Source organism: Dreissena polymorpha, chromosome 10 (assembly GCF_020536995.1).
Source record: "Dreissena polymorpha isolate Duluth1 chromosome 10, UMN_Dpol_1.0, whole genome shotgun sequence".
NCBI classification, from domain to species: Eukaryota; Metazoa; Mollusca; class Bivalvia; order Myida; family Dreissenidae; genus Dreissena; species Dreissena polymorpha.
In genome coordinates this window covers 75,282,492-75,354,580 of record NC_068364.1, presented here as the reverse complement: position 1 = coordinate 75,354,580, position 72,089 = coordinate 75,282,492, and the positions used below count along the sequence as shown (strand labels likewise).

General features: G+C 34.4%; 2 protein-coding genes and 1 long non-coding RNA gene across 4 annotated transcripts; 2 read left to right on the top strand and 1 right to left on the bottom strand.

The window, feature by feature from the left end:
- The first annotated feature begins 4,509 nt into the window (after positions 1-4,509).
- Positions 4,510-8,294, top strand: LOC127847097 (uncharacterized). Its single transcript, XM_052378707.1, has 3 exons — positions 4,510-4,929; positions 5,338-6,356; positions 7,114-8,294. Exons 1-3 carry the CDS (start codon positions 4,595-4,597, stop codon positions 7,464-7,466), a joined length of 1,707 nt encoding a protein of 568 aa, XP_052234667.1. The 5' UTR covers positions 4,510-4,594; the 3' UTR covers positions 7,467-8,294.
- Positions 8,295-41,089: 32,795 nt separating this feature from the next.
- LOC127847100 (uncharacterized) lies at positions 41,090-50,422 on the bottom strand. Of its 2 annotated transcripts, none has more exons than XR_008033818.1 (9): positions 50,314-50,422; positions 46,680-46,759; positions 46,464-46,535; positions 45,543-46,101; positions 45,012-45,134; positions 44,543-44,713; positions 44,107-44,277; positions 43,408-43,594; positions 41,090-43,129 (listed from the first exon to the last, which is right to left on the bottom strand). It is a non-coding gene; the product is annotated as an uncharacterized LOC127847100 (long non-coding RNA). The 2 variants fall into 2 exon arrangements; XR_008033817.1 differs by lacking the exon at positions 50,314-50,422 and adding an exon at positions 50,141-50,284.
- Positions 50,423-65,747: 15,325 nt separating this feature from the next.
- On the top strand, positions 65,748-71,423 carry LOC127847098 (uncharacterized). The gene is made up of 3 exons (XM_052378708.1): positions 65,748-66,187; positions 67,838-68,850; positions 69,535-71,423. The coding sequence occupies exons 1-3, from the start codon at positions 65,853-65,855 to the stop codon at positions 69,882-69,884; spliced, it is 1,698 nt and encodes a 565-aa protein (XP_052234668.1). The 5' UTR covers positions 65,748-65,852; the 3' UTR covers positions 69,885-71,423.
- Positions 71,424-72,089: the final 666 nt, after the last annotated feature.

Genomic DNA, 72,089 nt, shown 5'->3' with positions numbered 1-72,089 from the left:
ATTGAGTAGTTTAATAACTCATTTCTTCCTTGATTATGGGGAAATATCCATGTGCTGTTTTATAATAATACATGTATGAAGTTTAATAAGTGAGACAAAAGGCGTCATTCTGACATCCAGTTTTCTAGTTTTCACGAATATTGTAACCTTGAAAATGAGAAGTGTCGATGACAAACACTTTGATATGATATAAATAACATTTTACAACTTGTGACATGTCTGATTAATCGCATTTTCCTGTTAAATTACAAAGATCCAATAAATCAATGGTTTAAGTAAACTCTTTTAAAGTATTTGAGACACTCTTGGAACATTAAACAAACCTTGCAAATATTTTCTTAAGACACTTGAAGCATCAATAAACACGGCAAAAAAGCCCACACATAATGTGGAATAAAAGATTTATCAAGGTACAAATAAACAGAAGATACTTGTCAATATTTACTTAAACCTTTTTAAGAGGATAGTTATAAACGTTGTTATGTTTTGGTATTTACCTAGTCGAGTTCAATCTAAATTAGTGCTCTCTTAAGTATGAGTGTTTTATACATACATATAAAATCACTCAGTACTTAAGAGCCGTTAAACGACTGAGAACTGACATTACTTGTAAAACTAATTATTGAAATTTTGCAAAGTTGGTCTGGCCCTTAACAAAAAGCAGTACAATGGACTACAAAGCAACAGACCTGATCCAAAACGTGATTGTTCTCATTATTCAAGTATAGCACTGTTTCCATTTAAGATAATATAAGTGATGTTGGTCTCAATTTAGCCTAGAAAGAATAGGATGATGTGAGCACTGTTGGACTTTGTACCTTTTCAATACGGCGTAAGTAGAATGGTATGATGTAAGCGATGTTAAACTACATACCTTTTTAATGAGACGTAGGTAGAATGGGATGATGTTAGCGATGTTGGACTACTTACCTTTTCAATCAAGCATAGGTCATATGGGATGACGTAAGTGATGTTGGACTACTTACACATTCAATAAGGCGTGGATGACGAAAGTAATGTTTGACCGCTTACCTTTTCAATCAGGCGTAGGTAGAATCAGATGACGTAAGCAATTTCGGACTACGTACCTTTTCAATCAAACGTAGGTAGAAAGGGATGTCGTAAGTGATGTTGGACTACTTACCTTTTCAATCAAGCGTAGGAAGAACGGGATGATATAAGCAATTTTGGACTACTTACCTTTCAATCAAGCGTAGGTAGAATGGGATTATATAAGCAATGTTGGACTACTTACCTTTTCAATCAAGCATATATAGAATAGGATGATGTAAGCAATGTTGGACTACTAACCTTTTCTATCAGGCGTAGGTAGAATGGAATGACGTAAGCAATGTTGAACTACTTACCTTTCTAACCAATGGTATATATAATTGGATGACGTAAACAATATTGGACTACTTAACTTTTCAATTAAAAGTAGATAGAAAGGGATGACGTAAGTGATGTTGGACTACTTATCTTTTCAATCAAGCGTAGGTAGAAAGGGATGATGTTAGCAATGTTGGACTGATTACCTTTTAATCAGGAGTAGGTAGAATGAGAATATGCAAATGATGTTGGACTACTTACCTTTTCCATCAGGCGTAGGTAGAATTGGTTTACGTAAGCAATGTTGGACTACTTACATATTCAATAATAAACAATGTTTGCAATCATCCAGTAGATACAGAGGACGCCTTATGTAACGATGCCCTTTTTCCATTCTAAGTCGATATAAAGTGCCACAAGGACCTGAAATTTATGTGGACCATTGGCAAATGAGGCTCAATACATGTGCAGAAAGTGGTCTGCCAGATAAGCCTGAGAAGTCCGCACAGACTACTGTATAAGTGAATATGTGTGCGTGTCGAAAAGTTAGCGAATTCAAAATAACAGACATTTAGCGTGTGTAATTGTTAGCGAATCGACCATATTAAAATGGCATAAAAATATTTCAAGTTGTACAAATTGCAATTTATTGCTGGTTACATACACGATCATTAGTTTACTCGATCGTTTGATTGGCGAAATATAACTGACTACATTTTACATTGTTAGTGTTGTGAAATCTATTTGTTTATGTTTAGGACACATCTTGTTCTATGTAAACTGTTTTAATGATTTGTGATCGCTCTTATCTTGTGAAATAAAATGATTTCAGCATTGTTTGTTCTGTCTTTTACTTTGCCAACAATTGCTGTTTGCTAGTACTTGTTCACTTGCATTACAAGAATGTATAAGACCATTGCGACATGCAAGTTTGTTGTTAACACCTCCATTATAATGAGTGTTGCGATCGCTAAAATGGGAAATACATGTAACTATTAGCAAGGCATTTTCTCCGATAGCAATAATCCTATTGTTATAACGCGATAAGTTGTGAAAGCATGTTTTCGTACCGAAGCTTGATAGTTAATCAAACAAAATCATAAATATTTTTTTTTATAAATTTGTTTATATATATTTCTCCAACAACTTATAATCACAATTAGTTTAAATCGATCACAAAGTTTTTTATTTTTTATTTTTAACCGGTGTCAAGAGTAAATTTCTTCCAATGATGGTCAACAGTATTTATCTTTACCCGGTGTCATCGCTAATGTCTACCTTAATTGCGGCGCAATTTTGGCTGGCAGAAAATTTAGCGAATTATTTGCGTTCGCGAAATTCGCAAAAATTTCAACTTCGCTAACTTTACCACTTATACAGTAATCAGGGACTACACTTTCTTGCCTAAACTGGATGTCTGAGCTGAAACGAGAATTTCTTTAAAAGAAATAAAACCATTAAAGCTGAAAGTGTCGTCTCTGATTTGCCTTAGGGACTTCACAAGCTAATCTGGTAAGATTCATACATTCCTTAAGCCCTGTTTTACGAGAGTGAGGATAATTGTTAATCAAAGCGTAATTAACTTCATTTTGTATGCATTTTCATAGTGAAGTGTGTTCTCTCACTATTTTGGTAATGGAGAAAATTTCCTTTGTGCTTGGTTTTTACCAAATTGGGATTTGTTTTGTTGTTGAGAAGAAAAGTGTTTTCAATATTATATTTACTGAGGTTAAACTTTCAAATTAAAAAGCTGGAAAGGGAAATACACTAAATGTTAATCCGTTTTAAAGTTCAAAAACGTCCTATCTGGGCGAGGGTGTTCTCATTAAACATTTGAATGCAATATGCAGAAATTATTTTCTTAAAGTGATTTTTAACACTTTCACATTTATAAGAGGTATAACTTACTATTGGGAAAAAATTCTTAATTCGGAAGACGCCGAAAATTAGAATCTGTTACAAATAGAAAAAAAGGCTCTGGATTCAATTTTGATTAAATTCCTTTGGTTCGTTCCAATGCAATAAGTGTATGCAGGCTCAGCTTTTGTCAAGTCTGACTCACTAATGCCCTATAATTTTACTTTTTACTTTATTTGCTCTTTATATTTGTGTATAAACGTAATAATTTGAAATATGGATTTGAAAAAAAACTACGCTATAAATGTGGTAACTTACGGTTGATGAAGCATTATTTAATCCAAGGTCATAACTGTATAGAGAAAAAGTAATAAGTTTATTAAGAAGATCTTTTATTGCACAAAACAATAAAAACTAATACATAACTAGAATGCCATTCACATTAATTATTTTCAGACACTAGGCAATTAACAGTAACACAAAATATTTATAACAGGGCTTGTTTTCTTTTTTAGCAAGGGCCCTAATCCCAGGAGAAAAGTCCTTTTCCAAAAGAGAATTTCTAAAAATGATGCAATTTTCCCCCAATTCCGAGCTCACTTTGTGAAAAAATGTCAATATATGGCTATAGTGAAACCTTGTGAGCACTCTGTAAGTCGCATTTTTGTAAAGTTCTCATGAAAATTGCTCGAAACATTTGTCTTTATGATATCTTTATGATATCTTGGACCAATTTGAAAATTATATACGTGAGTTAAAAAACCTGGCCACCATTTGACGGGTCAGTTTGTTTTATCTCAAAATGGTTAAAGTGAAGCTTCATAAACACTTCAGCTTCCAGTCCCAGGTGAGTGACCTAGGTCTTTGATCAAGAGCATATAGTTATTGCCATTTGCTATATTCAAACTTTGACCTGGACCAATCTTGAAAACTGTAAGTGGTATCTGTTACATTAAATAATCATTAAACCAAACTAGCGATTTCCTATGACAAAGCAGCACACGGCGGAATATTTCGGGCATAACAAGGACAGTGTTATTTTTCCTAAGTTGTTATTTATTCAATAAATTGATATGTAAATGCTTTATTTTTCATGACAAGTTCATTCTTTAAATCAAGATTAAAGTCCTACATTTGCACGCAGGTGATCAACGGTTACAAATTCTTCCTGTTTATACCCATGTTATCTACTTTACTATAACCGGCCTTTTTATTTTGCTTTAATCTTACCCTACAGTTCACGTGACAGTGTACAGAGTTTGTTTATCGGAAGTTTTTACCTTTAAATCAACTTGAGTTTTATCTTTGTTTCACAGTGGTAGGTTTGGTGTTTCTTGTATAGGACTGTTACCGTGGTTAGATGGGTTTGATTTGTTCAGCTATTTAATCTATCTGACAGTACAGTACAATGGCAACCTTTTCACAATCAACCATTGATAAGGGATCTGACATTCTCCCAGACTTCTTATGTGTGACCTGCGAAGACAAGAAACTGGATGAAATTGCTGATTTCTACTGTGAATCTTGTGTTAAATTTTACTGCGGAACATGTATTGGCATGCACAGCCAGTTGTTTACAAAACATGCACCCTATGGAAGGGGAGATATGAAGAAATGGCCATTGGCAAAGAAGGTGGAAGATTTTCTTTTGAAATGTGATATTCATAGAGATCAAATCACGGAAATATTTTGTGACGAACACAGTGAGCTGTGCTGCAAAAATTGTGCTTTCCTTAATCACAGGTATATTTTTACGCTTATTGAAAAAAAGCAATATTAAGAAACAAATGTAGAGTTTTCAAACTTAATTGCAAGAAAATCAACCGGTATTACCCAAGAAATATCAATTTTATAGTACCAACGAAAGATTTGTGATTTAAAGAAACCATTTATTTGTTCACTCACATTCATTTTTAAACTATCTTTGGATTTTGGTCAATGATTTAAACTCCAATAAAATATCTGATGAAATAAATATGTAGGTTTTAGATTTAAATAAATGAATAAATACCATGTTTACCTTTAGCTGGACTCTAATATATTAACTATTTCATTATGATTTAACCAAAATATTCACATTACAAAGATTTCAAAAACAAAGGATTTTAGTATTTTATACAATTTTCAGTGTTCTTTTCAATTTTCTTTCAGACACTGCCAAAAGGTAACTCTAATATCCGACATCGTAAAAAATCAGTCTACAGACCTTCAACAACTGTCATTTTCTATCCAAAGAATTCTGAAAAAAATGAAGAGACTTCAAGACAACCAAGACGCTAGCATTCAGTATGTGCAAAGTTCATATGATGAGCAGTTACACACGATACAGGAAACTCGCAGAGAAATAAATGCAGCCTTAGACACAATTGAACAGAAGACACTAAAGGAAATGAAAGAAACTCTGACCAAACTGCAAGCCTCATCCAAAAGCGATGTTGACAAATGCAACAGGTTTATGGATGAATTAAAACGACTTCGAGACGCCATACATGACATTAGTGACAAAAGCAAGCAGGAACTTTCCTTTATAGCTACCAGGAAATGCAAGGACAAAATAGAACAGTCTGAAACTTTTCTGCAGGAGAACTCTCTTCAGGTTAAAGTTTCAATAACATTCCAGCCTAACAGTGATATTGCACAGTACTTGTCTAAACTTTCAGGTCTTGGAAAGATTGAACACAGTACCAAGACATTGAAGTTGCAAGATAATCCAAACAAGATAATCACTGTGCAGGGGAAGTTTGTACACAATGTGAAAATATCAAGTGATTCAAAGGTATGCAGTATCATAGCCATCTGTGTACTCCCAGACAAAGAGGTCTTGGTTATAGACAGCAACAATAATAAAGTGAAGCTTCTTGACCAGGAGTACCAGGTGGTGAGTCACTGGAGTGCGACTGCCTGGGCATCGGATATGTGCCTGATCGCACCAAGTGAGGTGGCTGTGACTCTGAATGCTACTCATAAGAACATACATGAGATCCAGTTCATCACAGTCAACAACAGGCAGCTGGTGACAGGAAGTAAACTTCAGTTACCACATTTATATAGAGGTATTGCCTTCCACCATGGATATCTGTATGTTACTGCTGATACTGCACTGTACAAGTATACAATGAATGGGAAACTTGTCTGCAAGATGTATGAGGATAATACAGATAGTTATACAGGTAAGAATTATAGTTATTTGATCTGGTATTATTAGGCATATGTTACAAAATAGATTTATATGATACATATATTTATATTTTATATTTATAATGAACCATAAGTTTATTATTTCAGTCGTAGTTTAGAATACAATTTCATGTTAGTTGATTTAGAAACTTCATGCCTATGCTATGTAGTTAATTTATTTAACTTCATTTACATACAATTTCATGGATTGGTAAACTAGGGCATATTTATTGGTTCTATATTATTTTTATAATGTCTGATATGAGACTTAACTATGTTGAACATTTTATCTTAAGGTCGAATGGACACCACAAAAATCCAGGAAAATTAATGTATGTTGTTAAATTGATTTCATAGTAGATACAGAGTTCTTCTCAATATCTGTTTGTAACCTGTGTTGTTTAGTTTTTGAAAAAAAATATTCAGGTAATAAGAATGAATTTATAATTTCAGCAACTGACTTTTGTAACTGATTAAGAAATTGGATACTAGATCAATTTCAGTAAAAAAATAACTAGTCTTATTCTAATTCTAACACAAGTCACACACAAACATGTTAAACATTGAGAGACACAATACACTGGAACAGAACTTCCTGCCACACATACATATTTATTATTACTGGATTGCATGCATATCTTAATAATGTGTTGTCTCTGGTATTAAACAACACATTATCAATACAGTTTAAATGAGTTTTGTTACCACTATTCATATAATTCATAATATTGATGTCACTTTGTTTGGCAGTAAATAGGTGTGCTGTGAGTCCCACAGGGGACAGGTTGTACATCACAAACAGCTCCCAGCACAAGCTTCTTACCCTGGCCAGGGATGGTTCAGTCCTGGCCACATTCATTGAACCTGCACTACAATCTCCACGTGGTGTACACGTGACACCTGCAGGCCAGGTGCTGGTCAGTGGATTGGGGTCCAGCACTATCCTACAAGTGGATAGTGAGGGCAGAAGGAGGCTGGCTACTCTTGCTACACAGGAGGATGGTGTGCTGAAACCCATGTCAGTTTGCAACAACAGATACACTGCCTCCCTCATTGTGGGACTTGAAGATAACAATAGCATCCTGGTGTTCAAAGTGCAGTAGCGTATTTCAACATGTATCTTGATTTATAATTCAGACGATTTCAATTGACATGAGATTGTGTTGTGTGTAAGAACATTGTGTTATGATACTAAAAACGTGTAAGTGTATTTCGCAGTTTCATTTAATTTGGAGACAAAAAATGTAATAAGTTCAAAGAATGTTAAGATTTTTTGTTAACATTAAAACTGTTATAGAGTGTATTATATTATTACATGTATAACAATAGTTTTTCGTTTTTCTCATGGACTTTACAAGTTGACATGAACTGCTGATCAATAGACACTTTTTTTTTAGTTCAGAATATAGTGACTGTCATTTACATAACATCAAAATTACACTGTAACTATATATAGGCTGTCAGTAGTCAAAGATAACTTTAATTTGTTTATTTTTGTTTTTGAAGTATGATAAATAGTTTTTTTCCTGCATGTTTCTTGGTAATTTATAACCTAACCTAGGTTTGATAGAGATTAATATCAATTGAAATGTTGAAAATATTTTCAGCCATGAGACGTGAATATAAAAAAGATAATTCAGCATGGGCTTATATGAAAATTATAGCAATGCAGTGCGTTTGATCAAGTTGAGAACTGTTAGGCAGCTTCACCAGTTTGACACGTAACTGTCAAAATCAAACGATTGTGAGGGTGCTTATTTCGATTTGCTTGATTTTTTTTTTTTTAGAAGGCTGTGTTCTCATATATAAAAATTAGTATTATATTGCCTTCTGTTCACTAATATATATTATAGCATATTGTTATTTCTTACTGTTTCACTATTTTAAAGCTCAAATTGTATGTCCAATAATAGACATTTTAAACATTCCAACTTGCTGTTTGCAAAAGCACACAACAACATTGTGCTATTTTATTTTTATTATTGAACAACCAAAAAATGTGATGCTCAAGTGTCACACTGATGATTTTATTGTAATTTTTTTTGGCACCCTTCTGGGAAAAATGGGCTGAATGCATGCACATGAGGTTCTATACCAGATAAGCCTAGGCAGTCTACACAGGCTAATTTGGGACGACACTTAGCACTATATCATGGTTTTCGGGACTTCCTTTAAAAAACAGAAAAGCGGATGGTGTCATTCCCCTAATTTGCCTGTGCAGTTTGCACTTGCATTAAGCCCAGTTTTCCCAAAACTTGTCCCATTTAAATATGATTGCCATTAACAGAAGCGCCAATGTACGAGAAAGCATCACTATTAGTTTAAACCTATTCATTTTAACTTGATTGCATCAAAAGCCTTAGGCTTATTGAAACACCATCAAGTCTGTTTACCTGTTAGAAGCAGTAATTGATGTCTTTGGGCGAGATCGAAAGAACGCCCCCCAAAAAGGTATCGATTCAATTACCTCCCGGTCATTAGATGGGCACCATATCCACTATGCCAGTGCATTCTATATAAAAGCATTACCATTGTGATCCATTCAAATAGAGGCCATACAAAAATGGCCCCCAGTAGGTCTCCTTTTTTCTGTTAAGCTCGTAGGCCCCGTGTGATAACTTCAATATGAGGACTACAATCTGCAGCACTGATAACACCTGAAACATTTGAAACTATGGCCCATTATACACATGTATATTAGCTGCGCTATGGGAAAAGGGGGGTTTAATGCATGTTCGTAGTGTCATCATAGATTACCCTGTGAAGACTGGAAAGTCTAATCAGGGACTACACTTTCCTCTTTTATGGTATTTTTCATTTTAAGGAAGTCTTTTCCTAGCAAAAATACAATTTAGGCAGAAAGCGTTGTCCCAGATGACCCTTTACGAACATGCATTAAGTCCAGTTTTCTCAGAGTGAGGCTTCATATGTTTTAAAATAATAATGTGTGAACACAACAATTCTAAAGAATGGGTGGTTCAAATACTGTATGTCCATCAAAAATGCCAGTATGCAACATAATAACACATTTAAGGACAATCATCTTGATACAAAATAGGATGTTCGTAACCATGTATCTAACCATCTTCTTTTCTAGTGAACAGGCATCAACATATATCTGGTTGTTACAAAACTCAGTAAAAACAAGAGCTGCCAAAAGACAGCGCGCTCGACTTTTCGAGTGCTTGACAGTATAACGTAAGTCATCATGGGGAAATTGTTCATATTCAATAAGGTCAAGGTAATATAGTCATATTTTAACTGTAAGATGATGGTTTGGGTGAAGTCCATTGTGAACGGCCACCGGAAAAACTTTGCGAAATCGAAATTTCGCAAACTTATGTACCCTTTTTCTTGAAGGTTTGCTTATTTGTGATAAAGTATAAGATAAAAGTCTAACTTGTGATTAATAATTGGTTATTTTTGCTTGTTAAATGCGTTTTCTTCACTATGAACTTTATTTGCAAAGTTGGGGTTCCCATGGGATTTTTGTAATATCCCATGGGATTTTTCATTATCCCATGGGAATTTTGGTTTCTCCCATTTTTTCTCCCATAAAAAAAGCTGGAGAAAAATCCCATGGGATTTTCAAAAATATAAAACACGTTCGTTTGTGCTTAGTTATCGATTTTAAGCATTGTTAAAGCATTTGTGCTTATTTTCGTTCAATTTACTTTGATAGAAAAAAAATCCCATTTTTTTATGGGAAAAAAAAATCCCATGGGATTTTTTTCTGATTTTTAGAGATTTATTCATGTAACCTTCAGAAACACTACCTTTTAACAAATGATGAGCATTTCTCGCGATTTCAACGCGTTAAATCGTGTTTTAAAATAATAAAAAATCCCATGGGATTTTTTTGTCCCATGGGATTTTTTTGTCCCATGGGATTTTTTTTCCAATGGGATTTTTTTTAAGGTATAAGTTTCTAAAAGCTATATAATAATAATAATTATAATAATAATAATATACGCTACCGTACTATAAAATAATCTTGATAATAAGTCATATCATTTCTCGACAGAAAATGAAAACAGTATCCATATTGATGTCAGCAATGTCCCCTGCTATGATAAATATTGACAAAATGAAAAACCTTGACAATAATTCCGTGTCGAATACGCATTAGATTATAGCAATCAAATTCATATAAGCATTGATAAGATAATATGCGAAAATGGGTCTTATGTCAAATACGGCCAGCGTAGCTCCATTCCATAATGTCCGGTATTAAGTCACGTCAAGTTTCGTGGTCGAATTATAGCATAATAATCATTTTCACATTACGCGAATCATATGAGTTTCCCTACATATATTGTGTTAAAATTTATGTTACACTAATGTGCGATGATGAAAAGGGGATTTCGGTAATTCTACATTCGCCCGCCTTGTACCGAAATCCCTATATTTACGCCTTAAAGGGTCAATAGGTCATCGGTATGAATGGTTTTTGACTTCACATGAATGTTAAGGTGCAAAAAAATGATATTAATTTTAATTATTAAGCACTCTTGACAGCATTAAGTTGCCTCTCAGTGGGGATTTCGGTAATTCTACACTAGAACCTAAACGCGCGCCGGTACCGAAATCCTGCTGTACAAACCTTCAAGTGTCAACAAAATTATTATAGTGTTTTTTTTTCATTAGCAACCAGTGACATGTATTATCTCCCATTCGGTTACTTCTTTTGGAAAATAATTAGCGGGGATTTCGGTACTGCTACATTCGTACGCCCAGAGCCGAAATCACCCATGTTTACGCCAATCCCCCATATTACGCCTTAAAGGGTCTATATGTCATTATGTTTGGGTTTTGGCTTTGCATTAATGTTGATTTGTACACAATCATATTAGTGTTAATCATTTAAACACTCTTATCAGAATATTTTTTCCATTATTAAATAGTTTATTAATGTGAAAAATGTGTAAACGAATGTAAAAAAGGTAAAATGTACATTTAAAACATTGGTTACACAAAAGTATATGTAAATATAACATGACATAGTAATAATAAGTCTTCAGAAAGTATTTTCCAAACAAATCTGATGAAACAAATGATATCGTACTACCTTATTTACAATATGCTATACACTTTTGCAATTTAGTTATCAATGTTTAATCAAAGCATAAATCAGGATAATATGTTGCCTCTTAGCGGGGATTTCTGTAATTCTTAACAAGCACATAAACCCGCGCCGGTACCGAAATCCCCGCTGTACAAACCTTCAAGTGTAAAAAAATACTGATTTAGGTTTAAATAAAGGGAACAATAGTATTTTTGGCCACCAAAAAGCACTTCCGCGTCAACAAAACGATTGAAATTATGTCAGAAACCCAGCTTTTCATTGTATATATTGCAATACACCATCGGCCGCCGAGAGCGGAATACTGCGCTTGGCCGCTAAACAATGTGGATTGCATCAAATTAAATGTCAATTTTCGATTTTATTACAAAAATAAACACTGCCTTTTTATAAATATGTCAAGCACGTACACTTAACAAAACAAATCGATATATCTTTATGTAATGTAGAAAAGTAAAGCGCTTTATATATAACAATGTTTTATAATGTCTCTCTGGTTGAGAAAAAAAACTAAACAAAACCATGTAGAACATATATGTTTTCATAATTAAAAAAAAATATTTAATGATGCACGTGATGTTTTATAATTGATATAAGTTCACGTGTCATTGAACGAGTTAAGGGAGAGATGCGAATTAAATTACACATAATTAAAAAATGATACTATACTGTCAGCTTGATTTATAAATTGTGTTCCATCGCGCCAATATATTCATTGTTCCATGAAATTGTGTATAAAAGCAAAACGATTTAAATTATGTCAGAAATCCTGCTTTTCACATGAAATGATCTTTAACACTTTATTTATTCCAATCAGGTAAATAACAAATACAATAATAGGGGAAGTCTATACTGTGTATTAGAAACTTGTTGTGGTGATCCCTATCTTATCCGCTCAATACACATCCACCTGGCTACTGTACAGAAAAAATTAGATTTACTTCCAAAATAACTGATTTCATTAATTGCTAACTTGTTGTCTACATTTTAAATTAACAACGATAATGGATCAACATCACCGTTGCACAATTATTAAGTTCACAGTAATCTGTACTTTAAATAGATAGCCTAATTAAAGACGGTGCTAATAAAGAACAAAGCGTGAATGTGGATATTAAGAAATTAGATCCTTTTTTGCATGACACTGGCAGTATATCATTTTATCTTATATAAATAAGCCACATTTAAGACATGGATAAAATTAAAATAAGACACATTTGCATCTTTCATTTCTTGAAAAAAAAATAAGCACGCAGTCACATATAAATAAGATACATTGAAGACACAGAAAAAAATAAATAAGACACATTTGCATCTTTCACTAAATTTTCTTTAAAAAAAACATGTGAAACTGAAGAAAAACATTTATTACTGACACATTATTCGAAAAGACGACTGACAACTTAAGTTCAAAGAGGGATTTACAATTAAATAAGATCCATTTTCGCATGATGCTGGTTGTAGAGCAAGCAATACATTTCTTACTGACACATTATTCTAAAAGTCGACAGGCAACATAAATTCAAAGAGGGAACCACAATTAAATAAGATCAATTTTCGCATGATACTGGTTGTATAGCAAGTAGTCACATATTAATTACAGCTTGCATTTGTTGCAATAATTTTGTTAAGTGCGCGTGCTTCTGAACGTTGCGTTAAGCGAGAGTGTTGTCATTTTGTTAGTTTTATATTTTGGTATTATGTATGATTATTGCTTGTTTTGAATTTGAAATAAACGCTTTCTGGCAAATAAGCATCGTCTTAATTTTAATACAAATAATGAACATTTGACATACAAAATGTCCAATAACATACCGGCAATAACATTATATATATGTTAATTTCTGTGCATGTTTATACCGAAATTATAGCCGACATCGGCAGTTAGGGAAATTTAGTGACACACTTTAACACATCAAACATGCATGATAGTTCTTTTTTCATATGATATTCCCCTGGTTGCTTACCGGTGTATTGGTGCAGTTGATAACCCCGCCGGGACTACAGTAGGGTGCTAATACACACGTGTATCGTGTTCAATACAATCGTCTTAATTTTAATACAAATAATGAACATTTGACATACAAAATGTCCAATAACATATCGGCATTAACATTATATATATGTTAATTTCTTTGCATGGTTATACCGAAATTATAGCCGACATCGGCAGTTAGGGAAATTTTGTGACACACTTTAACAAATCAAACATGCATGATAGTTCTTTTTTCATATGATATTCCCCTGGTTGCTTACCGGTGTATTGGTGCAGTTGATAACCCCGCCGGGACTACAGTAGGATGCTAATACACACGTGTATCGTGTTCAATACCCGATCCATGCTACAACGTGTAAGAACGGGAATTTCGGTAATTCTACCTTTTTAAGCTTGCGTACTTCTAATGGGCACATATCCAAATATAATTTAATTAATTATTTTCCTAATCAGCATCATTTCACTAAACTACATGCAAATTTGTAGGTAGCTTTCCATGCTTAAAAAAAAATAAACCGATTTTTTCAATACCACCCTCACGCTCGGCTTTTGTCCAGTTTATTTTCACCCCTGGGGTATATAAAAGTTCCATAATTCATTCAAATTTCCAAATATGGGCATGCAGTTGGTGTGTACAGATGCAGTAAAGGTGTTTAAAGTTTAAACAAGATGAAATAAGTATTCTTTTACAGACATTTATTTTTTACAAATTTTAATCTATGGAATAGCGCCATGAAATGTAAATGATTTCAGCCAAGTAAAAATTGGGTCGGTTAAAAACAAAGTGTCATAAAATTCAAAATAGTATCATTTAAGTTATATTTTAAACTAAGTTTTTATAGAAACACTATATACAGCAAAAATACCAAAAAATAGACAGATTTACCGTTTACTTTTTGAAATAAAAATAAAAATGCAACATGCATCATTCGTATTTTCAGCAGTAAATTAATCAATTTAGCCATAACGTTGTTTTAATTTTAAAATTGAAGGATGTGCATACAATTTTCAACATATTTAACAATAAACATAGCTTATGTGCTATATAAAATCAAATTACGTTAGAAAAGAAATAAAACGCGTCGCAAAAAGTATGCGATGTCGGCAGGAATCGAACCTGCGCGGGAAAATCCCAAAAGATTTCAAATTCATCGCCTTACCCACTCGGCCACGACAACTTTACATCTGTGTAACCTTAAATTAGATATATATATAAGTAAACAGGTAAAAAGGCTCGCTCGATCTTTGAAGAAATCGCGAAATCGTATTTTTCAGATGATAATTGGATCAAAGTCAATATTTATAGTGAAAATAATGTAATCTAAATGAATAAGATAAACATGTATCAAAATTCGAAGTTTGAAAAAAATAAAATGCATCTCTCGGAAATAAGCGATCATTGAAGATCGGCAATGGCTTATGTATGAAGTGAAAGGACAGTTGAAAGTTTCCATTTTGCACGTTAATGATTCTGATAATATGGTGACAAAGGCAGCAGTCCTATGTAGTATTGTGTTTGACCGGAGAGTAGCGTGATCTGTGTCGGTGTTGGGCGCTCTGAGGGCGCAATCCGGCTACATAGGTACATAGAAACCTCTTGTGGCTATAGTCCATGGATCGGGTTCGGCAGACAGGGAACATGTAAATTTTTATATGTATGTTTTATATCTTAATTACCTAAACGTATATTTATCCTGGTTACTTATTTACTGAGGTATGAGTTAGTCGCAATGATTGTAGATACGTTGTACTATATTTAGTAAGTATTTGGAGGACGAGTGGCACGGGCACGCGCTTTATTATCACTTATGCAAGGAACGCGTTTTGTTTATATACGTATTTTTGATATTCCGATAGGCTTAAGGGAGGTAACTTATTCAAGTAAAACGCGATATTTTTTGCGATGCCTTTTTATAACTCTTGTTTAATTAATTACATACGAATATACAGCTAAATTTAAGATGATTTTTACCAGAAAAAAAAATCGGAGAAAGATATATTGAGATTTTGATATTCCATAGAATGCGAGTCTCCATATATATTTTCTATTGCAGGGGAGGTAATTTAAAATTTTTTAAGTCTCCGAATTGGTCTTTGTTGTATCTATTTACGTTTATTTTCAAGCTTATGGCGATTAAAAAATTAATTATTATTAGTATATGCTCACATGGATATTGGTACGGATATATCGTGTTCATATAAGTGTTACTACATCCATTTCATTCATCATTCAGGTCGGGCTACACAAATCTCGTGAAGAGGCCAGAAGGACCTGTAAACAAACTCTCATACACACACTCTTCACTCATCGTGGCGCTCTCGCATGTCTGAGGCGATATATAAGACCGATGTCACATATAATACTGTATTCGCTGGTATTTTCGGTTGATATGTCTGATTGCTTAGGACGCAATGAATATGGTGTATTTATATTTAATCGAAGTGAGCTCATTGTTGTTTCTGGCGGTATTCAATTTCTGGTAATAGTTTCGCGATTAAAGACGTCGGTTCTCGGTTAGGTGTGGAATGTTCTTATTTGTTAATGTGCCAAGTGCTTAAAGGCGGTTTATCGCACTTTATTAGTCGGCGTTTCAAGAGAATGGGTAATAAATGCAAATCAGTAGGTGCTTAGAAGACTTAAGAACGGCAAGAACCACAACTCACTCTGCTAGGAACGATTACCACTGCCTGTCTGCAGCAGACGACAAATGATTCTGCTCTAGCAGTGAATGTATATACCAGCTTGTAAACGCCATTGGCCAGTCTAGTGTTTATCATTAAAATATGCACATTTTGGCTGCTTTCATGGAAAACGAGGCTTAATGCACGTCAAATAAGATTAGCCTGTGCACAATGATAAGCATATGCAATGCGAACAAGCTAATCAAGGACGACAACAGCGAACAACTAAAGTGCCTTCAGCGCTTTGATTTATAATATACATTATGTCCTATGTTATATGGCGTATAGCTACTAATATATGTGTGTATAAAATATGTTAACCGTCTTTATTTTTTAAATAAATGAAATCATACTGAAACTCTACGAATTGAGGATTTACATGTTTTTATGAGCTGTCAAAGATTATTACAAACAACAATTATTATCTTTTTTAATGCAGACACTTTAAAAGACTGTGGGTGCGGACCCAGGATCCTGCGATAAATCAAACGGAAAGGTACTTTAGGTACTTAAGCTACGTTGAAGAAACTCGGACATTGTTGACGCCCTGTCTTCAATAAATACTGTTTTTGAGTGAGGTTAAACTTACAAATGTATTTGTTAGCCAATTGACGTGTATCGTGGTATTTTGAAATTATTTATAAAATAACTGGGCTAAGCATTGGTTTCGGTAGAAAAGTACTGCAACAATTTCGCTAGATTTGAACACATTTTAACACTCCGCATTATGATATTTTGATTCAATTTTTCATATTAATACCAAGTGAGTTTTCATTTGACCGCCTTGCGGATACAGATCCATGAGCATGTGCTTGTGTATTATAATAACAATTAATGAGTTAATTTACTACTTACAGTATCGTTATTTTCATCAACATCATCGTTATCAACGTTATCATGATCATCATCATCAACATAATCATCATCTCATCATTATCATCATCATCATCATTATCATCATCATCATCATCATCATCATCATCATCATCATCATCATCATCATCATCATCATCATCATCATCATCATCATCATCATCATCATCATCATCATCATCATCATCATCATCATCATCATCATCATCATCGTCATCATCATCGTCATCATCATCGTCATCATCATCATCATCATCATCATCATCATCGTCGTCGTCGTCGTCGTCGTCGTTGTCGCCCTCGTCCTCGTCCTCGTCCTGCTCCTCCGCCTCCACCGCATCATCAGCAGCAGCATCGTCATCAGCAACAGCAGCAGCATTATCGTCACTATCACCAACAACATCGTTATGGTCGTCATCGTCGTGATCATCATCATCAGTGTCATCATCATCATCATCATCGTCATTGTTATCGTCGTTGTTCTCCTCCTCGTCGTCGTCATCGTCATCATCGTCGTCATCGTCATTCTCATCATGAACAATTTCAACAACCGTAAAACCTATCGCTCAGCTCATTTTTGCAGTGAATTCGGATGTTATATCAAATCTTTTTGATTAATAGAGTTTGCTGCTTAATGTATTAATAACTAAATAATAATGTTGATAATATTGAAAATATATGGTTTCAATTTTATTTATCCGTTTAAGATGCAGTATTTGACCAAGTCAATTTGTCGCTAAAAGTAGTCATTACACATTCAATCCAAAAAGCCTTACGAGTTGCTATTGAAACTATAATCGCATTCCGATAAAAATGGTGTCTGTATTAGGGCCTGTTTAATTTCTACGCTTAATTGCAATTCATAAAAATATTTTTAAGGGTACCGGTATATCTAGACACACTCTGTTATCCAAACAATCCTTGTGATCATAAACAAATAAACAATGAAATATAAATAAAATTAGATGATAAAAAATGGTATCTTCCTTTTTGCTGTTGCTAGTTATCAACAGAGTAGCAAAACTTTTAAATATAAATTATATTCAATTCATAGCACGCTTAAAAATTTGAAGTTTATCTAAATCTATAAGCACAAACATATTTATGTTTGTTAATACAAAGCTGTAGCAGTTTTCTGATTGCGCTTGAAAAGATGTGATTGTTGTTGTTGCATTAATAGTATCATTAGTTTGTATTTCCAGATTAGGTATTCCACCATACATTTTGTTTTTAATCAGATGTCTTATAATTGGCATTGCAATATTTCAATAACGAGTAATCAACACAATTGACTTTATGTTTTTTTAATTGTTTATCCATATTATCATTAACACTTGAGGGAAAAATAAGCTGTGTCATTTTTTATTTTTTATTTTACTTATGGTTCAGACAACTGTGCTTTTACTATATGCCGTAATAATTATAAATTTCCGTTCACTTAAAGATATTGTTTTTCGTGTTGGAAAATTTAAATACGAAAAATATTTAGAGACAAGTGTGTTATGTTTGTTTGTCAATTATTTAATTGAAGTAGAAATAATACATCAGTGTACATAATTTTATTGTGTTGTTCCCTTCGTTCTTTACTTTAAAAATACAACTTAACAGCTTTGCAATCAACTGAAATAATATATAAAAAGTAAAAACAATAAACGTTTGGCTTTCTTAATACGATATCATTTCAAACGCTGTTGGAAGGAACCATTGCTTATTAGAGGTTTACAAGGTAATTTACCCAAGTACGCAAATGTAATGGTCGATTGCCCTTAGGCATGATTCTGTTTTATTACTTTAATCCGGTTGTAAAAATGCATGACCGAAGGGTCATCAGATAAGCAAAAACAGGGTCAAAATCTGATAAAATAGCGCTGTTTAACTGACTGTACGAAAATCCGTATGTCCGAAAATTTAGAATCATGAAAACATAAATATTTTGGCTTAAAAAGGAAATGTAAGAAAATTTAGAATGTAAGAGAAAATACGGTGGTTTTATGGTGTTTAAATCGATTAGAAATAGCAAAACCGAAAGACATTATCTCAAGTGTGATTTTCAAAAGATTTTATATGAATGTACACACACGGTAAAACTAGTCTATTAAAATGAAATACCTTCATTGGTTCTCATGTTTTTAATATTTATTAAACATAGGTATTTGTGAACACTTGTTGTTATATAATATTGAAATGTACACGCATACTGAACATAAAATCATTAGCATAACGGCTAAGTTGGTTTTTACTAAGATTGCAATAGTGTTTATTTTATTATTATGAATCTTATGAGGATAATTTTGAAAGTATGACACAGAGTATCTGAAGAAGATATATACATAATCACATATGTTGTTGTTGTTGTGGTTATTGTTTCAATATTTTTATGAGTATCATACATTCAATGACGAATAGCTATTAATTTGTCATACAAACACCATAATTATTATTGGATTGCGGAGATTAAACAAATCGATTCCCTAGTAACTGATATAACTGATACATTTTTTTAGCGACAATTTGAAACTAAATCTAGTATTATTTAAATTTGATTATTTTAATTGCAGACTTTTTTTATTAACCCCAATTAATGTGTACGCAACGTTTCTTTTATTTAAATCGCTGAGTACGAAGCATCAAGCTATTTTGTAATTAATTGACAGTGATCTTTAATGTATGTCATAATATAAATTGAAATCAATCTTAATTAAAGCTTGAGCGGCTGGTTTGTAATAAAGATTGTAAATGTTGCTGTAGGATATGTATGCACAATAAATACTAACGCTCTGGCATATTGTGATGGTGATATGATTATATATTGCACAATGAATATGTGATGATGTTCTTGTGATAATATTGAGGCTATAATTAGTTTTTGAATTAAGCTAGCTAATTTCAAATAAGATACAAACACATCCCAATCCTAAAATTATCAGTAAGTTATAGTATTGTTTGCCTCTAGGCGCATAATTAATTGAAGGCCTAGTTTATCTGTTAATCCTCGCCCCATGTGGTGTCCCAGTGGGTACACTGATATTAATACACGATGTATTGGTCCACAATAAAATCTCTTATAAAAACATGTCTCTCAGGTGACTGAAAAATGGCTGTGTAGATACAACAAATACTACTACAACGGAGACTAAGATAACACATGTTACAATTAATTTGTCTTCCTTGCGTTCTTCTTATACGACAAACACTTCTAAAACAAAAAAGCAAAAAGCCGCTACTGCTACTGCTTCGTCTACTCTTACTGCTACTGCTACTGCTGCCGCTGCCGCTGCCACTGCCACTGCCGCTGCCACTGCCGCTGCCGCTGCCACTGCCACTGCCGCTGCTGCTGCTACTGATAGTGCTACTGCTACTGCCACTGCTACTGCCACTGCCACTGCCGCTGCCACTGCCGCTGCTGCTGTTGCTACTGATAGTGCTACTGCTACTGCTGCTGCTTCTGCTGCTGTTGCTACTGCTACTGTTACTGCTACTGATACGGCTACTGATACTGCTACTTCTACTGCTACTGCTAGTGCTACTGCTACTGCTACTGCTACTGCTACTGCTACTGCTACTGATTCTGCTACTGCTACTGCTGCTGCTGCTGCTGCTGCTACTGCTGCTGCTGCTGCTGCTGCTGCTGCTACTGCTACTATTGATAATAATTCTCCTTCTACTTCTCTTTCTAATATTGCTAGCGATGCTTCATAATTTATTTTTAAATGTATCATTTTGTTAAAACAGGAAAGAACTGTTATATATATTTTCTTAAAGGGATCTTTTCACGCTTTGGTAAATTGACAAAATTGAAAAAAGTTGTTTCAGATTCGTAAGTTTTCGTTTTAGTTATGATATTTGTGAGGAAACAGTAATACTGAACATTAACCATGCTCTAATATAGCCATTATATGCATCTTTTGACGATTTTAAAACCTAAAAATTATAAAGCGTTGCAACGCGAAACGATTGAATAATTTGGAGAGTTCTGTTTTTGTCGTTAAATTTTGTGAAACTACAAAGATTGCTTATATAAGGTATAAAATACGTCGAGAATGTGTACTCGGCGGAATAGCTCAGTAGGCTTAAGCGTTTATACTACAGGACTCTGCCAGGACTTCAGGGGTCACTGGTTCGAACCCTGCTCCGGGCAATGTTCATTTCCTTTTTTTTAATTATTTTTCTTTATTTTTTACTGCAGCTTTTATGATCCAATGTTTACATTTATCAATATAAAGCATTTAATGAATAAGTTAAAAAAAATGCCAAAATCTGTGAAAAGGCCCCTTTAAAGGTGTAAAGAATCTAAACTTTTCTGCGATTAAAGTTTTATTTAACTGGATTAGTATAGGCCACATAACAGACGCTATTGTACTGATTTGTACTAAACAACATTTTGTCATAATCAACAGTTTTAACATGCCGCAGTTTCCTTGGAAGTTAACCTTTGATTGGAGTTATGTATAAAACATTAACAAGGTATTTGTTGACAGTTTGTCCTGTCACAATTATATATTAGTTGAGCCAAACGTGTGATAAAGATCCCTTTTGGGGTGGCGATAAATACTATTTATATTGTTCAACAGTGGGAGACTGAGAAAACATATGTTACAATTAATTTGTCTACTTTGCCTGCTTCTTCTTTATATATTTTTCTTGCTAATCGTTTAAGTTTAGTTTTAGTTAAGTAGGTATATCAATTTACATTTTTTGATAGATATTTATTTGGATAGTAATAGTATGTTTTATTTGACTTGACATCATTGAACCGGTTTATTCATTGATAAGATCGGGATCTCCACAGGTGTTTAATCTCGATTGTTAGGTGGGGAGAAGGGTCCGAATGATAATGTTGTCGTCGGCTTACGAATCACATTTCACAAGTTTTAGACAAATATGCATACGTTATAAACCTAATTTAAGTATTACATAGATAATAACTTATCTTTATTTTGATGAACTACGTTTAAGGTATAAAACTATAATTATATATGTGTTGTGTGCCGCATACATACCATCTTGCTTTTTTAAATTTGATCACAACGGTCCGAAGTCATAAACATTCATTATGCATGGTTGCTAAAGCACAGTGTATACTAACTAACCTATGTTTATTGTTGTTTGCTAGGGTTATTATTATTATGTTTTATTTTTTTTATTTGGGGGGGGGGAGGGCTTTTATAGAAGATTTCAACTAGTCCTTCAATTAACGAAAAAAAATAATGGTATAGGAAATATAAAAGAGTAATAGACAGCTTCATTCATGCTGTTCTATTATGGTGTTTTAACGCATATAATTATGTATGGTTGATGAAGCACATTGTATGCTACCGATGTTTATTGTTGTTTGATGATGATGTTAAGTTGGTGTTGCTGTTGTTGTTAATGATGATGATGATGAGGAGGAGGAGGAAGAAGAAGAAGAAGATGATGATGATGATGATGGTGGTGGTGGTAGTAGTGACGACGACGACGATGATGATGATTTTGATTATGATAATGAGATTTGAATTAAATTAATGCGCAAAGATTTTTCTTTTTAGCGGCCAAGTGCAGATATCTGCGCTCGGCCGCTGTAAGGGTTATGTAATATTTGCAATCTACATAGGAGTCAATAGCAGATACCAAGCACCATATGCTTATGAGAATCAAAAGCAAAATATTGGAAATCGCTGAAATCTCGAATATGACTTAATCATTTTATTAAATGAAAACCGGTAACTATTTTAAACGGTTATTATATTGCAACAACTTAGCGGTGTTTATCCAAAAGACCATTGTTATAATTACAGGGACGTCAATAGGCCAAACTATTCAGGAAATATGATTTGAGTCGTCAAGGATAGATTTTGAGATCAATGTACGTCCGATGAGATTTAAAGGGAGTTGGAGGCGTAGGGACAGATTCGTTCGAGTACGCGATCATTTGAGAACGAATAATGTTGAAGCTTTATCGGAATTCCGGAAATTTGCGATCGGTACCGATTTTTCCTGGTTCTTTTTTATTGATTCTGATAAGTTAGCGGCCGGCACGGACATGAATATTAACTGACGAAAACCTCTTCGCTACTTTCCGAAAATCTTCGACATGTTGCAAATATCCGTAATATTCCGCATTGTACTCACCAGAAATTGCAACTAGAAAGACTACAATAAATCAATTAGCTACGGCTCGGGCGGGGATTTACCTTTTATCCCTGTAAGGGACCTAATGCCCCAGACTACCGGCTATTTTTTCTGGAATTCGAACTTGATACACTTGATATCCCTGAATTAAATATTTATATCCGCAATTTTGATCTCTAGAGTGCTGACTGTTAGTATTGTATTTGACTGGAATGACTGTCGATTATGTGTTTTTAAGATTAAAACAAGCTTACGAAGAACTTTGTGTTTGCTTTTTTGTACGCTTTCTTTTTAAAAATGTATTGTCCGCCACGGACGCAACAATTGACCAAATGTACCAGATTGTGGTCTCTTTAAAGTGCTATGTTTTTACTGCCGTGATATCTTTTACAAACTACACATTATTGATCGTGGACGTTTTATACTCTTATTGAATTTGTTTCCCCAAAATATGCTCTTCTATTAGTAGATGTTTAGGTGACGATGTTCTAATTATAGATCTTACACGGCCAAGAAACACTAGTCTAGGTCTATGCAAAGAGAGCTGTTGGATATCGTGAATGCGTTCAATGTGGCCTGTTTATTTCAGAAAGCTTTGTGCAATGTTTTATTGGGATTTCTATCAAATTGCCAATTGCAAAATTTGATTTAATTCATTCGGACCTACAAGCGGGAAACTTCTTCATTAAAATTCAATGGGCTTTTAAGAAGTTCGTTGAAAGGCCAAATTTGACGTTAAACAGCAACGCCGAAAAAATTGCTACTCAGTCTTATTTATCACTTTTTTTGTAAGATTTACCAGTAGACGTTCTTCAGTGAAATTAAGCAAACACACAGTGTCGACAAATATGGAAGGGTATTTAGGTAAAAATTACATCCTTCTTTGTGACTGTGTCATGATTCTTGATGGTACTTTCAATTAGTATGTAGACACCTTTTCATGCTTGATGACACTTACATCTTGCCTGATGTCCAATGTCTATTTACATTCTGCTTAATGGTATCATGCATGTGTACAGATGCAACATTCTTGTTCGTTAATTGCATGCTGCATATGTGTATGTTGGTTTGTGCAGAGAGACTTGTGCAATAGGCGCAGTGCATAATGGAATCAAATATTAATGCGTTTAATAAATTAACGCGATGGTAAGATGTGAGTTTCACCCAAGCACAAAGCAACATACTATCATGCATGATACAATGATGTCAATTGACAGTCATTCCGAAATGCTACGGAGGACTACGGAAATTTACGGCGTATAACGGAAATTTTATGTTATAGGAGAAGTTGCGCACCTTTGTAAGATATTTGCTACTGAACCGAAATTAACCGCGTGTTTGTAGACTTAACTTTTTTTTGGTTAATGACTAACCATAATTTTTGTACAGTAATTTACCTTCAATAACCAAAGAAAGTCTATGGATATATTTCAATATATGCTACTAATGCATGTATGCAGAGCTCCAGATAAGACGCTTAAAGTCGTAAAAAATTGAATTAAATTTAGTAAAAAAGTAGACTTAAAATCTGTGCGTACGGTTACACATTGGAAAAATAAAATAAGAATTCAAAATGTGTGATCATGCGTAAAACTCAATATCAATGCATATAATGTAAACATTTTATCAATGAGTTCCCACTCGTCTAGGCCCTCATTACAATTATGAAATCAACAGCACTTTAACGTTATTATGAATAACAGACCATCTTTACAACAGTCGAAAAGCCGAACGTTTTCCATTATCTGGTCCTTTTATCGCAAAAAGTCTGCTGTAACCCGGCAATTGTCATGAGCTCTTCTTAGACTTTAAACCTAAATGCGGATGTGCCAAAAATTATATTTACCTGAAAAAAAAAGAATTAATAATAGACTTTAAGGCTGGATTATTATAGAGTGTAAACCAAGATTTTGCTGAAAAAGTTATCTGGAACTTTGCATGTATGTTGAGAGGAAATCGATTACATAATTTCAAATTTACTAGAGTACTTTTATATTGCACCACATAAAATGCTTTAAAACTATAATATTGAAGTGCACATATAAACTTTATTATAGATGGGTAGGTATTTCGTGTCAATCTCTTTCACATATAAAAGAGCTGTTGGTCATGCTGCTTTAAGTACATATAGATGCATGACACAATTTAGATTAAGCAAAATAAAACACTAGGTATTTGCCAAGAGTCAAATATATACGAGCAGTAAGAGCGTAATCGTGCACAGCGAGACTTACTCATGTAGAATTGAAACTCTTATTGCTTTCTTTCGAAATAATTTCATGTGTCCGATCTAATATGCAATATGCCCGGTGTTTTTTTTGCGGATTAATGTTCCGTTTTAGATCCATAATTAACGAATGCCTCAATATTTTCAAAAATTAACACCGGAATAATGTTCACCGACATTTTTTCATACAGATTGGATATAAATATTATAGAGCTTAACAAAAAATACATTAAGCCCTGTTCTCCCGGCACACGTGCTGGACACACAGGTGGTTAGCGTGTGGCTATGATAATAATTAGTGAAAACATCTTTTTGAATGATAAATAATCATATTAAAACGAAAAATCAAATTTTCTATAAAAAAAAAATCACTACCGTTTTATATATAACAAGGTATCCAACTCGAAATCATCCGAAAACGGGGTGCATCGTTTTGAGCAGCCATTACTAAATTAATTTTGCAGCGATTTTCATGACCCGGTCTTATTCAACGCAGAAATGAATTTCCTTTTAGGAAATGTATATATATTGTTATATTTCTACACATGCTGGGTCAAATTTTAAGAAATAAAGCTATACATAATTGGCTTGACCCAGTTGTGATCGATCAGACCGTATTTATGAATGAAATCTCCAGTTGTAAAGACACAACTCCGCATTGGAGCAATGAAATCACTCTTGTGTTTAAAATGTCAGTTGGTTGAAATGTATGTAAACAAAGGTTTGAAAATGCGCTGGACAGTTAGTTTTGATGCATTATTCTACGGCAAGCACGGTAAGAATGTTTTTTTCATACGTTTTAGTGAATTATGGTATCGAGGTTCGTGAACTTTGCAGGGAAAATGCCCATTTCCCCGTGAAGATTTCAGTCATGAATACTGTCTGATCGATCACAGCTGGGTCACGCGAGTTGTGTATCGTGTTATTTCTTAAAAGTTGACCCAGTATTTGTAAAAATATTGCAAGACATATACATTTCCAGAAAGGAAATTTATTTCTGCGTTGAATAAGACCAAGATCGTGAAAATCGCTGCAAAATTGATGAAGTAATGGCTGTTTAAAACGATGCATCCCGTTTTCGGATGATTTCGAGTTGGATACCTTGTTGAATATATATTTAACTTATTTTTTTTAAGAAAAGTTGATTTTTCGTTATAATATTATTACTTATCATTCCAAAATATGTTTTCACTAACTAGTATTATAGCCACACGCTAACCACCTGTAGCTGGACACTTTTAAAAAACACTATACAAATTCAAGTACTTATGCACTTAATTGATTGTAAACAATGACGGTTGAAATCCGTGCGTGGGAATTTTTCTGGTAACCAAGAGCGACGTCAACGTTCATGACAAACCTGTTTATATGACATTAATTTATTGATTTTTTCCAACTTGATTGAAAATTATGTTTTATGATATTTTAATACATGTAGATGAAGTAGTTGTTTTCTCAACGAGGAGTACAATAGTTGTACAGTACTAGACACGAGTACTTGTAACTTTCAGGTTTCTCTGTATACCACAGACATTATATAGTCATAAAATGATAAATATGTGTTTATAGAAATTGTAATTATAGCATGGTAAACAGACTAGAGAAATCTGAAAGTTTCACGCACAGGTCTGTGGCAATGGGGGTTTGGGCTACTTTATAAATATGAGGTCGATATGCAATGCACATCGGTAGATTACGTCTACTGTAATTATTTGGACTAGGGAAGGGCCACAATTCCAACACATCAGCCCCGTTATGTTCTGAATAAAATACATGTATAATTTCTTCAGTGCCAATTGCATCTTACAAATATCAAAAACATTCACGGCAGTCAATTCATTGTGTAAACTTACTGGTCTTCATGGCAATAATGAACGTATTTAGTTTAATGGAGATTATATAACGAAGGGAACTAATTCAGCTTATTCAGTTTACTAGTCAAAATGATTCGGATGTTTTCGCTTTTTTTTCCGAAAAGTAATTTATTCAACATACGGAAAATAAACGCGCGCCACCTGATGTCATAATTTAGTAACTTGCATTCTGCTTACTGCCTGTTGCTAACTGCCGTTGTTAATGACGCTTAGTGGCAAAACCGATTATGACTGGTTTCAGGAATAATGAACACACAAACATTGGATAGTCACCAAGCATGTTGAAACAATCATCAAGTATAACCGATAGAGAACAAGCATGTTGGAACTGTCATGAAGCATGTTAGAATAAACATCACGCATAATGTAAATATTATTCATGAATGATGTAATGTTGCAGCAATCATCAAGTATAAACGAATAGACAACAAGCATGTTGGAATTGTCATAAAGCAAATTAGAATAAGCATCAGTCATAATGTAAATATTCACCACGAATGATGTAACTTTTACCTAAATATCCTTCCATAGACATGTGTTGTTACTAAAATAGACATAGAGATTTGAGCATTGGGAGTGACCTAATCATACTGTGCTTTAGCAGTATTACGGAATACCGTTAGTGCCATCGTGGTTACACATTAAAATCCAGAGGGCGAGAACGCGAGAACGCGATAGTACGATGGCGACAATGTGACAATACGATGATGACAGGGTGACAATACGATGGCGATAATGCGATAGTACGATGGCGACAATGCGAGAACGCGATAATACGATGACGACAATCAGACAGTGCGATGACGACAGTGCGACAATACGATGGCGACAGTGAGATAGTACGATGGCGACAATACTACAGTTCGATAGTGCGATAATACGATGACGACAGTGCGAAAATACGATGACGACAGTGCGACAATACGATGGCGATAGCCGACAGTGCGATAGTACGATGGTGCCAATGCGATAACGCGATAGTATGATGGCGGCAATTCGAAAATGCGATGGCGACAGTGCGACAATACGATGGCGACAATGCGATAGAACGATGGCGACATTGCGATGATACCACGGCGACAGTACGATATGACTATCGCATTGTCGCCCCCGTACTATCGCACTGCCGCCATTGTATTGTCGCACTGTCGCATTGTCGTCATCGTACTAGCGCGTTTTCGCAATCGTACGAACGCATTGTCGCCATCGTATTGTCGCACTGTCGTCATCGTACTTTCGCGTTCTCGCATTCTCGCCCTCTGGATTTTAATGAGTAACCACGGTGGCCCTAACGGTATTTTGTACAGTAAAGTGCGTAAAATCTGGTTTGGAATAACAATTTATATGCCGAAAACAGATGTTGAAAACCCGACTTTGTTTTATAAGTAGTAGTCTAAATATACAATGAGTTTTCCGAGCATTAAATAAACATATTAAAATAAAATTCATGTTCGTATCAGTTGAAGTTCTTGTTAATAGTAGAAGCAAAGAACACAATAAAACGCTGATTGGGCTTACTAATTTGAGGCAAGAAAAAACACATCGCGCTATTATATATAACATATAACGCGCATCCGCAAAGTTCGAGCGCCCGTCTCGGTGCCGTCGTTTCCGGTGAAAGTTTCGCACAGGAGCTACCGAGTTTGGATATGAGACCACGAATCATGGCTTGACTTTATATATCAGTCAGCGTAGTACCTGACCAGACTGCGCGGTTGGACAAGCTAGGATGGACCAACTTTGGCCGCATATGACATAAGACCCATTTTCGCATGACGCGGGTCATCTGACCTTTATAATGTGTATATAGCTTTGAATGGAATTTGCACATAGTTTTTGGCATGGACTTATTGTTATGTTAATGTGTTGCACGCTTTCAAAAGCAGAGGGCATATATAAGATCAATTATACTACGGAGTTCATTTTCTGTTGCAAAATGAAATGCAATAAAGATTGTTACTCAGCGGTGTGTACAGTATGACAGCGTTGTCTGTCTGCGATGCATTTATACTGGTTCTAAGCTGGCATACTCACCAATTGGACTCAACCATCTGCTCGAACAAGAAATGATAAGTTCTACTAGCATAAACCTTTAATTGTAACTCATTTTAAAAATATTCATGTTATTTATATTATTCAATTTATTATTCAAAATTATAATTATTATTTCCTTTATTGTTGTTTTTCGCATTAAGAAACTAATTCGGCTTACGAAACTGAAAAATCCCATTGGAAAAAAAACCCCATGGGAGAAAAAATCCCATGGGAGAAAAAAATCCCATGGGATTTAAAAATCCCATGGGATTTTTTGTTTTTTTTAAACACGACTAAACGCATTAAAATATCGTAGGTGTTCATCATTTCATAAAAAATGATGTTTCTGAAAGTTTCATGAATAAATCTCTCAAAATAAGAAAAAAATCCCATGGGATTTTTTTCTCCCATTTTAAAATGAATTTTTTTTATTACTATATATTTTTATATATAATTGGCATAAAACCAATATACAGTCCTTAAATAACGTTAAAATACTTGCAAACGCAAATAAAACACGTTTTTTAAAATGTTCAAAATCCCATGGGATTTTCCTCCCATTTGCAAATAATGGGAGAAAAAAAATCCCATGGGAGAAACAATCCCATGGGAAAATCGAAAATCCCATGGGAAAATGCAAAAATCCCATGGGAACCCCAACTTTGCTTATAAATTTCATAGTGAAGAAAACGCGTTTTTTGAGTGAAAATAACCAATTATTAATCAACGATAAGACTTTTATCGCATACTATGTCTCAAAGTAGCAAATCTTTAAGAAAAATGGTACTTAAGTTTGCGAAATTTCGGTTTCGCAAAGTTTTTCCGGTGGCCGTTTGTGGTATGTCAGGTAAGTGTTGTTTTGTCAAAGTATCAATCAAATCTGATCATAAATAAAGAAGTTATGGCAATTTTAGCAAAATTTAATAATTTGACCTTGAGGGTCAATGTCATTTAAAGATCAAGGTCAAATTCAACTTGATCGGTACAGTACCATCATGAGAGTATGAAAGTATTTGAAGTTTGAAAGCAATAGCATTGATACTTTAGAAGTAAAGTGGATCTTAACACAAAATCTAACCAAATATTCAAAGTTACTAAGTCAAAAGGGGCCATAATTCCGTCAAAATGACAACCAAAGTTATGCAACTTGTCCTATACAGTCCCCTTATGATAGTAAGCGAATGTTCAAAATCTGAAAGCAATAGCTATGATGCTTTAGGGGTAAAGTGGACCAAATCACAAAACTTAATGAAAATTTATATTTTCTAAGTATAAAAGGGCATTAATTCTGTCAAAATGCCAGTCAGAGTTACATAACTTTGCCTGCATAGTCCCCTAATGATAGTTAGTAAGTGTTGCAAGTATGAAATCAATAGCTTTGATACTTTAGGAATAAAGTGGACCTAAACACAAAACTTAAACAAAATTTTCAATTGTTTAAGTATATAAAGGGCACATAATTCTGCCAAAATGCCAGCCAGAGTTATCTAAATTTGCCTGCCCAGTCCCCTAATGATATTAAGTAAGTGTACCATGTTTGAATGCAATAGCTGTGATACTTTATGAAAAAAGTGGACTTAAACACAAAACTTACCCGGGCGCCGACACCGACGCAGATACCGACACAGACGCCGACACCAAGGTGATGACATTAGCTCATTTTTTTTATAGATGAGCTAATAAAATGAAATAGGTATCCAGAAGATGTTATGGTATTATAATGGAGTGCTCAGTTTATGTTAAAATTAACCTTACATGAAAATAAAACAAAATCTTTGCATTTATTTATTTAATTGTCTTATTTACAACTCAGAACCAGTAATGACCCATACATGGTTGCCAATGGGAGTTATATACTTTCCTCTAACAAATGTTAGAAATCCTTCAGTCACGATTTCCCTTTTCCAGTAAACATTATATCCCCATACTATGCATTCTGTTCATTTATGCTCTTCTTGGTTGTTTCGGAGGGTATATTCCACCTATTAACATTGTCAATAACTTTCCGAAAACGTGTTTATTTTTATTCCTCAGTGGAACTTTTTATCCCAAAGACTCTGACCATGTTCACACATACGACACATATATGGTTGCGGACTGCACAGGCTAATCTGGGACGACACTTTTTGCACATGCGTTTAGCCCAATTTCCCCAGAGTGAAGCTCAAGAGATACCCCTATACCAGACATTCCCAAAAACATTCGGTCATGTGGATTTAACAACTTTTATTGAAATAAAAATTGGAAAAATGAAATGTAAAATAAACAACAAAACACTAAACACAAACAAATCCCAACACACTCATAGTATTCTGAAGAAAAATATTATAAACAAAAATTAGTTTAAAACAATGCAATTCCTCAATTGAAAATTCAATAATTGTACACTGGTATGCAAATTGCTGTTAAAACTAATGTTTTCATATACTGATATTTAAGTGTTACAGTGACGGAATAATGTATATTATTTTTACAAAAAATCACAATTATTCTTGTTAGAATTCAATGAAGTATGTTTGTGTACCTAAAACAAACATACACATGTGTGATATCAATTAAAGAATTTAACAAACTAAGTCTTTAAAGCACAAAGTATTTATCAGTATTCAGAAAATGTCAATGACAAATATTTCCCAGTCGCAAAATTATATGACAACTCCGAATTTAACTAAAAATGTCAACAAACTGGTCAAAAGATATATAAATCAATGAAAAGGCACTATTTAGGCTTGATTGGTCATTGTCGGCTCGGGTACTATTTACATGTACCCCTGGCACTCTTAAGTATACTTACATATAACTCATTGTAAATAGGTATTAAAGCATGAGCGTGGTGTCTTGTCCCAGAAAGCCTGCACAGTCCACACAGGCTTATCAGGGATGGCACTTTCCACTTTTATCGGATTGTTTTTGTTTAAAGGAAGTCTCTTCTTAGCAAACATTCAGTTTAAGCGGAAAGTGTAGTCCCTGATTAACATGTGTGAACTGCACAGGCTAATCAGGGATGACATTTATTACGCACGCATTATATTCCATTTTCCAAGATCAAGGTTCTAATGTATCTGCCAATCATCCAAAGTTTACCAGGAGAACCAATGTCAGTCTTTAAGGGCATTCAAGTTGATTTAAATCTGAAAGTTTGAACAAGATTCATCCATTTTTTGATAAGGAGTTAAAAAAAACAGAAACATTTGAGACTGTATATTTTAAAGTCGTTGTAAAGTTTAGAGAAATCATACTTTGTGTTGCGTTTCAATAAGCCTAAGCCTTTCGGTGCAATCGAGCTAAAATAACAAGGTTTGTGGTAAATCAAAATAATGCATCAACAAGAGCTGTGTTCGTGAATCACAATGCCCCCCTACTGCGCCGCTTTGAAGCCATATATTTGACCTTTGACCTTGAAGGATGACATTGACCTTTCACCATTCACAATGTGCAGCTCAATGAGATACGCATGCATGCTAAATATGTAGTTGCTATCTTCAATCTTGCAAAATTTGACCTTGACCTTGAACGATAACCTTGACTTTTCACCACTTAAAATGTGAAGCTCCATGAGATACGCATGCATGCCAAATATCGAGTTGCTATCTTCAATATAGCAAAATTTGAACTTGACATTGAAGGATGACCTTGACCTTTCATCACTCAAAATGTGCAGCTCCATGAGATACACATGCATCCCAAATATCAAGTTGCTATCTTAAATATTGCAAAAGTAATGGGCAATGTTTTAGTTTTCGGACGGACGGACTGACTGACTGACGGACGGACGGACAGACTGACTGACGAACAGACAGACGGACGGACTGACGGAAAGTTCAAAAACTATATGCCATCCTTCGGGGGCATAAACAAGTGATGGCGAATGTTAAAGTTTTCGGACGAACGGACAGATGCCATATATTTGACCTTTGACCTTGAATGATGACCTTGACCTTTAACCTTTTAAAATGTGCAGCTCCATGAGGTAAGCATGCATGCCAAATATCGAGTTGCTATCTTCAATATTGCAAAATTTGAACTTTGACATTGACCTTGATGGATGACCTTGACCTTCCCCTTTTACCACTCAAAATGTTCATCTCCATGAGATACACATTCATGCCAAATATCAAATTGCTATCTTCAATATTGAAAAAGTTATGGTAAATGTTAAAGTTTGAGGACGAACGGACAGACGCCATATATTTGACATTTGACCTTGAATGATGACCTTGACCTTCACCTTTCACCGCTCAAAATGTGCAGCTCTATGAGATGCACACGCATGCCAAATATCAAGTTGCAATGTTCAATATTGAAAACGTTATGGCCCTTAAGATTTTCGGACGGACGGACGGACGGACTGACTGCCTGACTGACTGACGGACATTTCAACTGCTATATGCCACCCTGCCGGAGGCATAAAAAGTGGGGATCAATTTTGTATCATTTAGATTGCAAAGCAGATAGCAATGTCCTGGGTGACTACATTACAGCGAAACGACGAAGTTTTTGGCACACTACAGCATTCGGGCTTGCCGCTTGTCATAAAAAAATGTATATATATTTTTCAATGTGCACACATCTCTCAAAGGTTCCACAGTCTGTTCCATAAAACCATTTTGCTAACGTTTCTTTACATGTATGTAGATTTTGGACTATAAATACACAAGAATATCTTTCCAGATTAGCCATATATATCAGGGACAACACTATCAGCCTTAAATGTATTTTGAGGAGACTTCCGTCAAACCAAAAATGCCAGAAGACCCTAATTATCGTGCGCGGAATAAACAGCCCAAGTTGGGAAGACACTTTATGCCCATGTATTTAGTCCCATTTTCCAACAGCATGACTACAGCTCTAGCCTTTAAAGTATCAATCACTTCATAAACACCTCAGTTGAAATTGAATACAGGGTGTCCGAAAACTGAGTGTCAGAAAACTTAGAGTAATAACGGTAGTGTGAAAAACACCTCAGTTGATATTTAATTAATTTCTCAAAGATAAGAATTCATAATTATACACAAGTGCAATAACCATCAACCTGATATTTAATTTCTAAGTTTTACCCATGTTTACATTGTATCTGTAGTGTGCAAAATGTGCTTGTTTGAAGTGAACGAAATCAGTTGAGATGTTGATTGCAAATTCAACTGTATATGCTTTCCTGATAAATGACAGCGTATTCATTCATATGAAAGATAATATGCGCACATACCCATAATGTTTCAGGCCCGCAAAACTCGTCCATCGTGTGTAATTCTTAAAGAAACCCAAATATGTAATGTTTGACAGTTTCTTTCACGAGAATTCTATTAATTGAGAAAAATGACACTGCCTCAGTGATCACTGGAGATATATGTTTCATGACAGGCTTTTCGATATTGTCCCGTCTTAACATATCGTACTTCCTAATGGTCTACCAGAAAAATTGTGTGTCTCCTGAATCTAATGAATTTTCTCCTGGATGTTATTCTCATACTTGTATTGGGTGATTACGGTAAGAATAACGTTTTTAATACATTATCACTTATTTGAATGTGATGTTATTATGCAATTCGCTAACTAAGGTACGATGTTATAATTGTATCATTTCAAATTCTATTTTGGTGTTTCATCATTTCATTATTTGACTCATTTTAACACGTTTATATAATAGTAAATGCCATGAGTAACGTATAACTAATAGATAATTTATGAAAATGCACGCATGACAAAACGCAATTGCATTTTCATATTGTTGTTAATGCTTGTTGTGTATTAAACATTTTGCGCGAAGATAAACAAAAATTCCGTTCGACGGAGAGGAAACAGAAACTTAAACCAGATTCATACGCCAGCTTTTAGAATTTGGTTGTTAAAACAATTACATTTCAGCTTGTATACCATTTTGTGTTATAATAGTACGAATCGAAAAGCATGTTTCTGCATTTTATCGGTGTTTGAGCTGTCTGGAAAGTACACCTTATTTATGCATTAACTCCGTCGGTACATTTACATGGACACGTTTTTCTATAAAGAATACCCGCAAACTGACAAAGCACAAGTATAAGGCTCCCGTGAAAATGTATTAAGAGATCATTTATGCGTGTCTCAGAAATAAGTACTAATGTGTTCCGGGCGTACATTGGTTAGGAATAGTGTTGTGCTTAAATCGTTATAGCTCATTTAGTGCGAAATTTCTATAAAAAAAGTACTTGCACACTAAGATTTATCCATTGTCTAAATTCTATTGAAAAAATACTATACATGTTATTTGATACTAAAATGACGACGGTTGGGTTAGACCGTTATGACGAAAAGTAATACATTTTCTATATGTCTAATGGCAGTTTAATCAATGGTGGCGCAACTATTAGACATCATGTTATGATGTAACATAAATCGCACGTACGTCGCCAACAGAAACACATGAACATGTCACTTGTAATGAATGGCAATAAATCAGTTTCCGATATTTTAGCTCTTCTGACCAAACAGTGCTCAAAGGGAGCTTAACGAACACCATTCCGGTTCATTACATATGTAGTTCACCGGAGCTATTAATATATGTAAAAATGAAAACTTTAAAACTCTCGAAACCGCAATGAATAGAGATTTCATACGTGGTGTGTAACATCAAGTGTAACGACTAGTTGTCCTTACTAAATATGTTCAAGACATGCCCAAGGGGTCGAAGTTGTCCACGCCCTAGGGTCAGATGTTTTATATAGCCTAATATAGCAAAATTGCTCAAAAATCGTAGTGCCTTTAGGCTCTCATGTTCTCTAGTGTAATAACTTTCAGTGAAAATCATACCCATAGTTTCATCGTTTCATTTACTATTGATATAGTACTCATGATCGTTAGTCAACCGACAAATATAATTGACGAAAACTTATAAACATGCAACTTTCTAAAATTACTCAGCACAATCGGTTACTTTCAATTTAGGATGTGGCATAAACAATTGAAAATAATTGGGCAAGACACAATGTCGAACGTTTATAAAAAGTTAAATGAACATCAAAGTAGTTGAATTAATATCTAATAGGATCTCGTGAGCAGTCGTTAAAGATTTAATATAGTTTGCAAAAACATGTAAAGTATCGTCGAGTTTGTAGGTTATGTATGTTGCCGCACAAGCGGTTGTGACGCATTAGGTAAAAAACAAACCTTTGTAGCTTATTTTTTGTTTTCATCTGTAATAATGAATTGAAAAAAACATATGTGAATTATTTCGTTTTCGTCTATATTAATGAATTGGAAATATGAATTTGTGTGTAACAGTTATTAACATATTATGAAAATAACGTGTTGAAAATAATAACTCTGAACAATGAATAAAACAAGGAATGAATATTAGCGTCACCAGTAGGAGCGAACTCTTATTCACAACACAAGGTTTCATTATTTCTCGTAACCGATATAGTATGTGCCGCGCTCTGTGAAAAAGGGGTTCAATTCATGTGCGCTAAATGTCGTCCCAGATTAGCATGTGCAGTCCGCACAGGCTAATCTGGGAAGACACTTTCCACTTACTTTGTATGTGTTGTTTAAAGGGAGATTCTTGACAAAGATCCAGTTTATGCGGAAAAGTGTCGTCCGTGATTAGCCTGTGCGGATTGTACAGGCTTATCTGGGACGACACTTTACGCACATGTATTAAACCCCAGCGAGGCTCATATCAATGTTGTTTTATCCTATTGTAGATACGGATACGAACGAATCATGTACCGTGTGATTCAGCGCAAATGTGATTCCACCACAACCAGAAGGACATATGGCCTGTGGTGAAGCATATGTGACGATCTTCTCTCCGCTGACTGGCGTCCTCTAGAAATAAAAAAGCTCTAATTGCAACAGCGTTTGTGAGGAAAATATCGCCTTCTGAATTACGGTTCTCAATGGATACATGTGTACGGTTATAATTGTTATACTATAGTGAACTACCTCGTTATTTGTATGTCTTTTTTTAATCTATCAGCAAGATAGTCTTTTAAAAAATTTTATAATAAGTGCAGATTGTACGTGTTAATTGTAATTGTTTTCGCTACGCAATGTAAAATTTATAATTCGATTGTTTTGTCATCAGATAGAAATCAGCTTTATAGATTTCTTATAAACACTATGCATTGTGAACATTGCTACAATGTTCTATAGCGCATTTGTTGTTCAAAGAAAACATACAAAATATGTCTAAACATGATGTGTTAAGAGACATTACTGCTGCAGTGTTCTTTTTATAACAATAGAGGAACATACACTATTAAGTATCAAGTTAATATAAACGACAAGTTCACATTTTCACGTTTATACTTTGATTAAAAAAAAACAAGCAAAGATGACCATCGGATTTTATGTTCATTCTTTGTATCTGTGTATACTAGCGTTTTCTGTAACAATCCTGCAAATTGCAGGAACCAACGTTTCTGTTTATACCAGCATAACCAATTAAAACCGGCTCATGTGACATTTTCAAATCAACAATTGCAAGTTGGCCTATTGACACCAATGTGACAGTTGGGAATGAAATTCTAGAAGAAAACAAACTACTTGCAAAAGGCTGCAATATTTCGGATGTACAATGTATGTGTTGTTTGCCAGCGGAAATTGTATTTCACTGAACTAATTTTAGCTTCCAATCTACTTCGGTACATCTATGAACTACCGTGCAACTGTGCCCGTGTTCGGATATTCGATCTTTCGGATAATATTATCGTTTCGCTTCCAGCAAAGACATTTTCACTGCTTCCGTTCGACAAGTCCATCAACATAAGCTGAAATTCCAGGAACGATATCGAAGATGATAGGGTATTCGTTTGCGATACACTCTTGACGTGTCCACTAATGAGTTGGAAAGCATAACGGGCAATATATTTGTAGGGTTAGATGATTTGCAAGAATTACGACAGTAATAACGTCTCCGAAGCAATGGTATATTAGATCTCGAGGAGAACTTCTTCCGGGGACTTTCTCGTTTACGAGTGATTGACTGGTCTGATAACCATATTTATTATCTGGGTAAGTGGACATTTGTAGTATTAGAAATCTTGCAGCGTCTCTACATACAGGGGAATCGATTGGCAGTGACGCAGTTGGAGTTTCTTTACCCATTTGTTAACTCGACACTGGGGAAAATATGTTTACCACTTTGACAGAACGGATATGTGAAAACTATTCGGATTCTCGAATACGACTCAAACATTCAGAGAATTTGACCGCCATTTTGTCTGGTGCATTTTCAAGGTGCTCCGCTTTACATAGCTTAGATCTGAGCTGTAATACAAATCTTATTTTGCTCGATAATAGAAGTATTGTAGAGACAAATAATTCTGAAATTAAGATGTTGAACATCAGTAACACTGGAGTCAGATTCGTGCCGTATATCTCAGATAATACTACGGTTGTATATTACAGTACGAATATTACAAGTATTGGCAATAACTTTTGGGAAACAAATTATAGAACAAGCAACAATACTTCGAATACTACATGCGTCATTCCACCTATATGTGTGGGCACTTTAAAAGAAACATATTACGTTCATGTTGGTTCTAATCTTAACTTGGAATGTTTCTCCGTCGGTTTACCTTGACCTAACATAACCTGGCATAGAAACGACAATGACGTCATCGAAACGTCAGTCTGAAACTATTCATACCGGGTATTTTCTGTCGCTGAAAGTGGAATCTTTGAATTTTGCAGGAAACTACAATTGTAAAGCACACATTTTGAGTTATCACGGATAAAAACATTTTCAGCTACAAGTACTCCGTATTGTTAATAGAATGCGGTTCGTCGCAACAACACTTTCCGGAATACTTATATCATTGAATACGACACTAACGCACATCGTCATGTTATATTGTACAAACGTTTCACTACGTGTCCGTACCATTCAAAGGCTCTGTCAATGTTGTAAGAATTGCGTCCCTCGAGCTGAAAACGGAATACGAAATCTGCGTGGCGCCTTTAGCGAATTGAATGACAAGACATGCAGTCGAACCAGAACTAGCGGTGCGCATGCCCATGGAGTGCACTATGACTTGTTGGCCCTTGGGACACTGTCAGTCTTTCTTCTGATTGCGTTGGTTTGTTTGGTGTATACGGTTTATAAGTGCGTGTACATGATCCTTCTTTTTGCTTATCATCGTATGTATCTGGTGGGGTCCGAACACCAAATCTTTTTAGAGATATTAATTTAGGATTGTTTATTTAAAGGACAGAGGAAGTATGTTTCCGTATTAGCGTTTGTCATTTCAACTGCATATTTCATTATAACAAAGCTGCTGCGAGTCTGAGTAAAAAAAATAGAGATCACTGAACTTCTAAATAGTATTGTTTTTAAAGACGGTTTTCGAGACGCAAGTTCATTTGAAAACGTCAGATAATTATTTCAATGAGCCATCTGGTTTTCAACCTCATCATCTACTTTGGTCAAACGATGATGTTTTATTACTCAATACATATACACACACATAAACCATATCGTTTAGAATGACTAGATTGCGTAATAGCATGGTCAGTTTAAATGCAATGTGTGACTTGTATTGGACAATGTAATAGAACACTGTGAGTGAAATATGTGTCGCGTTCTGAGAAAACTTGGCATAGTGCATGTGCGTAAAGTATCGTCCACGGACTGCACAGGCTAATCAGGGACGATACTTTCCGCCTAAATTGGATTTTTGCTAAGAAGAGACTTCATTTAAACGAAAAATGTCATAAAAGCGGAAAGTGTCGTCTCTGATTAGCCTGTTCAGACTGCACAGGCTAATCTGGGACGACACTTTACGCACATGCATTATGCCCAGTTTTCTCAGAAAACGACTCAATTAACGAGCACGCTGTGCGAGATTCAATAATACGCCAATTGAGATCATATAGTTTTTCTAATTTGTTAATATGATATTCACCAATCAAATCGCGACCATGATGCCCATCCCAATGGTTATAGTTTTAACATTTAGACGTTAACATACGGCAAAGATGCGCCTATAATCGTCCCGCTGCCGATATAACCGCCCGAGCTGATTTTGCACGAGGGCCGTTATGGGTACGTTTAACAATTATTAAACTAAAAAGTGACAAACGGGGCGAAAATTAGACGGCGTTTAAGAGTTAAACAGAGTTAACTGTAGTTTTAAGTGTATTTTGTACTATCGTTATTTCTTTTACAAATAAACATTTTTTATTATTGCTTAAAGGGATCTTTTCACGCTTTGGTAAATTGACAAATTGAAAAAAGTTGTTTCAGATTCGCACATTTTCGTTTTAGTTCTGATATTTGTGAGGAAACAGTAATACTGAACATTTACCATGGTCTAATATAGCCATTATATGCATCTTTTGGCGATTTTAAAACCTAAAAATTATAAAGCGTTGCAACGCGAAACGATTGAATAATTTGGAGAGTTCTGTTTTTGTCGTTAAATTTTGTGAAACTACGAAGATTGCCTATATAAGGTATAAAATACGTCAAGTATGTGTACTCGGCGGAATAGCTCAGTAGGCTAAAGCGTTTTTACTTCAGGACTCTGGCAGGACTCCAGGGGTCACAGGTTCGAAACCTGCTCCGGGCAATGTTCTTTTCCTTTTTTTAATTTTATTCTTGATTTTTTACTGGAGCTTTTACGATCCAATGTTTACATTTATCAATATAAAGCATTTAATGAATTAGTTAAAAAATGCCAAAATCTGTGAAAAGGCCCCTTTAATAACATACAATGGAATAACATTTAACTAAAAACTAACTTATTGTTGAAAATACACATTTTAATCGAGCAAACAATATTCTATGCAATCCAGGACAATGCATGCAACATACCAATAAGCGTGAACGTGAAAGAAGCTTGAAGAATCACAGAAACGTTCAATTCAAAGCTTGGGTGTTTATTCTTGAAACGTGTTTGTTTGCCTATCTCTGTTTCTAAATACAATTTCAACAGCGTTGTACAATAATAAATCAATGTTGTTAGAATATAACAACATTTGGCATTAGTGTATACATACACATACAATATTGTATGATATGGTAATCAGAGGGCTAAAACCCATAATAGTTTAACGTTGGTCATTAACAGAAGACATCTTAATGTTCTTAACATAATGCATTTTCACAAAAGTATACAATTTACCACCAAAAGTCAGTATGGGAATCAATGTCAACTTAAGTACTTTTGTTACTTCATATTTCAAAACAAACTATTGTAAGCCATAAACAAATACGTTTTCAAATCTGACGTCAAAGTGTGTAGTGACACACTTTATCATAATTTAAGGTCAGATCATTTCAAAGTTTAAGTCCAACAGTACTGACACGTCTATCTCAATTATGTATTAGTACTAAAGAATACATATATATGCACAGTGCTGCGAAATTAGACGTACAATTGTTCGCGAAAGCAGTTTTACAATAGTTACACCAGTACAAAATTATTGAGACTTCGGTGAATACATCGTTCAGTCGTTAAGGTACAGATTATTACGTGACCACAATACAGCGAATTGTTTCCCTTATATTATTTGCGTTAAAACTTCTAATACGCCTGGGTTTCATGATGTAAACACAATAAATCGAATCATTTATCTTGCATTGTTTGCGTTAAAACTTCTTATACGCCTGGGTTTCATTATGTAAACACAATGAAGCGAATCATTTATCTTGCATTGTTTGCGTAAAAACCTCTTATACGCCTGGGTTTCATTATGTAAACACAATACAGCGAATCATTTCTCTTGCATTGTTGCCTGGGTTTCTTTATGTAAACACCATACAGCGAATCATTTCTCTTGCATTGATTGCATTAAATCTTCTTATACGCCTGGGTTTCATTATGTAAACACCATACAGCGAATCATTTCTCTTGCATTGTTTGCATTAAAACTTCTTATACGCCTGGGTTTTATTATGTAAACACAATACAGCGAATCATTTTTCTTGCATTGTTTGCTTTAAAACATCTTAAACGTCAGGGTTTCATTATGTAAACACCATACAGCAAATCATTCCTCTTGCATTGTTTGCATTAAAACTTGTTATACGCCTGGGTCCCTGTTCACTCGAAATGAATTTAGAAAGCTGCTAGAAAAAAAATATTGTGAGCACAATCTTTGTCAAATCACACCATAATAGTATACAGGATAAATGCCACAGTGACAAAGTATACTATGATAAGAAGGACTCATAATTTAATTTTCAAGTATTGGAATAATAAATTCACCATTTGATTTAATTTGCGATACTTAAATGTTCCGTGTTTCGGAATAACCTTTAAAGTCATTGAAATAGTGCATGAAAAGCAAACACACAAAACGGCAAAATAATTAAAACTCTCAAGAAATAATGGAGCTGTTAAAAAATGTTTCTGCATGATCAACAATAAATATACTGATTTAAAAACATTCACAGAATAGTGAATCATTCCAGATTGCCCAACCTGTATATTTATAATAACGAAATGATCAAAAGTTGCAGTACAACTAATGCATGAAAATGCCCGTTAATGTGGATCGGCTGTCGAGTGGGGTGGCGAGTTGGAGGTTTCCACGATCTGAATGGTCACAAAAACATCTGTACAATTTCACTTGATCATTTGTTGACATGTAAACCATTGCACTAGACTCTACCTGAGTATTATCTGTATCGATCGCAATGGTCGACAGTAAACGGTAGTTTTTTGTTAGCTCACAAGACACTTGTTGACAGCCATGAGTCTGTGATATGATAAAAGTCCATGTAAACATATACACTCCTGGATTTTCTGCCGTAAACATTGAATCTTGAAGACTAAATTGATCCTTTTCGTGTGAAATATATCTACGAAATTCCACACGACATGTTTTGTATGTATAGTCTTTCGAAAACCAACAGCATGGCATGGCTGCTTGGTCAACAACAAATACGATATCATGACCTGAAATACATAATAGTAATACTGCAATCGAACAATGCACCACACTATGACATTAAATACATTTAAATAAGACGTATGCATTTTTGTACAAGATTTTATGTAACCCAACTACTATCAGAGTGTAAAATTTAGTATTTTAATTGTTTCCATAGCACTGGCCTTTTTTCTTTATCAACCATCACACGTATTATAATCAATTAATAAAATCTGTGTACATGAGACATAAGCAGCCACATAGAAAGTATTTCAATATCATTGTTGACGAATAATTGCAATACCTGTGCAAGAAGCACTGTTACAGACGTCAACGTCTTGTGGAGGGCCATCACAGTTACGGTCATGAAGAGACGGCAGTGGATTATTGCATGCTCTGTTTCTAGTTTTACGCCCTCCGTCACACGACGCAGAACAGGTCATACGACGCAGAACAGTAACTCCAGTTGTCCCACGCCGACCAATGTCCATCTAAAAATAGAAGTACTTTAACGTGTGCATAATATCCGATATTATTCATATTAATACCGAACCCGGTCCCATGTTGGCGACCAAACGTCGTTGTGTGTGTGTTTTTATATGGACTATTTCATACACAACGCTGTGGTAATTGGCAGCTGAAAGAAGATGTTATTAGGTATTCATTAAACTTTTTTTAACTGTTTATATAGAAACAAACGACGAACACGTTTACGGTACCAAGCCATACAATCAGTCATAAGGAATACACTACAAACGGAAAAATATACACATATATTGCTGTACGAAACGTGGGTGTTACGATGGCAACAGTCATAAAGCGGGAAGACAATTATTTTTTAGAGGATGCTATTTTTGGCTTTAGTTATTATTTGCTTTGCTAGCTGATACATGCATTTATGTGTTTTCGTTTAAAAACAAAATGCTCAATTATAAATAAAATAATAATTATTGTGAACGTGTAACTTGTGAAAATCATCAAATACATATCCGCCGGTACATACCCGTGTATCCTGTAGCGAGGCATATTCGGTCATCTCTGGAATCTTCTAAACAATTGTCACCACCTTTTGTCGGTAATGGGTTTTCACACGATCTGCCCCGTCTCTGCATGCCAATGTCGCATGTAACTGAACATGAACCCCATGGTGCCCGCTTGCTCCACCCACCGTGAACTGTTTATACCAAAAATTGAACAAAGAAGTGATTACATAAAATTATATAACATGAGTCTAAACGGATATCAATTAGACTGATTTTTTGCGGTTTTCCTGTTTGGCAATAAAGTGTTGTATAATATTAAAAATTAATTACAAGTAAACTTCGGTAAATTGTTACATAATGAGCTTTTATTTGGGCTTATCAGTGGGACCTTTCATTGTGTCGCTTAAATATTTATAAGAGTGATTTTTTTCTAAAACGTAAACGGTTATATTATACCGGGACACGAATCCATGATTCACGTCTGACTCTCAGTTCCTGTTCCCACACAGTCCAGTCCACCATTTTGAGGTGCAGGATCGAAGCAAGTTCGATGACGTGTAAGAGTTCCATTTGCGCACGTGACGTTACATCCGCTCCAAGAGGACCACCAGTTCCAATTTCCATCAACTTGTTGCATGATTGTATAACAGTAATGTTATATGTCTCATATTATATTCAACGTTTATTTAAATAATTTGAATTGAAACATATGAGAATGCTTGTTGTTTAAGGGGCAAATGTAAATACGTATCTTTATGGAAAGATTATACAAAACAGGTAAATGCACTTTATAAACCAGGTTATGAAAATTCAATGCCATTTCATCATGTTATGCAATACAAGTATTCTTAATAAAATGTTTTTTGGCAGAAATGTAACTTAAACAATCAAGCAACACAATTGTTGTAATCACCAACTCCCTTACCCACGTTACAGAGGTTGCAAAACCTCGGACAAACCAATTTCGCCTTGTGAATATCGGCACACACGTTGACTATGGAATCAATCTTCGCACAATCGACGGACGGATCGTCAACACAATTGCTTGCTGAAAATTCATGTGTCTTGGAATGTTTTGAATAATAAGAATTGATCAGAATAAATATACGTCAATATATAGAACATGTTTAATAAATTAAACGACACCGACAGTCTCACGATAGCATAATACACATCATCAAATAAACTTTGATAGCACACTGAGAAACTACAATATAAATACATCCAGAGAATCATAGCTACAAATAAAAATCTTTTTAAGTGCAACCTATCCAACACAAATCTATGTGGTATATGTAGTGAACATATTGAAACAATAGAACACCTTTTCTGGGAGTGTAAACATATTCAATCTCTATGGAATCAATTGACAACCTTTCTTGAGAAACACAAATCAAATGTTAAACTATCTTTTTTTTACAAACAACCAAAAACAAAAACAAAAATACATATTTACCTTTTTTTTCCTTTTTTCCTTTTTTCCCTTTTTTTTAATCACAAGAACAAAAAAGTATATATTAGCATATATCTTGTATAACATGTTTGAACATAATTGCTGCTACATGGTATCACTTTGTTTTATGAGTATATACATGTATACATTGTATGTCTTATATTGAATTTAAAAAAATCAAATAAACTTTTTTTCAATTAAACAAGGACGTAAACAAATTCCGTGTGTATACTGGATTCATTCAGATTGAATAATAATATTGTGTGCTTTTGTTTTAATTACAAACACACGTATTTATCTACACTTATTTCTTAAATGAGTTCCATTATTGATAAAAACATGTTTTTCGAGGTCAATACATCAATAATGCAACTAAAGTGACATCACTCTAAAAAGCAAGGGCACGTACGTCTTGGGTGATTACATAGAGCCTTGTTGCACAAGGGAGTGCACAATTATGACAAGACGGAGCATCACGTTTGGTAAAAGATGGTCCTTGGGACGCAACAGATCGACCAATCAAATGACCGGACGAACTGTTTTGTTTGTTTTGGTGACATTGCTAAAAACACGGAAAAGAGACAGAACTCTATAATACATTTAATTGGTAATAACCTCAGCAGGAAAGGCCATTATTTCCAAGTAAAACGTGTATACAACTACTTAAAACTACCTTCAATACATATGTCTGATTTATTGATAGTACACTACTCATAACCGTGTAAGGGAATCGCATTATACTGAAATATCAAAAATAATATGCTTTTGCAGTTAAAACTTAAAAAGTGTAAAATAAGAAAGTTTTTCAAATTTTATTAAAAGAGTTTAATTACTTAATGAAATAAATAACGGAAAATATATTATAATTCTCACTGAGCAAGAACGAATAACATGTTTTCCTTATTACAGTTTGAAAATAGTTACATTATTGTCTTTGCAATTCAACGTGTATGTTCTTTCAGAAGAAACCAGCGTTACTGCTTCCATGGAACATGACTGAAAAAGACGAATGCACCTGAACATAGATAATGTCCTATTACGGAAAACCATTATATTTCATAAATAAGCATATGTAAAACGTTTAAAATTCAGCTATAACAGACATGTATTATGTACTTCTAAGTAAGAATATGAAATTACTTCATGTGGATAGCACGTGCCCGTTCGGTTGCAGGTGTTCGTATATGTGACATTTCGACAGTCGTAGCATTCAAGCGCAGCTACAAAAATGTACATACATTTGCATGTTTAAGATGAAAATGACGCATAGGCATTTTTTATTGCAGATCAATAGATGAAAAGCCTATCATGAAAAAATAATTTGCTTTAAGAAACGCATTAATTGCCCCTCTTATATTAACATTACATTGAACCAACCACGGAAATTAATCGCATAACCAATCAATGACATAAATCAGTTTTGCACTTCAAACATTTCTTAAAAATACAATGATGCAAATTAGTTCTTTTTATACTTATTCTTACTAAAACATATATGAATGTCATGTATTCAAAATGCAAGTAGAAAAATGATGGGGAATTATCCATTTGTTATTGTTCTAGAACTCGTAACACAGCATACATAGTTCATGAACTTTAAAACATACATACACGTACCATGATATTGATGCCATCAGTCATGTGTACGACATGCCTCATTGATAAAAAGCATTAACGATGTACAAAGCTTGTTGCTACCGGTCCACACGCCAATCGAAAGTGAAAAGTGTTGCTAACGAAAGTATTAATCAAATAATTTCAAAATAATACGAAGATGTGCGTGGGGGACATGCAATGCCGATGCCCGATTCCCTGATAGAATGAACGGTGCCGAATTCATAAACTTCCCTAAGCCAAAAACTCAGTTAGAAAAATGTGTAAGATGGATAAAAGCTTGCGGTCGTCCACTACTCCTATAAATAATTAGGTCGACCTCATATCGTTTAACGTCATTTTGCAATAGCATCGTTCCGACATGAAATTCATATAACAGCGCAGAATAATCGTGTACTTATTGTTAAACATAAAATATAAACATTATTTTACTAGTTGCATTTGAAGAATGTTTATAAAAACTTACAAGTAATGATATTCCAGGCCTGAAAACACTACCACTGTTCAAATTCCATATTGTTGCCATATAGCACTGTGTACATTGAAATTTGCATAATGTTACCTCATTGGTCGGTTATAAATAGCTTGTTTCTCTATACATAGTATTCGATTCAGACGAAACTAATAATTTACGTGGAATGTCATATTAATTTTCCATGAAAACATTGATCTTTTCGTGTGTGTTTATTGACGTTATTAATTATGTCATCTACTTATTTTTGTATTTCATTATGAATTATAACGTGCAGCCCTTTTTGTTAACTGTTTTAAGCAAAAGATTCACGCCTTAAGATACGGAAAATTGTTAAAGCGACACTTTCATTTAAAGGTTTAATGAAAACAATATGTAATGAAATCTTTATTTTTGGTATTAATAGATTGTATTGACATGTTTGATTCGATACTGGTAAAGGTGTTTAGTCTTGTACAAGATGTCGCTGATATTGTCAAATTCAATAACTGTTAATATTCTCAATATTGTATAAGAAATTGAATAGTTAAAGATGCCTTTTCACGTTTTGGTAAATTGTCAAAATTGAAAAAAGTTGTTTTATATTCGCAAATTTTCGTTCCAGTAATGATATTTGTGAGGAAACCGTAATACTGAACATTTACCATGCTCTAAAACAGCCTTTATATGCATCTTTTGACGATTAAAAAACCTGAAAATTATCAAGCGTTGCACGCGAAACGATTGAATAATTTGGAGAGTTCTGTTGTTGTCGCTATATTTTGTGAAACTACGAGGATCGCTTATATAAAGTATAAAATACGTTATACCTTGTATATGGAAGGATGGCCGAGAGGTCTATTGCGCAGACTTATTACTCCAGGACTCCAGGGGTTAATGGTTCGAGTCCTGCTGAGAGCTACCTTTTTTTTCTTTTTTTTTAATTTTATTCTTGGTATTTTACTGGAGATTTTTAGTTCCAATGTTTACATTTATCAATATAAAGCATTTACTGACAAACTTCAAAACATGCCAAAATCTGTGAAAAGGCTTCTTTAATGAATTATCACTTTGTCTATATTTTTTTTACTTAATTGACGGGTTCTTACTTTATTTATAAACGTATACACTTTATACAGCTTTACTATTTTTTGTCCGTTGCATTCAAATCCGTAAATACTTGTTAAACCATTGAGGTTTTAGATCATGCTGTCATTTTAACCAGCAATAAATGGTACAGACAATCGAAAGGTCAAAGTTTAATATTGATTGAACTGATAAAGCACGAGATCAGCGACCAAAGGACTAATAATTAAGACCTCTATTTAAAATTCAATCTGCTAGTTTATCGAAATTTGGTAGGAATTAAACTGAAATATTGTCAGAAATATTTACAAGCGTATCAGATACTTCAGCATCAGCGAACGTCATTTTGGATGTAGCGTGTAAAGCGTAGCAACAATCACTAACGACAGGTCAGTGAGCGGAACTATGCATGGGCACACGTATTGGCACCAAGTACTTTCAACTGATGAAACTGCATCGACACGTTACTACGACCATTTAAAACTACACATTGTTTGCATCACTTATTGCTATGAGCAAATTTCTCATTTAGAAATTGGCGCACTCTGACAGTGGATAATTAATAAAGCACAAACAAGGTAGCTGGATATGGAATTGTCGACAAAAGTAGTTTGATCATTGTTGAATAGTACCCATATGCATCACAAACAAAAGCGTTTCAGTCTAGAATTTATTTATTACAGTGTCACCAGTTCCGATTAAAGTATGAACAGTTTGACTTATGATACTCCTTTACTGATGAACTCTACTCCAGATTCCTATCATTTGTGCCGGGTTCCAGCAGTAAGAAAATCGGTACCCCTCGATTTAACGGGCTGCTCGAAAGGCAATCGGTCCTTTCAGAGCGTGCCCCGTGGAAATCAAATTTTCGAACTCCCGCTGCTCAAGCGAACCCCCTAGCAAATAGGCCACGCCGACGGACAGGTGTATATTTTCGGGATATTATGTAGATTTAATTCTTTACTGTCACATATGTTACAAGGAGGGTCAGGTAAAATCACATTCATCTCAGTTAACACGTTAAAATGATGTTTTATTCCATTGCATATATTAACACAATTGTTCAATAAATATTGTTTAAGAAAATGCATGAGTCTAAAATGTTATTTAATTTCAATACATTTCACGAAAGTGATTTTGATTTTTGTTTTAATACAATGTAATTATAATAAATATAAAAAAAATCAATGCAAATAAACCACAAAACATACACAAATACGAAACGTATTACAGGCGCTTCGAAAGCTGTAAGTTTTTAGGGTCATTGATTTTGTACAAAACATGAGACATATATATATATATAAACAATTTCCCGTCGTATTTACGCTCAACACAGAATTTTAAAATTAATCAGAACAAATTATAATACATTATTTTAAAAAATGATAACATTTACAAGAGAAAATCATAAATACAAAACATTAATATAACTTATTAAAATTAATCTTACTTCTCGCCATATGGGGCACAATGGTTATGGAATATTGCGATTCAAACATTTTATTTGCAAAACATTAAAAGCAACATGACAAATCGATGTAACTGTGATAGTTTGTTCTCCGTACATAACATTGGGCCTTGTCCCATGATTACGGAGTGAAAATATAACCACTTAAAGCGTACCGTATAATCAGCAATGACGCCACATCCTGTCACAATCCTCCAAAACCTAAAAAATATCTTTAATTTTCACTGTTATCTTTCACTATTTGATCAGTGAAATATATTTTATCACTGACTTTTATCACTAAAGATGTCTCTTTAAGCTGAAGTAGAGCATTAGATAAAAAAAACTGGACCGATTAAAAACTAAATCTCAATACGCAAATACAAATAAACAGTAAAAATATAGTAGTTCAAGTAAATTATTTTTAATTACAAAAAAAAACAGACAAATAAACTATTTCCCCTTTTTTGTCTGTAGTCCTGTTAGATACATAATAAAACATTGTATGAATAAACAATACCAAATCTTAGAACAGTTTAAATGAACAGCGCTCTGGGAAAAGGGGGCTAAATGCATGTGTGTAATGTGTCGTCACTTTCTGCTTTTAGGGAATTTTATGGATTTCTCTTTTAAACGAAAATCAAGCCTGTACCGACTGCACAGGATAATCTGGGACCGACACTTTACACACATGCATTAAGCTCTGTTTTCCCAAAGTGAGGCTCAAATGTATGAACTCAGCTTTGTATCCATTGAAAGAACAACCTTGAAAAGAAGGAGGCACTTGAACATGGCTTCTGTGGGAATAATTGAGAGTTAATTGAGTCGCATTCTGGGAAAACTGGCCTTAATACATGTGCAAATTTGTCGTACCTGATAAATCGGTGTGGATTGCAGAAGGTAATGACGAATGACTCTTTTGGCTTGTATGGAAATTGTATTTTGAAGGAAGCCTCTTCCTACCGTTAATTTGTTTTATGCAGAAAGTGTCTACCCAGATTAGCCTGTGTGGACTCAATTAGCACTGAAACTAAACAATGAATATTAATTAGTTCGTGCAATTTATATGAAGCAATTAAAAAGACCCATAATTTCATATATGAAGATTTCACGCCGGATATTTTCCAATGTCAGGTTTTTTGCGCTACTTTTTTCCAATTGGTACGGTACTGGTGCTTTTCCAAATGAGGCAAAAAGCGCTGATGCGAAGAAACAATGGTATTAATTTTCTATGGCACTAATTAACTGATAACATTTTATACTATGTCTATGATGCAACAGTGTGTTTTACTTTGAATGAAAACTGAATTCATAAATAAAATGTTACTTTAAATGGTTGACTTGGTCAGGTTATCGAAAATACTGATTAAACCAGTGTTAAAATATTCATTTTATTGTCAGATAGGTACCAGTTATAACTATGCTGGATGATGTCAGAACAGATCTCAAACAATAATTAAGCCTTGCTCCGGGAAAATAGGGCTTAATGCATAAGCACAAAATGTCGTCCTCAATTAGTCCGCACCGGCTGATCAGGGACACCACTTTATGCCAAATTTTTCGTTAAAAGAAGATTTCTTCTAAACCATAATCCAGTGTAGGCGGGAAGTGGCTGATTAGCCTGTGCTGACTGCACATGCATTTAGCCCAGTTTTCCCAGAATGATGCTCAAACATGTTAAAATTACAAATTCGTATCAAATAAATGTACTATGTATTAATTGGCCGTTATGGCATAGTGGATATAATATCCGCCTAGCAACTTGGAGGTCACAGGTCAAATCTCCCACAAAGACGTCATGTCTGGTTCTGCCCAGGAACAGACTCAATAGTGTTTCTATTAGCCATTTCACTAAGCCTCAGGCATTCGAAGCATTCGAGCTCAAATAAAATAGGTTTAAACTAGCTGAACGTACTTTTCTCGAAGTGACCTTTACCTCTTCTGCAAGGCAACTCAAAACAAGCTGGGTCACACTCATCAGGAAGTAAATGTTGGGCACGACACAACCCCGCAGAAATGTTTTATACCCTTGCAATGTTCAGAATAAGGTCAACAAGTATTCTTAAAACACCATGTTCTGGACATATCAAACATTCAACTCATATATTGATTTAATCAAAGTTGAAATTAACCAATATGTTTCATATTTGTGAAGCTATATCAGTTGAACTATTCAAGAAATGTTTCATACTCCTGAAATGTTCAGAATGAGATTTACAACTGTTCTTAAACATTTACCACTCAGATACGCACGATGACACGTTTGTAGTTCCTTATAAAATCTTTTTAAGATTTAAGACCTTTCTTACAAGATCCAAGTTTAATAGGCTATACTGAACCCTATTCCATTATTGATCACTTTGGCATGGTTATAGTCCATGGGGTTGCCGAGAGGGCGACTATGGCGAGAATTTATTATGTTTCAACAAGAATATGAACCAAAACATATTCTGTTCAACATGAATATGAACCAAAAATATTCTGGCCATTTTTCAGTCAATATTTCAACATGTAATTTATTGAATTTGTAAGAACTACTTAGCTTGTTCTATTTTATTCTTGGGATCAGTGTCACATAAAAATCAACCCAAAGATTGCATACACAATAATATGAACTGCTTCTCAGACGAATATTTTTCAACCTTTATCTGTATATCACATGTAAAGACAAAGTACAGATAGGTTAATCATCCGATGTTCTATAAATGGATAAATCAATAGATAAAGTCAGATAATATTTCAATTATCTTGCATTCACTTCACCTATATGAATAATATCATGTCATTAAATCAACTGACATAAAAAACAGGTTAAATGTTAGAACATCCATAGGGCATTTTGGTTAATCAACATCATTTATTGTTGAAACATCTTTGGCTAGATTGTTGACTTTGAACATTTACCTCAAACTAAGATAGCTACACTATGGAATTGAATTTATCTGCTTGGTTATATATGAAAAGGCTGTAATGTTGCATACTTTGATTTAAATGTGGTGGTATGTCACCAGTACTATTACATGGGCAACAAGCAAATAATGTTGAATTCATGCCCCCCGCCAATATGCTTCTGAACACAAAAGTGTTATATTTGATACTTAAAAAAGCATTTTTTCGAGATACAAAGGGTCATAACTCTTTTAGAAACAGATGATGTGCAATGCCATTTGGCGTGCATCATCTTCTTATCCATATATATACTCATACCAAGTTTCAATGAAATCGTCCAAAGCACTTCCAAGATATAGCTCCGGACACACACAAACAGCAATTTTTCAAGATAATAAGGGCCATAACTCCGTTATTTACGAATGGTGTATAATGCCATGTGCCGTGCATCTTAACTGGTTCCCCGTTGAATATAACCGTTGACTCCGTTGACTATATTATACAACAGGTACAGGCTAATGCATCGGCGATTTTTATTGGATAACGCGAAGACCAATCGCAGCGTGGTTTATAAAAAAAATTATGGGAATCACCACGCGCAGACACTAACATGTGACGTCACATTTTAGTACAAAGATTTTCATTCTCACAAATAAAAAAATTCCACTCTTAAGTAACGCGGGGATACTATGTATCATGTAGTATTTTAGTTGCATATGTATTATGAATCTTATTTGACTAGAACGAGATTTTATTCTTACCTGTCAGCTGTCAAAAAGTTCGGGAAAAACAAACCCGGAACGGTACACGAATTACTTACCCTGAACCTCAAAAAATCTCGCGATATGTTTAAAAAAATAACCGGTCTAATTTTTGACCGGTTAAATTAGATTGTACCGATCCCTATATAGAGTATGCTACAGAAAAGGGGAGGTAACCAATCTAGCGTGCATCATCCTCTTTATCCATATATATACTCATACCAAGTTTCAATGAAATCCGCCAAAGCACTTCCAAGATATGGCTCCGGACGGATGGACGGAAAGACGGACGGACGGAAAAAGACGGACGGACGGACCGACAACGCCAATGCAATATCCCTCCGCCGTTGGAGGGCGATAATAAAGGGCCAGTACATGTTATAATAAAATGTTTTAATTTTAACAATACATGTACTAACTAACGATGCTCAGCTCTATTTTGCACTTGATCACTTTAATATCTAGAAAACTTAAAAACATTTGATAACACTTTCAGTGACCTAGAACTGATTTAAGATGTGAATAGGAAACCTTTAATTGTTCACAACTCTTCAGAGCACAAGCAATATAGTTTATAATGCACACTGATGCTTGCTGCCAAGGAGTTCATCGCTTGTACCAACAGGCTCTTATGTGCCCAAAAACTGGAAATTATCAGACATAGACATTCAATGGATCAAGGAATTTCCATACACAGGTATAAACAAGCCATATGCTAGGGTCTAATGACCTCTGAAATGCTACTTTTATACTGACTTTGCCATAAACAAGGCTCAATATGACACAACGAATTTCTTCGCGAATTCTAAACACCCTGTGTAAAGATACGTGTAACGCCAAAAAGGATAGTTTTCACTTTTGGTATTATGTTCTGCAAATGCTTGCCTTTTGAAAAGCAAAATCTCTGCTTAAATCCGATTTCCCCTGAGCATGTTTTTTGGGCTAAATTCTTGTAGTGAAATGCAATTTTATATGATGTTTTTAATTTTATTTTTCCCCCATAAATCTTTGTACCTTCCTTGAAAAAGTTAATTTGTATAGCAATAAATCGTTATTATTCAGATTCAAAAGGTATGTGTTCTCTTAAAGGTTACAGATTCTCAAGCAAGATGTCCTGATACAAAAGTTACATGCTACCAGTGTGCTAATAAGCACCCGTGGAACGTTTAAACTTATAAGTATTAAGGTAATAACTTCTTTCTTTGCACTTCATTTTTACACTTGTTTCTAGCTTAAATCTGTTGGGTTGATTTTTCTTCTTAAAATGGTAGCGTTCATTCAACTGAATACCATTCAGTTAATTCTTATATAAATATGTTGAGTTATTAAGCACAATATTATTACTTACATGGTTATTACTGACCTGATATTGGATATACGGTTCTGTGGAAAACCTTTGGTCTCGCCCCGATATGGTTTTCCACAGAACCGTATATCTGGTATCGGATCAGTAACTAACCCTGTAACGATAATATCACGCCAACTACTTTCGATCTCATCTCATCTCTTTAAATTAACTAATTTAAATTTTTTACTGCCCCATATAGTTAATACAGCCCAATATAGTGTACCCCATATAGTCTACTGACACCATATAGAATATATGGGGTCAGCATGTGACGTCAAACAGCCAACGAGAGAAGAGTATTGTGTAGATGGCTACCTGCGCATAACGAAGCCCATGGTGAGTTTTTATGATCCCCTTTTGTCAATTGTGTGCTGTTTGTCTACAATTTTGACATTTTAACACAGCAAATTATTCATTATCTTCATGCAAATTTGTGAGAAAATGTTTCCAAATGAAATCTCGTTCAAGTGCGAAAACGTTAACGGGCTGTTTAAAAGCATAGCCCCAAGGGAGTTGAGCAGTTTCTCGTATATGGTTATATTGAAACATTGTGATGTAACATACAATGCCCAATCTTAATGAAACTTATTTCAAAATGTTTGCCTCAAGGTTTTCTCTGCACATGTTTGGGTATGGTTCCAGACAATTGAAATACTTGGCCTCCAGGGGGCATGACAGTTTTCCAAATATGCCTATAGTGAAACCTTCTGAACACTCAATAATTGTTTTGCCAATCATTATGAAACTTGATTACAACATTTGGTCTTATGATATCTAAACCGAGTACAAATGTGTATTGTCCATTGAAAATGACAGTATTTCTTATATTACATTTAAGTAAAACTTGTGAACATTCTGAAGGTCATTTGCTGAGACTATCTACGGACTGTATCGCCTGATATGTAAATGTAGTTCACAAGGTCAAATTAAAGAAAAAGCTTGTGTAAACTCTAGAGGTCACATGTTTTTGCATATCTTCATGAAACTTAATTGTTAAACTGAGTCACAAAAGCTAAAAAAGGTAACTATATACTGTGAGTAAAATTTGTATACAGTCTAGTGGCCTCATTTACTTCCAACCTTCATTAAACTTGGCAGCGATTTGTTTCCTTCTGTATATAGTTCTGGAAAACGGCACTTTCCTAATTGTGAAAAAATGCAAATGTCCCTACTACTGTCCAAAAAAATTGCAGGTTTAAAACAATATATTTTTAATAAAATGCAACATTTAATTATTTTCCCAATGCAGTTCTATGGTTTGAACCAAAATTAATATAATATTAGCGACCTGACAATACTCACTTATCAATTTAAAAGCATTTGTAAGCAAAAAATCAAATTCTCAAAATTCCCAATTTTAAGACTTCACGATGAAAAAGTTCATTTTTTTGGCACACATTTTTCCCAATTGGGCTTGGACTGGTACTTTTCTCAACTGGGCAAAAAATTTGCTGCTTGGCAGGGGTCGGCCGACCGGGCAAATGAGGCAAAAAAAATCACCCATGAGGAGAAAAGTTCGCTTTTTTATACAGAAGGGAGAAAAGACTTCGCCATAAGTTCAGAAATTCATTTGCAAGCTACATATTACACACGCATATTCACATTAGAGAGCGACTGAGCAAATCAATACACGAGGATATTCAAGTGCAAAGTGTAAATGACGCTTGTGAGTCCATAGACTCCTCCCGCAGTAACTGACCTGGTAAAATCAGATTTGCCAATACATTGTTAACGTCGCAGATTAGCTAACAAATTGATGACTACAAAATCAGATATGTGATAACATACCACATATGGTATTTTGCAACTGCAATCAGCATAAGCTCTCATGCATTGTTCTAAATGTGGCATTTTCAATTCGCAATGTGATTTTAAATGACCCTCGTCATGCGAAAATGGGTCTTATTCCATATGCGCCCATCTTATAAATCATATAAATAGCCCACTCAGCCTGCTTCAGGAGAAACATAGCATAGTGAATGATTTTATAGCGAACAGCATCGCCTATGACCTGACTGGGCAAATGCACATGTTGGGTTTAACAAACGCTTGCCGAAACGCATACGACCCATTTTCGCATGACGGGGCTATGAACGTGTGATTTAAATGTGTCGAAAGAAAACTGCGTTTACATCAAATATCAACATACGAAATATTTCGATAGTGAATAAAGATACCTATAACAAGGCATGTGAGGACATATAAGATGTGTTCTCCCGTAGTATATTTTGATCTACTTACATTAACGTGTGGTTTGACAATGCTAACACACATTTCATGCGGTGAATATGCAACTTAAAAGTGAAAAAACAACAACAACACAATAGTTAAACTTTTGTTTTCATTTTATTTATTTATTTAGAAAAGTAAATTGCAAACTTTATTTCAAGGTCAGCGTATACGCCGACTACATTTGTTTAGGATATTTCTTGTAATATTTAGTTGTTTTCGGTTTTAGCGATTCTAAAGCATTTTTGAGGTTGCCTATAGTATGCCTGCAGTAATTGGTGAACTCATATCCAGAGTTTTATATTGAGAACTGTGAATATAAACAAGCTTAACCTTCTACTAACCTTCTACTAATGCGTTGCTAGCACCCGTAAATACAAAAGATCGCCGCTATCTGTTGAGAACAAAAAAAGGTTTCCCAGAAATCCCCGCTGAAGATGCATGAACGAGGTTACGAAACAGACCATTCGTATTATTATAATAAATTGTTTGTTATATTCGTTTTTAGCGATTATGAGACATTTTTGTTTTTGTCTATCGTATCCCTGAAGTTATTGTTGAACATATATTCAACGTTTTATAAATTGAGAATATAAATAAGCGTAAACTTATACTATTGCGCTTTTTTACCCGAATTTATTAATAGCCTCATATTATTAATGACCTGTAGTACGTCATTGAGGTGTATGTGAGAGCTTAACGTATTGCGTTGTTATCATCCGTGCAATTGGACTCTCCTTTGTTTATCCGCAGCAGCATCTATCATATCCTCAGATTATGAATGAACTGAGCAAAAATACTACGTCATGAAGATGCAGCAAAAAGTGGACTATTTTATTCATTCATAAACAATCTCTTCCGCGACAGGTATAATATATCATTATTTATTGATTCTTTTCTATATAAGCTCCGTTCGAAACTATTACATTTAACACGATATTCATATAATGTTTCTATTTGTGAATGAATATGGTTGGACAACTCAAGCCTCTTGCATAATTTATACAAATGTTTCTCGCGCGGAAACGGCAATTTTGGCGCGTAGTTAGGCACTCCGTTGATAAGCCGATCCGATTTGAAATTTGAGTAACGACATTGTTGTCCAGTTCGCAACAACAAAAAACTGATAAGCTTTTAAGTTCGGGTAGGTTCATTGACTGATATTGATTAAAGAGTTTTGTCCTTTCATTATTTACTTACTTTTCGCACTTTACGGGGACTTTTTTTATTTTAGAAAATAATTATCACAAATTGCACCTATTTGTTATTTAATTTGTACTGTACAGAAGAAAACGTGCGAATGTTTCCAACTATCAGTTATTGCAAACAAATAACACCATTAGCGTTCATATTAAGGAGGAAAAAAAGTTAACTTTCATTTCACGTGTGTATTTTCAACTATAAAAAACAACGAACGTTACATTACATTCACGTTACATTCTAGTGGTATGGGTGATTCCGGCCACTGTTTTACTTTTCAAGTTCTTATAAAGTGAAGCACTGTTCACAATAAAACTTTACAACAATTATCATTGGTACACAATCACATTGTTGTGTCATTTTTATCCACACTGGCGGTAATGAAAGTTACACTAGTAATTGAACATAAACGAAATTTATCGTAGAGGCTAGAATTCGGTACAATACCAGTATGTATTTCATACTGGTGAATTACTCGAAAAGTGTCAACATAATATCGCATAATCGTAAGTCTAGTCGTAATTTTTATAAAATCCAATATATGATATAGGAATGATCAGAATGCTTATTTACTTTACCTATGCATATGCCATGGTCAGCTAATTTTAACGAAAAACCATTTCGCAATTAAAGTGAGGTGGTGTATTTTAACGCGCCGTGACGTTATTTTGATGTAAACATGATAACAATGTCGCAATTCCGATAATTATCTATATATTTATGATATATAATTGGCATTGCGGAGATGTTAATATTGGAATAAATGCTCACCATTATGTAAGATCCTCTGTTAATTTGAAGCGTTTGTATACAGTTATATTCTAAACCATATTAATGTCATACTGTTTCAAACACTCAAGCATAACGTATTTCTATTCTTCATTTGTGAGCAGTAGGTGGGTAGGGTGTAGCAAGAATGAGTATTTATATGAAACAACAATAAACAATAAAAACACGAAATATGTTTTTTTGTATTCATTGGATAAATAATAAACATATGACGTACTTGAAGAAGGCATGCATATAAAAATGAAGTAATGTATGCAAATCTTGTGAAACTAGTCGGCAAATGTCACGTCTCCCTGATCCGTCCTAACTTCTCCCTAATTTCCTGTCAAGAGAGAAGTGACTTCTCCCTATGATTTGACTCTAGGACGACCCCTTTAATCTCGTAGGAAATCAAATTTAATAAAAGACCGTTGTACATAGATTCAAGTTTTAAAGGGATCTTTTCACGGTTTGGTAATTTGACAAAATTGAACAAAGTTGTTTCAGATTCGCAAGTTTTCGTTTTAGTTATGATATTTGTGAGGAAACAGTATTACTGAACATTTACCATGGTCTATATAGCCATTATATGCATCTTTTGACGATTTAAAAAACTAAAAATGATAAAGCGTTTCAACGCGAAACGATTGAATAATTTGGAGAGTTATGTTAGTGTCGTTTAATTTTGTGAAACTACGAAGATTGGTTAGATAAAGTATAAAATACGTCTCTCATGTATAGCCGAGTGGGCTAATGCGTTTTTACTTCAGGACTCCATGGGTCACTGGTTCGAGCCCTACTGCGGGCTACTTTATTTTCCTTTTTCAAATTGTATTCTTGATTTTGTTACTGGAGCTTTTAAGATCCAATGTTTACATTTATCAATATAAAGCATTTAATAGAAAACTTCAAAACATGCCAAAATCTGTGAAAATGCCCCTTTTAAGCCTTTGTTTCCAATCCTAATATATTAATGAGCAGCCAATAGCAATAGCATGCAACCTGAACAGACTGCAAGTTCCTTTGCATTTCCTGGGCATTAAAACATGTTTAATATTCAACTTAAATAGTCATTGAAGCATTGTCTATGCATATTAAACATGTTAAATATTCAACTTAACTAAACCTTGACGCAAAGTAAAAATGTACACATAAATATTACTTTATGTAACTATATTCGTTGAGCTATCAAATAAAACTCGTTTTGTATTCCCGTTAATAAAATTCGAACCACTTTATGGGAAAACTGTGCGCAGAGTGTTGTACCAGATTAGCCTGTGCGGACTTTCTTAATGCATGTGTGTAGAGTGTTGTCCCAGATTAGCCTGTGCAGATGACACGTTCAGCTTAAACTGGCTTTACCCTAAGTTCCTGTAAACTAAAAATACCATAAAAGCGGAAAACGTTGTCCCCGATCAGCCAGTGTGGACTGCAGAGCCCACTCTGTGATGACATTTTATGCACATGCATTAAACCCCATTTTCCCAGATGGTGGCTCATTTTTACATCATTTTAACGTGACAGAATACGCCAACCACTTGTGAAATCTTTGAGCATAAATTACCTGCATGAATTGTGTGTCTTATTTTTCATTTAATTGCATTGTTTGTGTTTTTTTGTGGAATCGGCTTTAATCGATTTGCCTCTATTGCAATACAAAAAAGTACTGAAGAATCTATTCAAGGCGAGAAATTTTAATGGTTCTGTAATATTCTTCGATTGCAATACAGAAAGAACTGAAGAATCTATTCAAGGCGAGAAACTTTAATGGTTCTGTAATATATGAATAGGTAAATGTCAGATTAGTTGTGTTAAGATTTAACTCTTTCCCACTTAGATACGTTTTTGACGCATTTGTAGTCCCTTATAAAGTTACATTTAATTACATACATTTCTTACTACATTTAAGTGTTAGAGGCTTCATTTCCAACCCTTAGTTACTGATGAGCCGCAAACAGCACACAACCTGAACATACTGCGCGTTACTCGCAGGCTGTTCTGGTTTTATGCTGGTTGCAAAGTCATTTTCACTGTGCTTCTTATGGGGGAATGGGTTAAAGGGATTTGTTCACAAATTATTATTTTTAAAATTAGCGTCATAGATACAAACAAGAATGCATACATTGTGCAACAAGCAAAATAACACTCCTGACTAATAAAATCTTTAAAATGTTGGTTCATTAATATATTATCATCATGCAAAGTAATATAATCAAATGCTTATATCGCTTTTTTCCTAAATCGTTTGGAAAATACCTGTAATCGATGATAATTATAAAGCCAGCGGGGCATAGTGGTTGCGATCATGATTTTGCTTTCGGAGGGCCTGGCTTCAATTCCAGGAGCCATAATATTTTCTTTTCACCTATTTTACTTACAATTGTAATTTTTTAAGACTTTTTAAAACATTATAGCTTTGTTAGTAAACATACTAAATTTCACTTAAAAAAACTGTGCACAAGACACTTTGATAAGTAACACAAAATTTATTCTATATCTTTTATTTTAATGTGAATAAAACATAAGCGCAAGAACCATGAAACCAGATATTTGAACAAATAAAACAAACCTGTTTGCACAGAGGTCGCTGTTGCATAGAGGATGTGATGTCTGCCTAGCGACAGTGAGGTCATGATTCAAAAATGGACGAAATAGGCTAGGTTGGACTACATACCTTTTCGATCCAATGTATGAAGAAATGGCTGACGTAAGGTTTGTTTTATAATGAACTTTTCAACCGACATACGTAGAATGGGATGACGTAAGCAATGTTGGGCTACATACGTTTTCAAGCAAACATAGGTAGAAAGGGATGACGTAACTTATGTTTGATTACTTACCATTTCAATCAAGCATAGGTAGAAAGATATGACGTAAGCAATGTTGGAATAGTTACCTTCTCAATCAAGCGTAGGTAGAAACCGATCATGTAAGCGATGGTGGACTGCTTACATTTTCCATCAAGCGTAAATAGAATGGGATGACAAACGCAATGTTGGACTTCTTACCTTTTCAATCTGGCGTACATATAATGGGATGATGGAAGCGATGTTAGACTACTTACCTTTTTAATTATGCGAAGATAGAATGGGATGACGCAATTAATGTTGGACTACTTCACTTTTCAATGAAGCATATATACAATAGGATGACGTAAGCAATGTTGAACTACTTACTTTTCAATCAGACATAGCCTATTAGGTAGAATGGAATGACGTAAGCAAGGTTGGACTTCTTAACTATCCTATTCAATTAAGAATAGGTATAATTGGATGATATACGCAAGTTTGGACTTCTTACCTTTCCAATCTGGCGAAGGTGTACGAATGATGTAAGCAAAGTTGCATCTTTACAAAATGCTTACCTGTTCAGTCAGTTGTAGAAAAAATGGGATGAAGAAACTGATATTGGCCTACTTACCTTTGCAATCAAGGGTCAGTAGAATGGGATGGCGTAAGCGATGCTAGACTACTTTGTTGTTTAATAAACATATATTGAATGTCATTACGTATGCGATGTTGGACTACCTACCTTTTCAATCAAGCAAAGGTAAATGGGATGACGTAAACGATGTTGGACAACTTACGTTTTCCATTAGGCGTAGAAAGAATGGGATGATGTAAGCAATGTATGACTACTTACCTTTGCAAACAAGCGTATACAGAATGGGATGGCGTAAGCAATGTAAGACTACTTGATTTTTTTATTAACATAGATTGAATTGGATGACGTAAGCGATGTTGGACTACTAACCGTTTCAATCAAGCGTTGATAGAATGGGATGACGAAAGCATTGTTGGACAACTTACCTTTTCAATCAGTCCTTCATAGAATGGGATGACGGTTTAGATGTTGGACTACTTCCCTTTTCAATCAAGCATATACAGAATAGGATGACGTAAGAGATGTTTGAATACTTACCTTTTCAATCAAGCGTAAATAGAATAGGATGACGTAAGAAATGTTGGCAATAATTGATTTCGTTCTTTTTGAATCAAGCAAAGGTAGAAATTGATGACGTAAGTGATGTTGGACTACTTACCTTTTAAATCTGCACATGTAGAAAGAGATGACGTGAGCGATGTTGGACTACTTAACTTTTCAATCTGCACATGTAGAATGAGATGACGTTAGCGATGTTGGACTACTTACCTTTTTAATCAAGCGTAGATATAATGGGATGATGTACAATGTAAGTAATGTTGGACAACTTACCTTTTCAATCAAGCATTAGAAGAATTGGATGATGAACAGTGTAAGCAATGTTGGACTACTTACCTTTTCAATCAAGTATAGGAATAATGGGATTACGTAAGCGATGATGGACTACTTACCTTTACAATGAAGCGTATGTGAAAGGGATGACATAAGCGATGTTGGCAATCTCCCAGTTAATACAGAGGACACCTAATGTAACATGCCCGTTCTCCTTTCTAACTCGATATAAAGTGCCACCAGGAACTGAAAAGTAGTTTAACTATTGATAAAATAATATATTTCAAAGTATTGTTATTGATTCTACGCTTTCAAGTGACTATTCAAGCAACTTATATGCCTTTTCATAGCGAGCTTTTTTGTTATACCCATGTTGGAAACTGGGACGAGGTCCTTTGGATTGGCAAAACTAGTGTGCTTTTAACTTAATTTTATTGCGTTTTTTGTTTGTTAACAAATACTTAAAAAGTGAGAATAAACAAGTTTTGAATATCATATTTACTTTGGTTCAAATTACAAAGATCTATAGGGAAAAAAACTGAATGTTGCAACTATTTGCTTATTTTTTTAACTTACCATTGGTAATTTAGGCTGTCATTTAGGAAAAATATATATTTACCTTTTTAGACCCAAATCTGAGAAAAAACAACATGGTCGTGGCTAACGATTTAATTTAATAAATGACTAAACCCTCCATAATATTTATTGATTATTTTCCTGATATTGGGGACGGGGTTCAGTCCCTTTCACACAGACATTTTGGGAATGTGTACAGCGCTATCTGAATTGCACAAATAGGGTTGTTTTGGATAAAATTGGAATATTGGTGTTGTTTTTATTACCAACAAACGGCAAGATTTTGATGTCTTGATATAAGCAGCCGGAAATATTTTTGCATTAAACAACGATTTGAAAGCAGCACAAAATAAAAAATTAATAAATGCCGCATACAATTATATCTTGACCTGTTATTTTGGTATGTGTTATGTTGCTACGGAGAAGTGGAAAAGGTGTCTATCCAGCAATCAGGAAAGCTTCGTTTTGGACAAACTGAGCTGAATCTATGTGTGTAAAGTGGCCTTTTCACCTTACCTTGATTACTTACATACTTCCTTTAAACAGAAAATACCATAACAGAGGAAAGTGTCATCCAAGATCAGGCTGTGTGGACTACATAATAGTGGAAAGTGACATCCAAGATCAGGCTGTGTGGACTACATAACAGTGGAAAGTGACATCCCAGATACGGCTGGTTGGACTTCATAATAGTGGAAAGTGACATCCCAGATAAGGCTGGTTTGACTTCATAATAGTGGAAAGTGACATCCCAGATAAGGCTGGTTGGACTTCATAATAGTGGAAAGTGTCATCCCTGTAAGTCGCAGTTTTATCCAGTTATCATTTTAGTTGCTTGAAATATTTGTCTTAATTATATCTGAACGAGTTTAAAAATTATTACCGTCTAATGAGACGGTCTGGCCACAATTAAGCGGGTAAGTTTTTACCTTTATATGGTTATAGTGAAACTTTATGAACATCAAGTCAAATTTTTGCCAATCATCATTAAACTTGCTTAGAACATTATGCCGTATGATACTATGGCTAAGTTTAAAGATGGCCACGGAAATAGCACAAAAGCTGCACTGCTTCCGATCTTAGGTGAGTGACCTATGGCCTTTTTAGAGTAAATATTATTTGCAATATTTAATCTTTGTCCTAGGTCAATCTTGAAAACTGTAAGTGGTATTAATTATATTATATGCATATCAAACTAGCGATTCCCTCTGACAAACCAGCAGAAAGGGGAAATATTGCAGGCATGACAAGGACAGTTACATAAATAATCATTTCTTATCTTATCAATAGGTTGAAATAGTAAGGCTTTATTTTTCATAACAAGTTCATTATTTAAAGCTGGATTGGAGTCCTAACTTGGCATTCTACAGTTTAAATACTCGGTGTTCCTCCATGCTGTCTAGATAACTTAAACCGACTATTATCTTTACTTGATTGATAAAAAATATGCAAAAAGATAACCGCAAACTCAAGTTTATACAAATGGTTTTAACTTGCCCTACATTTCATATAAGTTACTTAGGCTACTGGACTTAGACCCTTTCAATACAATTGAGTTTTATCTTTGGTAGCGGTACGGTTAGATGCTGCTTGTTATTGAACTATAGACCGGAGCTAGATGGGCGTTATTTGTTCATCTCTTAAAAAGAGCCGACCAGCAGTAAGAGTTACTTAACTATCGTACTAAAATCAAACTTTACGAGATCTAAAGCAAAACTTATTCGGTAAAATGGCAACCTTTTCAAAATCCATCATTGAGAAGGGATCTGATATGGTCCAAGACTTATTTTGCTCGACCTGCGAAGACAGGAAACTAGATCAAATGGCTAATTTCTACTGTGAATCTTGTGTAAAAAATTTCTGTGAAACATGTGTTGGCCTGCACAGCCAGTTGTTTACAAAACATGCCCCCTATGGAAGAGGAGATATGAATAAATGGCCAGTGTCAAAAAAGGTGGAAGATTTTCTCCTCAAATATGATGTCCATAAAGATAAAATCATGGAGTTGTTTTGTGATGAACACAGTGAGCTGTGCTGCACAAATTGTGCATTCCTTAATCACAGGTATATTTTTTTTCCTTTAATTAAAAACAGCACAGTTAAGAAACAAATGTAGGCTTTTCAAACTTTTTTGAAAAGAATTCTTATTTCTAGCAAAAATTTTAAATTGCGTTATATCAATGAAAGATTTGTTTTTTTCAGGAAACCATACATTTGTTCTTGTACAATAATTATTAAAAGAAGACTGCGATTGTAAGCTGACTTTATAATTGGGTTATTGATCTAGTAGTCTATTAAAGGGACCTTTTCACAGATGTTGGCATGTTTTGAAGTTTGTCATTAAATGCTTTGACTTGATAAATGTGAACATTGAATCTTAAGAACTCAAGAATAAAACAAAAATAAAAGAAAATAAAGAAAATAAATCAACCTCATCTTGGGCTAACCACTGACCCTTGGAGTAAAAGACTAAACCATGGACTAAGCCATCTGTACTTACATAAAATATGGTACAGTTTATACTTTATATATGCAATCCTCGTAATGTCACCAAATATAACGATCACTACAGAACTTTTAAAAGTATTCAGTCGTTTCGCATTTGTAACGCTTTATAATTTTCAGGTTTTTTATTTGTCAAAATTTGCATATTATTGATATTATATAGCGTGGTCAATGTCAGTATTACTGTTTCATAGTAAATTTCATAACTACAACGTAATTTGTAGTATTCAGTTTAACACAGTAATACCCCTTAAACTATTTATTGAAATGTGTAACAATTGATTTGAAATCCAGTAATATATCGAACGAAATGAATATGAATGTAGATTTTGGATTTAAACAAGCAAATTCGTTGAATTGATATCCCCCGCTAAATAAATTTTGTTTATGGATGGGTGTAGAACTAAAAGAAACTATAATGAAGGGTTGTGCCTAATAATTGAGAACAATTACTTCAGGACATTTTGGGAATCCATTTTTGTATGGTAGAATCTTTACCAAATAAGGCATATTTAATCAAAATGTGTAATTTTGACCTTTGTATGTGACTTTGACCATGACCCTAGCAACCTGGATTTTATAATTGACATTCAGCGAGCAAATTGCGATCAATTGTGGACAGTTATTTCATAATCCCTTGTTGCATAGAGAAAAATGACTTAATAATGAATAAATTATCAAATTTGTGACCTTTTACCTCAATGTGTGACCTTGACTTTAGCCCCAATGGGTGTTGAATATTAAGCACCCCCAGATGATTGAGAACAACTATGGCAAGTGTCATGGCTCTGGCCCATGTGTTAATGGAGATACAGCTTTAAGCTTTTCTTAAAAAGCGTTTTGTTCAAGATACAATGGGCCATAACTCCGTTATGAACAGATGGTGTACAATGTCATTTGGCATGCATCATCCTCTTATCCATATATATACTCATTTCAAGTTTCAATGAAATTCGCTAAAGCACTTTAAGATATGGCTCAGGACACAAAAGTGCCGGACGGACGGACGTACTAACAACGCCAAAACAATATCCCTCCGTCATAATAAATTAATATTTATGTACATTACATGTTAACCTAAAGCTGGACCATAAAATATAATCTTTAATATTGTTATTTTACCAGTGTTTTTAGATGCTCATGAACAAACACACAAGTATTTTAGTATTTTCTACTCTTTAAAGTGTGTTTTTTTCTATTTTCTTTCAGACACTGCCAAAAGGTAATTCTTACTTCCGAGATTGTAAAAAGTCAGTCTACAGACCTTCAACACCTGTCAGTTTCTATCCAAACTATTTTGGAAAAAATGAAGAAACTTCAAGACAACCAAGAGGCTTGCATTAAGTATGTGCAAAATTCATATGATGAACAGTTAAGCAGGATACAGAAAACTAGGCAACAAATAAATGCAGCCTTAGACGCAATTGAACAGAAGACACTGAAGGAAATGAAAGATACTCTGACCGAACTGCAAGTCTCTTCCAAAAGTGATGTTGACAAATGCATCAGGTTGCGTGATGAATTGAAACAGCTTCGAGACGCCATACAGGACATTAGTGATAAAAGAAAGCTCGAACTATCCTTTATAGCCACCAGAAAATGTGAGGACAAAATACAACAGTCAGAAACCTTTTTGAAGAAGAACTCTCTTCAGGTAAAAGTTTCAATAACATTCCAGTCTAACAATGATATCGTACAGTACTTGTCCAATCTTTCAGGTCTTGGGAGGATTGAACACAGTACCCAGATAGTGATGGTACAAGAGGATCCCGATAAAGTGTTAAATGTGCAAGGAAAGTCTGTACACAATGTGAAAATATCAAGTGATCCATTTGAATGCCGCATCACAGCTGTCTGTGTTCTCCCTGACAAACAGATCCTGGTTGCAGACAATGATAATAGGAAAATCAAGCTTCTTGACCAGCAGTATCAGGTGGTGAGTCACTGGAGTGCCAATGCCTTTACAGTTGATATGTGTCAAATCACACCCAGTGAGGTGGCTGTGATTGTGGATGAGGGTAACATACATGAGGTCCAGTTAATCACAGTGAACAACAGGCAGCTGATGGCAGAAAGGAGGCTTCAGTTACAACATCTATGTGCAGGTATTGCCTTCCACCAGGGAGACCTGTATATCACTGATTACACTGTATTGTACAAGTACACACTCAAAGGGAAACTTATCTGCAAGATATATGAGGATAAATCAGATACTTATACAGGTAAGAATCATAGCTTATTAATCGTGATATGATTTAGGATTTGTTTATAAAATACATTTCATATGTACCATACGTTTTTAATATCAACTGTAGTTTAGAAAACAATTCATGTTTAGGATCATTTATTCGAGCATTTTCAGATTGCCATGTCTAAACATATTGTGAATTCATTTAATTGTGTGTGAATAAAAATTAATGGATTGGTAAAATCGGGGTTATTCATTTGATCTATAAAAAAAACCCATTGATTATAATGTCAAGACTTTCATATAAAATGTAGTTGAACATTTGATTTTGTGGTTGAATGCAAACCTCAAAAATCAAAAACAAAAAACTAATGTCGGTTGACTTATATTGGTTTCATTTAAGATTGTAACCATTTTCATTTATTGGTATATTTTAATTTTCAGTAAATGAGAATGAATTTATAATTTAAGCAACTAACTTGTATAACTGATGAAAAAAATAGATACAATTCATTTTCAGTAACACAAATAACTTAAGTTATATTTTGATGAATTTCCTGCATCACATTAATATTTATTATTTGTGATTTTATACATATCTTAATAATTTGTTGTCTCTGGTATTTAAAAACACATTATTAATACAGTTTGAATTAGATTTCTTATTAACATCTATATATTATATTTCAATATATATTGATTTTACTCTGTTTTGCAGTTTGCAAGTGTGCTGTGAGTCCCGCAGGGGACATGTTGTACATCATTAACTACTTCCAAAACAAGCTTCTCACCCTGGCCAGGGATGGTTCAGTTCTTGCCAACTTCACTGACCATGCACTACAAGAATCAAATGGTGTACATGTGACACCTGCGGGCCAGGTGCTGGTCAGTGGATGGCTGTCCACTATCCTACAGGTGAATAGTGAGGGCAAAAAGAAGCTAGCCACTCTTGCTACAAAGGAGGAAGGAGTGTTGAAACCCATGTCAGTCTGCTACAACAGACACACTGCCTCCATCATTGTGGGACTTTCTAAGAACAGCAGTATCCTGGTGTTGAAAGTTAAATAGTGTAATTGAACATGTACATGCATTTTGATTGATGAGTCAGATTATTTAAATTGCCATGTGATTATGTTGTTGTGTTAAAGAACATTGTATTATGATAATAATTACTTGTAAGTGGTTTTGCAGGTGCAAAGAATGTTTCTGTGAACATAAATATAGGAACTGGCACGAGTTGTCATATCATACCATTTTTTATTAAACGAGTTCATGAATTTTGTTAGTAAGCGAGCATTTGGCGAGCTTACTAACGAATTTCCTGGACGAGTTTAATAAAATATGGTATGATCTGACAACGAGCGTCAGATCTTTTTTATCACATGCTTTTAAATGAGCAAATCAAATAAATATTTACGCAAACATAATGATAAATCCCGAATGTTGTTTACATTTCGTGACGTCATTTGACGTTGCAACGTCATTTCATCAAAATAACAAAATGCGATTGGTCAATAAACGAAAACTAAGCCAATGAAAACGCTTAAAAATGTTGTATTACACATGTGTAATATAAAAAAATATGTAATGGTTGTATTACATGGTAAACAAGGTATAGCATGTGATAAAAATTGGTATGTGGAATATTATATTATTACATCTACAACAATTGTTTTTGATTTCCTCATTGACTTGACAAGTCGTCATGAACTGATGGTTAAAATACAGAAACAATTTTAGTTTAGGGTATAGTGTCTGTCATTTTAACATAACAGCAACATTACACTGTAACAATATATATGTACATATATAGGTTGGCATTTCTTTAACATACATACAAATGAATTGAATATACATTAAATTGGTTGTATCTTTGATTTTTAAGAATGACAAATACTGTGAAAATCCGATGGCTAGAACTTGCTGGGCTCGAATTTCCGGTTGGCTTGAACTCTCCTCGAATCACCGATTTTTTATTGCTATATATTCATATAATTTTTTTCGGATGGCTGGAATTCCCGAGTGTTGAATGCTCGGATGGCTTTAACTGTTTTCACAGTATCCGTCACAATGTTCACAAGTTCTTTTGGTCGTTTGGTTTGAACTTGCTTCGGGCTTGATAAAGCTGTTAATCAATAGGAGTGCTTGATTTAAGACACGCCATAATTGCACCAAGTCATCGATTTAATTGTTAATTGATTGGAGTAAAAGATGATATTTTGTTTTAAAATGTGGCCTTTTTGTAGATGCGGTATTATTATTGCTTAAACGGCTATATCACAACATGTACAATGTTAATTAAATGACGTAGACAATTTTATAACTTTGTTTAGCACAACAACTCATGAACAACACACAAACGGACAGCATGTCATTCTTCAAAAAACAAGAACATAAATATTATTCTGATAAAGATTTAAGCCATGTGTAAATAGTGCGTATTCATGTTTTCTCTTTAGAGCTGTTTCTTACATGTACCCGTAAATGCGCCACGTAAAAACGCTTATATATAATACAGTGTATACATTTATTATATGATATATGTTTGATTGTACATGTATGTGTAACTTAAAAAAATATTGTTGAATGAAAGTTTTAAATAATTAATTGATTCTTATTAATTTAATAGCAGAAAGTAGTGCGGAGTATGAATACTTGTCAACTTGTCATGTAAATATAATGCAGATTCGTGTAAGTAAACATCAGTATATTTGAAATCGGTTGGCTCCCATTCCGGATGTCTCAACCAGGTTTTGATCTACATTAATATCCATTAAAATGATGAGAATATTCTCCACCATGAGACCAATATGAATAAATGATAATTCAGCATGGGCTAACTTGAAACTTTTAGATATGCAGCGCTGCGTTTTGCAATAATGTAAACCAAGTATACAGGGTCAAAGTATTTGATCAAGTTTATAAATATTAAGCAGCTATACCAGTTTGACACTTGAATGTCAAAATGAACCTATGCGAGCCCCTTATATTTGCCTGAGGGTATATTCTTGAAGGCTTTGTTCTCATATATAACAAAGAGTATTATATTGCATTCTGTGCACCAGTATATATTATAGCATATTGGTTTTCGTTTATGTTTCCAACCATGATATACATATGAACACGCATTCAATTTGTTTTTGTAATTGCCAGTAAAACATTTTGAACCAATAAGTGTAACAAAAACCGTCTTTCAAGCAGTGCAATTGTGCACTCTCTTTGAATGCAAAACACTATCTGTCAGGGTATCAATGAACACGTATTCAAATATGC

Coding starts and splice junctions, on each gene's coding strand:
- LOC127847097 (XM_052378707.1), top strand. CDS start 4,595: ATGGCAACCTTTTCACAATCAACCATTGATAAGGGATCTGACATTCTC. Junction 4,930..5,337: donor TGTGCTTTCCTTAATCACAG/GTATATTTTTAC, acceptor ATTTTCTTTCAG/ACACTGCCAAAAGGTAACTC. Junction 6,357..7,113: donor TAATACAGATAGTTATACAG/GTAAGAATTATA, acceptor TTTGTTTGGCAG/TAAATAGGTGTGCTGTGAGT.
- LOC127847098 (XM_052378708.1), top strand. CDS start 65,853: ATGGCAACCTTTTCAAAATCCATCATTGAGAAGGGATCTGATATGGTC. Junction 66,188..67,837: donor TGTGCATTCCTTAATCACAG/GTATATTTTTTT, acceptor ATTTTCTTTCAG/ACACTGCCAAAAGGTAATTC. Junction 68,851..69,534: donor TAAATCAGATACTTATACAG/GTAAGAATCATA, acceptor TCTGTTTTGCAG/TTTGCAAGTGTGCTGTGAGT.